At 36.6% G+C, this 72,089-nt stretch overlaps 2 protein-coding genes across 4 annotated transcripts; one reads left to right on the top strand and one right to left on the bottom strand.

The window, feature by feature from the left end:
* Window positions 1-15,733: 15,733 nt before the first annotated feature.
* On the bottom strand, window positions 15,734-21,061 carry CCDC59 (coiled-coil domain containing 59). The gene is made up of 4 exons (XM_056516312.1): window positions 20,938-21,061; window positions 19,461-19,683; window positions 18,588-18,687; window positions 15,734-15,966 (listed from the first exon to the last, which is right to left on the bottom strand). Exons 1-4 carry the CDS (start codon window positions 21,059-21,061, stop codon window positions 15,805-15,807), a joined length of 609 nt encoding a protein of 202 aa, XP_056372287.1. The 3' UTR covers window positions 15,734-15,804.
* Window positions 21,062-21,135: 74 nt separating this feature from the next.
* METTL25 (methyltransferase like 25) lies at window positions 21,136-66,091 on the top strand. 3 transcript variants are annotated; one of them, XM_056516309.1, is made up of 12 exons: window positions 21,136-21,388; window positions 25,586-25,750; window positions 30,350-30,450; window positions 34,648-35,277; window positions 37,511-37,655; window positions 47,216-47,310; window positions 49,699-49,728; window positions 50,848-50,921; window positions 53,020-53,113; window positions 63,474-63,548; window positions 64,170-64,241; window positions 65,817-66,091. In XM_056516309.1, the coding sequence occupies exons 1-12, from the start codon at window positions 21,136-21,138 to the stop codon at window positions 65,901-65,903; spliced, it is 1,821 nt and encodes a 606-aa protein (XP_056372284.1). In that variant the 3' UTR covers window positions 65,904-66,091. The 3 variants fall into 3 exon arrangements, with proteins under 3 accessions (XP_056372284.1, XP_056372286.1, XP_056372285.1); XM_056516311.1 differs by lacking the exon at window positions 34,648-35,277; XM_056516310.1 differs by lacking the exon at window positions 49,699-49,728.
* The last annotated feature ends 5,998 nt before the right edge of the window (window positions 66,092-72,089 follow it).

Here is a 72,089-nt window from a genome sequence, read left to right as displayed (position 1 = left end):
GAGGAGTCCTCCTGGAAATTTACCATGGAGGAGAACAAGCTTTAGTAAAATGCTCCAGTGGTTAAATGTGGCTGCCTTATCATATCTGAGATATGCTGAGATTGACAAAATATGTTTATATATATATGTTTAATTTCATTTCATTCCAGAATAGTAGAAACAGTTATGTCAATGAAAGAAGAAATACAGGAGAGTAGAAGCAGCTTAGTCTTGTGGGAATTATATTTTAAGGTTATATTAAATTGTCCTAACAAACATGTTAGTGTTTAAAATCCCCCTTGTTCCTTTTATCTCTAAAAATCTTACAATTTCCATGCCATCTCCAATTTTGATTATTAAATTATCTGTACTGGTGGTACTAATATATTGTAGAAAAGAACTACAACTGGTCATATATCAAACTTATTTTGGTTTGTGGATAAGCAGATTGCCTAAGGTAAAAGAATATCTTCTAAACTTTGCTACCTTCAAAAATAGTCTGAAAAATGCAAATTATATAAAGGAACCTAAGATAGTACTTCTCAGTCTTCATTCTTCGTAAGGATAAAACAAAACCTTGTTTCCTTGCTTTTATAATGAAAAAAAAAAACCACATTCATATTCAAGACTAGAGGATGTTTTTGTTTCCTTTCACTGAAACAAAATTATACGTCTTGAAAAATTCATTGTTTACCACATGTGTCTTGGAATTTTGATCCTATATCACTGAAGATATAACCTCAAAGACACTAGGTTACAAAAACAGCTACAAAAATAATTCTATGAGGTTATTTTTATTTTTTTTCTGGAATGTGTGCCCTTATGGGCTTTTAAAGTCCTATTTTCTGGTTTTATCTATTTCTATAAAGACAAAATGCTTAATAGAAAAGACAAACAGAAAACATGCATCTGAAACTCCTACTTAATCACAAAAATGCAGGAGATGATTCTGGAAAAGCAATGTTATTAAATGAGGAGACTTTAAAAGGCATGATTAGGGGAAGGAGATCTGGGATGTTCAGTATTTGTTTACAAAGCTTCCCATTGCCAACAAAACACAATAATTACTTGCAAAATCAATAAGAAAAGATAAACCAGAGATGGGATTTGAGTTAATGCTCAGCATTTCAGGTGCAAAGTAGCTCTGATTTGGCTGCTTCCCTGATGATATAAGATATTAACTTCTCAAGAGAAGTTGATCCAGTTGATTACCAAAGTAACACGAACCTTAAGGCTCAGGATTTTTCTCAGAAGCCAGTAATAAATATAATGAAGACCATAAATATAAACTAGATCAATTGATCCAAAGGCTTTTACAGGACTGATCCCAAAAGATATTTCTTTTAAACAAAACAAAATACTTGCTTGATTTTGTTCAGGTAATTCATGTAGGAGACAGTGCATTTTTTGTTTTGTTTCTGGGTTGGTTTTTTTTTTTTATTTTTATCATTTTTGTTGTGGTTTTTCTTGTTTGTTTGTTTGTTTTGGTTTTTTTTTAAGCTTCTTGCACACTAACCTTGTGGAAATAACAGCTGAAGAATATTGTAGTCCTAGAATACCTGTCATTAACCTTTAGAAAGGCACTAATTCCCAAAGGTGGAAATTCCCAAGAATGTAGAACAGTAATTCCTGATCACTTGGATCAAATTCTGTTCCTACTACTTTTACTGGTAAAGTTAGCCTAAATTTACTGGGATTATGATTTTTAATATTCATCCATAGGCTATTAACAAGCATAAGCATGATGCAGCCATGCTCATAAATATTCAGATATTCTTCAGTAAAACTCCATATTGTTCCATCATTTGTTTCAAAGTATTTACAAAAGATTACCTCTGTTAAGAAATATTAACAACTCTAGGAGTTACAGAAAAATTAGAGGAGGCATCATCAGCTTCTTTCATTCAATTCTTCATAGCTTTGCTTTCTATGACGACAAAGGAGGCAACTTCACAAATCCAGCATCTCATTCTTTGAGACAGTTTGCTGTTTTCTCTGGAGAGGAAATACACTTTTTCTTTCTACTTCTTTTTTTTTTTTTTTTTTTTTTTTTTTTGGAAAGTCTCTAGTATGAAATTCATAATTCTGTGGGTGAAATCTGAAGGCAAAAGTAATTGAAGCAAAGCCTCTCTTTGGGTACTTGATATATCTTGTGAAGAACACTTACTGAGACTTATATTGGTTCTTCCTCCTCTCCCAGCTCACTGGCTTATGTTGCCAATATTTCTTCTTTTGGTTTTCTGCAACAAAATCTAACATAATTTTAACTCTCACAAAAAAAAAAAAAAAATACTTGTAAGGTGAGGGAGAGAGATTGTTTTCCTTTTTTTTTCACCCTAAAGCACAGCATCCAGAACTCTGCAGTTCCCCAGTAAGTGAAGGAAAGTACTGTTGATCTCAGCCACGTACAAACTCTCATTATATTAGGAAATACCTCTTGAAAATGCAACCAAGCAAGATCCTAAGTTCGGATAATATTTTTTTTAAGACTTGCTGATTTTTATATGTTACATTTGAGAAATCCACACACAGAAAAGCATTTTGCTAAAGAAGGCACAAATCAGGCTTCTTATAAATGTACAGACAGTATGACCTGGCTCTATCACTAGAAAAATATCCTTTTAGAAAGGGTACTGGTGTAGGGAAGAATACAGTATGCATATTTTTCACTAGTTCTCTAAAGGTTCTACCTGCAGGCACGGCAAGAGGAAAGATAAACCAACATGAACATTTGAATCATGAAATGTAAGCAGAAAATCCTTTAAGAAGAAGCATTTCTTGCTATTATCCCCATTTAAATTACAGTACCATAGTCTACAAATATCCAGTTTCAGGGTTTGGCTCCAAATTCTTCAATGGGTTTTAAAAGGTCACACTAGCAGTGGTCCTGATGGGATCAGATCTTGTAGGAAATTGTTGTTTTCTTCATAGTCTTAGCGTATCATTACTGAGCAGTCTTTTATGGCATGAAGTTAGGTTTATTATGACAACTTCATAAATGCTGAAAGCCAGACACTGCTGTTAAGCAGTAAACATGTTTCTTGCAATGTTGCCTGCATTTTCTAGTGTAGCATAAAACCAGATTAACTGCATAGAAGTTCAGGTCTGATAAATCTGTATTCATCCACAGCGTGTGCTTCCTGATATTATACCAGGTTCTTGGAATCCAGAAGTTTTAACCAGACAACAGAAAAAAAAGAAATCAAAAGCTTCACCACAGAGAAAGTGTCTCAAGTACCTTATAGTAGCACAGCAAAATCTTTCAACAACAATCAAACCACCAGAACCAAACCAAACATAACCAACAAAACTAACAAAAAACCTCCAAAAATTTAGTAAAGAGAAATGGTGCATGCAGATGGTAGAAGGGTTGAAGTAAAGCAGTGCCAAAGGAATGACTGAGGGTATTGACTCTTACCCCTCACCAAAAAAAAAAAAATCCCAAAACTATAATGTTACTTGCAAGCAAATCCTAACTTCCCAGCTTATTTTCTGATGTAGTATAGGACTCCAGTTCTGCTTTTATGGAATCACTACATTAAGAAAAGTCTTATTTAAAAGGGATCCATCAGGAAGAAATACCTCTGTTCAAAAGGTGTAACTGAAGATCTGATATACTGCTCTAACTTTATTTTCCCTTCTTTCTGAATGTGATTTGTAGCTGCTGTTTTTCAGAGCTCAACTCTTTCTGGCTTGACTTCAGCATCCAGACCCCAGTCATAAATAAGATTTTCCAACAGTTAAGAAGACTTTATAGCTTGTGATCCACACACTCATAAGGTTCCATGAACTACATGTAGCGAACTAACAAAATATTTCTCAAGAAACCCAAAGGCCATATATTGTCAGGCAGCAATCTGTTTCCTGTTTTGGGTTTTTTTTCCTGAGGTGTTCAATGCCATCACTGGAAAATTTCTTGTGGTCCACAACAGGACACAGTGACACACACCTCACACTCCAGCATAATGCAACTCTATGCTGTAGCAGGATTGTGGACAATCAAAACTGATTACATTCCAGGGTATAAATAAACTAGACATTTGATTATTTTTGACTGAACTTACACTTCCTTTTACACTAGCATGAAATCCACTGGTGAATTTAAATCCATGAAGTGGTAAAATTAGTAACTACATAAGGGCTGAGCTTCCTTCGTAGAAGTGTGCAGTTTGTTTTTAGAACTGAGTTTTGTAAATGTTTTATTGACCTAGTGGTTGAATGGAGAAACACATGTTTATTCAGACTACACATTTGTTAACAGTGCTTTGAAATGACAGTTTGGCTTTCTCTCAAGAAAATGTTGTTTGGGATACACAAAGGAAATCTGAAATGATGTGATTTCTGTTAAGATTGTTCATTTTCTTTTGAAAAGGATACCAGAAAGTTTCATTCATCTTCCTTTAAAGTGAACTGAGGGCATCAAAACTAGGAGTTACTGGAATATACATCCTTTCTGAAATGCCCTCTCTGTGCTTCATGAAAGCTGCAGATTCTACAGAATGTTTTCCTTTCAAAGACCTGACCCTGGGTGCACATCTGAGGTGATGCATTTGTTTCTCCACACCAGAGGAAAGATGAATTATGTTTTCTACAGGATGAAATACTCACTGTGCATCCTAACATGGTATTTTCAGGTAGAAGAAGCCCCTAGCTGTAGCTATTTTAAAAGCAGAAGTGTAATAAGAAATCAGCAGTTCAACATGAATTAACTGCATTTTTCTGTGAGTTCATAAAAATCTCTGTGTTCCCTATTGCAGAGACAGCCAGGTCTTGAGGCACTGTGTTTGTGTTCATCTGGAGCTCTAGGAAGCTTGCTTTTACAGCTTAAAAGTTACTGACACATCAAATAAAGGACTATGGTCCACAAGATTTATCAAGTGTTGCAATCAGATCTTTGAACTCCATCATTTCAAGAAACGAAAGACCAGAATGGGAGCAAAAAGGTTAACAAAAGAAACAGAGGTTGAAAACACAAGCTGAAAATCTGATTGCCTTCAAAACTGTACTTCCAGAATCAATTAAATAAAATTAAATTAATATGAGCTCTTTCATTTATGATTAGTCATAAATACTTACATACTTACATACATGCCCCCTTTTTAAATATTAAAATATCAGGATAACTTTACTGGTACTGTTACTGTTACTATTACTATGGTTTTATGACAGAAATTTAATTTCCTTTTAGTGAAACAAACTTTAAAAATATCTGCTGTTTTCTCATTAGAATAGCACTAGTGAGTTTAAAAACAGTGGAATTATTTGCTGTTACTTTATTTTCTAGGAGATAGAGTTGCTATGGTATGTTAACACACAATGTGATAAACAAGATTCTGACTCCACAGGGCACTGCTACTCAGTATGACTTTTACTTAGTTTGATTTACCCATTATGAGTAATGGCCTCATCCTACACTGAGACTTGCCTTACAGACACTTTTTTTGATTCATATAACAGCAAGGAGGAACTCTGGCAGAAGATCCAGCAGTGGAGATTGGATCCAGGGAGCTGGGGGTTGCCTGTGCTTTTATTTTTGATTTGTTGTTGGTTGGTTGGTTGGTTGGTCTGTTTTGGGTTTGTTTTGGGGTTTTTTAGGGCTCAGGCTGCACACCAGTAAATTGCAAAGCTAAGATTGTAATAGAGATCAGCTTCAAATGTGTCTGATTCAAATGTGTATGCTTTTCCATATTGAAAAATTACAGAGGCCAAGAAAGCAAGCTCTGCTGACTTGAAGAGGGACCAAAAAGAGAGCTGTTCAATCTGAAAGAGATGCTTTATTTTAAGGCTCTCTGGAGAAAACACTGTGAAGCTCTGTGACTAAGGGCTAATAATAAGAAAAGTGGTGAGAAAATGTCCATGTTCATTATTTTTCCCCTCGGAAGACAGGAAAACTCCAAAACAAGAAGCATAATCAAGGTATTGTCTTAGAATGCATATTCTATTCACTCCAGAGAGCTACCAGAGACATCCCATAAGATTATTCATTTTCTGTTCTCCAGGGGCTAGACTTCATTTGACGTACTTTTGCTCTGAGACAGGCTAAGAAAAGTTCATCATATGATGGTGAGTGTAAAAAAGTAGCATCTTCAGACTTGAACATCAGTTTTCCTGGCTTCCAGCAGAATGTTTGCAGGCTCTAAATCTAAATGAAGAAATCTTACTCCAGTTTTTAGGTACTGAAATAATATAACCAGTGTAGAGGAAAAGTATCTAGGTATTACTAGCATCAAGTACTGCAAGAAAAATAACAGCCTTCAAAATGTATGGGCAAAGAAGGATATAATGTACTCCAGAGGTATGGCTCCAACTGTACCATGGTTTCTTAATGTTTGTTTTAAAACTGTATTTTGTGCTTTTGTATAAAGAATGCAATTACTTCCCTGGAAGTGATCACTCTTAAAACAAACCTTTCTACAGATCCAGGGTGAAAACCAGACAGTGGAAAGTATGCAGCAACACTGAGTATGTAAAATTTTGACATTTTAAGGATATACACACATGTGTATACATACATATATATGAGTGTGGGCATGGACACACAAAACCAGTGTTTTTATTGGTCTCAGGTCAAAACTGCAGAGGTCTTGAAGACTTTGGGATGCTACAGATAACATTACAGTACCAAAATATTAATACCCTTTTTATGAAAGTACAGAACGAAGAATGAAAAATCATTACTACCTACTACTTATCAATCATTCTACTACTTAAAATGTTTTTATAGAACAATCAGAATATAAATATATCATATCAGATCCTATTGCACCATAAGTGGAAGAAGATGTGCACAATGTGCAGGCTGAATTGTGTAAAGAACTGGGTAAAAAGTGATGAACAAAGGATATAAAACAGCAGAGTCACTCATCTGCCTCACTCACTCCTGATGCCCATCAGTGCTCTGTTCTGCTGGATACTGTTCAGAGAGAAAAGGATTCTCTGCACCACACAGGAGACAGCAGTGCCAAGCCAGTATCATTCCTGTTATATTCACATTTTAATACGGGCAGATGTTTAGCAGGGAGCAATTTACAGAAAGGAGCTGAGATGTCAACTACCTGTCCCCTGCTCCAATTGACATGACCCTTGAAGCTTCCCAGGGCAGACACTACACTGACTGCCTGGGTGAGCCCTTCTCACCCTGCTGCACTCCAGCTCTGCATGAATTGCTACTTTGCTTCCTCAGGTATGGCTCTAGCCTACAGATTCCAACCACAATTACTGCCCAGCAAAATTACCCTGAGTGGGTATCAAAGAAATCTCAATCTGTAGAATTCAAATTCAATGGTCTATCAGGCCTGTGTTTCCAAAAGCCATATGGAACAAAACCCAACATTTTAACAAGCACTTATCGTTACATAAAACATTCCCTGTTGTACTTACACAGTTGTTAGAATATTGCTAGAGCTCCAGCAAACAAAGTAATCCCTTCAGTTATGCTTTTCCCCAGGATCTTTTTCACAGTATGTGAGTAATTGTACTGAGGTGTTTGTCAATCATATTATGTGAACAAGTTCTTAGTGATTATTTCAGTTGGAAAACATCCATTTGCCCATAAAACTCATAAGAAAAATAAAATTTTAAGTTGCCACAATTTATATATGCTACACATTTAGTCTCAGGAGAGTAACAGGATAAAATCTGGATAAATGTACAAGGGTACTTTCTCTTGTAAATTTTTGGATTGGCTTAGTTCATCATAAATCTACAACATAAAAGTACCCAAATTCATGAAGAAGCTGCCTAGCTATTTCACAACCTTATATTGTAATAACATTGTATTATTTGCTAGAATGAAGACATGTCAGCATTGAAGTGTATGCCAGGGTCAGTAGTTTTTTCAAGTATTATTCCCCAGTATGTAATTTGCACATAACAAGTATAAATTAAATATAATTGAGACATGGTCACTGGAACTCAGCTACAAAAATTTATAATTCTGTGAGATAACTCAATGATGTGTTATCATAGGGTGAAGGATAAGACCAAATCTTACTGAGCTGAATGAAGTTATTTTCAAAATAATTACATAAGACTTTTAGAATAATCTTGGTACAGCTGATAACATTGGGTTTAAAATTTTCAGTGAAAAGGCTTCTTTTTTTCCCCTTAGAAGCTATATATACAAGATGTTATAGATTATTTTAGAAAACAGGATAAAATACTTGTGAAAATATTCTTGTACTTCAGGATTGTTAGGCATTACAAATATAACAGCTATTGCTATTTTTATGTGGAGTATCACTGCCTCTTTTATGCTGCTCATTTTTTGAATAATACTAAATGAGCTGAATTTATGAACATAAATTAATACTTCTACATTTTCATTTTTATTACATATATACATCACAGAGTTGTACAGATTAATAAAAAATCCTTTTTATGTTCAAGAGAGCAGAAACAAAGAAGGATAGAGAAATGAATATCATTAAGAATTTGTAGAAAATCAATAGAGGAAATTAAAGGATAACAAGGGAACTCTATAGCTGACAGTAAGGAAAATAAAACTAATTTAAGCTCTATTTAGGACAGAAGGAATCCTATCAATTCTATTTGGGTAAAAAACTGATTAAAAAACATCATAAATGGACTAAATCTTCAATAAATATTTCTACTTGCTACTTGGGGAAAAGGAAAGTGGGATACACATTGCATATTTATCATTTTTAAAAAACGCTATTTAAGAGGTTACAAGATGGGTAAGAACTTACTGGATGTCTGCATCTAGAGTGTCATGGGTTGCTACTTGCAGCTAATGACAAGTGGAATAACATGAGGATCTATCCTGTCTTGTCTGACATATTTATTAGTGGCCTGGACACTGGATACCAATTGCTGTGCTCAGAGGCAGGAGTTAGATCCAGACCTAGGCAGGCCAGAGGAACAGGCAAATAGGGGCAAGGACAAATGGGAGTCCTGGACCTGGATTAGAAGGACCTGGCACCATGTCATATGATCCACTCCTGAACTTGGGGGCATCCTGACCTGGAGGAAAACACTTCCATGATCAAGGTGTTTCTGTGATTTACACTGTGCTGTGAAAAGCAACAGAACCAGTAATACTGGAATTCACTATTCAGGAAAAGGAACTCCTGCCCACCTATCCTTGGGTCGGTTGATACCTTCCTTCTGTAACCTCACCTGAAGGCTGCCCCTCTCTCCCAATGGACTGGTCATCCAAGACTCGGGTCTCGTGTGACACAGTAGAGTAACCTGGGCTCAAACTGCCCATTAAAGTGCTGAGAGGTGCTGTAAAATGACAGAAGAAACAGAAGTTTATTTTGTTGAAAGAAACATCGAGGGATAGTATTATTGATACAGCATCAGTAGTAGCTCAAAGATACAAGAGAGAAAATACCATCATGAAAATATGAAAAGACCTGCTGGGAAAACAGCAGGGAGCTTAGCTGGGATGGTCTGTTTAGTTTGGAACAAGTTATGAAGCTTTGGGTCGAGCTGGCAGTGCTGTCAGTGTTGGTGCTGCTGGTGGCAGACAGCACACTGAAGCAGTGAGGATTTGTGGTGGTCTCCAACCCTTCCTGCTTCTGACTGATTCCAGACTGTCTGCCAAGGTTCTTCACACCAGAGGTGGTGGACACACTGTTGTTTAGACTAAAAGCTCATTCCTAGCTATTTCTTTTACGTTAAGTAATAACTTTTTTTGCTTTTTTACTTTAAAGGTGATCTCTCCTGACTTCAGGCTGTCTTTATGCCAGGCTGAAGGTGCCCAAGTGAATCAGACCACAAGGGAGTATAACAGCATTGCAGCAGCACAGCAGGCACAGGGGTTGACCTTGGGGCACTGACTTGTCTCACAGATGGGTCAATATTTGCCAAGACTCCACTTAGTAATTGCAATTCCTCTGGAGACTCTCTATAAGCATTTCCCAGGAACAAGGAGCACAGAATAGGCATCTATAGACCAAATTACAAAGCCTGACCTTGTGGCACTTGTGCCTCCACTAACAAGAACTGACTATGAGGATATTTGTCAAAAAAAAAAAACACCAAAAAACCAAAAAAAAACCCTTTATACAGAGTTCCTTTGAGAGACATCAGCAGAACAGTCAATGGCAGATGTCACCACCATTACAGCTGACAGATAGATGTCCTGGGCTGAAACTGTGTCCAAGGCCTGGAAAACCAGATTAGGTGGAGAATATCAAATTCCAGCACCTCACAGTGCTCCATTAACAATCCCTATGTACATATGTAATAGATGTCAATAATGTGCTTTTGGCCCTTGACTCTCAGCTCCTTCTGCAAGGTCCCTGACCCTGCTGAAGCAACTCCTCCAGCAGAATCACTGCAGGGGGATGCAGGCACATCCCCTGTGGCATTTTGGGCTGGCCCCCTAAAGCAGGGGCTCCCATGGCTAAAAGTGTTGGAGCTGCCTGTGACACTGGAGCCACACAATGCTCAGCCACAGCTGTCAGCACCTGCAGGAGAAAGCTGAGCCCAGGGAAGCTGTGGAATTGTGATTAGTTTCTGTTGCAAGAAGGATTATTTACTGATTCTATTACTGGGGAAGCAACTGAGAAATGAGGGATTGTGGCCAAGAGTCTTACTTAGCATGGGATAAGAGTATAATGTAGTAGAAAACAAGGTGTTATGCAATGCACAATGGCTTGTAGAACACTTAGCCTTGCTCAGCTTTCATGCCCCAATTTAGAGAAAAATGTTGATTAACTGGCAATTAGGTCTCAGAAGAGCCAAAAAATTAATGAAGCTGATTCTATACTGCAAGACTTCTTTCTTAGTAGTCCAGGAAGGATAAATACAGGTGCAACTCTTACAATATTGTTTGTGTAACTGGCAGGATATGACCAAAATTTTAAGAGAACAGCATAAAATTAAAAGTAAAGGATACATCTGAGCAATTAAAAAAAGTTTTCCGTTGATTCTCTAATGCAGACATAATTCTAAATTATAATCAGGAGGTTTTAAGGAAGATGTGCACAACTTCAAATAGCTATCAGGCCTTAAAAATTTCATTGAACAAGGCTACTAGGTTTTGTTCTTTCTTCTTGTTTCTGTTCTTCCTTTTTTTTATGTTTATTAATCTACAAATTGCTGTCTCCTCATGAAATTTAGCTCCATACCCCCACCCAGTGGGCTTTTCTCAAACAAGGACAAAAAAGAGACCCTAAAAGGTGCATGCACGCACACTACCAGCAGAAGCATTGGTGGTGTGAATTATTTCTTTCCATCTTTTCTGTAGAGTTTTTCAGCTGAAATGTAGACAGGTATTTGATATTACCTTCTGCAGCTAGATAACCACAAATGTGAGATCTTTAAAAATGTTTTAATATAGTTTCCATAACATGTCTGCCATTGCTATAGAAATGGTAATTGGGAAGCATCCAAATCCAGTTGGTACAAGACAAAAACTTAAATTTCAGAGTGGAGGCCTTTTTAATCTAAAAATCTGAAGTTATTTTTAATTTTTAAAACAAATGCAAAACAGTTTACAACACTGGCTTGTGTTTATAAATGACCCTTTATTTTGTCATACTTCTTTTCCATACTTAAACTAAGAAAAAGTATTTCCTACTCTTTTTTCTTTCCAATTGAGATTATTTATTGACTTGCAATGTCACCCCTGCCTTAAACTGGAAGAACTATCCTGGATACACATCCTAAAGAGCTTATAACAAAATGAGTTTTGTAGATGTCAACTTCTTGTTAAATTACATAGGGTATTTCAAATATATGCACTTGTTTTGTAAAATAGTGGTTCATATATATTGAATATTGTCTACATTAAAAAACACATGGCTGTTACCAGTTCTCCAACTGTCTTTTCTTTCCACTCCTTTCTCTTCTGTCAGACCTCCAACTAAACTGTGGTGTGTCACATTAAAAATATACAATAAAAAATACAAACTTACAGGGAAGTGCACATTTAATATATCAAAGAAGAAAACACAGTTTAGGGAAATACTTTTATGCCAAGCCAGGAAAAAGATCCCTTCCTGATTTCAGACCAAGAAAAAAAAAATAGACTTTTCTGATCCCCCACCCCTTAATGATGACATCTTCCTTACCTCTAATACCAAAATCACTCCAGAATAAACCTCTTTCCCATACAATAGCTCTGCTACTCTCTGCAAATGTCTGTTTACAATTTATTAATACTACCACAGAACTGAAACTAAAAGACAATGAAATTAAAGGATAATGAAAAGCTTTTCAGCCTGTAATTAATCTGCAGCTGTTAACAGATGAGAAAATCTGGAGTCTTCAGTACAAATTAGATTTTGGTGGAGTAGGAATAATAGCCCAAACATATTAGATAATAATTTAAACTGCAAAGAAGTCATACATTGATCTTCCGCTCTTACATTTCTTATACCACGGGTCAAAGAATAATTTCTGTATCAAGTTCATAATTTTCTAGGAGACTGCACTGTTTTGAGAGATACTTAATACAAATTGACAGACAGAGATGCTCCTAGCTATTCCTGCTTTTTGGAGGGGAGGGTGTTGTTTTTGTGCTTCATAATGTTTTGAATTTTTTTACAGCTGCTCAAGGTCTGAGATAGCTTAATTTCACATTTGCCAAATGACATTCCAGGGAAATGGAAAGAGTCTTACCTACACTTTACAGTTTCAGGTTAAGCTCACTTCTGATCTGTTTTCCCTTCTTTTGGTTTTCAGTTACAAGCTTTTCCTTAAATAGTAAATATCCAAACATCACCATACCAATATTTTTGATTTGTGAATCCAAAACCAAGGAAGGTAATTACCTATTTTAAAAGAGTTTACAATACAACCTAATAATTTTCAGAAAGTTAAAAATATTTAAATATTATCTTAGTGTCAAAGTTATGACTATATATTACTTTTGTAGAATACCTGCACCTCTCAGAATCAAGGCATTTGGCAAACAATATTCCTATATATTACCTTTGTGGAATACCCGCACCTTTCAGAATCAAGGAATTTGGCAAACAATATTCATTTGCATTGTATACAGAGTATTAAATATAGGTCCATCTTCTAATCAAAATCCTTAGGGTTTCTTCAGCTGTGAATTCTGAAAGTATGAACAATATTCAGAATTAGCTTGGAATTTTAAACTTTTGTGAAAAATTTATTTTGGTGTAGAATTTTTTCTTAATATCCAGTCTAAACCTTATGTGGTGCAACTTGACACATGATTTCCTCTTGTCCTGTCACTTGTTACCTGGGAGAAGAGGCTGACCCCCATCTGGCTACAGCTTCCTTTCAGACAGTCTTAGAGAGGGATAAGGTCTCCCCTGAAAGAGTGTCAAAGGCTTTTTGAATGCTTTGCTAAAGCTGAGGTAGTTAACATCTACACTTTTTTCCTCATCCTTATATATAAGATTGGTTTTAAAATAACGTTGACAACCGTAATCACTACCACCTGGACAACAATACACCATTTTAAAACAAAAAGTGATTATCTTAAGATATTGCCTGAAAATCAGACCAGTGTTTACAGGTAAGTGAAGATATGAGTGTGTAAATTATGTCTCCTTTCTTTTAATCTTGAGCATAGTGCACATTAACTAGTTCTGTGTTTTCAGACCTGCAGTGCAATTCAACATATTGACACCTATACAAAAATTGCAAAAAATACACCTCAAATATATTGATGTTTAAATGTATTTCAATGCATACTAGATTACTTTAAAAGGAACCATCTTTCACATTAAACTGAAACATTATTTTCCACTGAAGATAACAACTTTATTTAAAATATCTATAAGGAACAAAATATAAAATCCCACCAAAATTAAATAAGTAGAAGAAAAAAATCATGAATATCAGTAAAAATGTTGACACAGAATGAATCCATGCTTTTATATCTCTAATTTCTACAGAATGGACCATTTTGAGAAATTAAAAAGCATTAAAAAAAGATTTAACTGCATAGTCTTTGAATAATTAAATATATGTGCAGTATTCACAAGCAAATATTTTAACATAGTTCCCTGAAATGAAAAAATGTCACATTAATGATTACAGTGGAATACAAAATATAACATATTACATCTTTAAAAGGTGAGGAGACTGCCTCCAGCAGATATATGCTCCTTGATTCCAAGTGCAGAATCCTGGGGGGTTTCTAATCATCTTTAGGAAATAAGATGCAAACTGAAAAGGGACAACAAACTAAAGGGAACTCCTTTTATAGAAAATAAGGTTGGCTTTAATTTGTTAAAAAGTAGAATTAAATATTTGTTGTTAGTGGACTTTTTGTATCCAAGAACATTGTCTGACCAAATGTTTCCACATAACTGTTGAATATGCAGTAGTGTGGATGCAGACTTGGATGTCATCTTGCCAACACTCAGGAATGCTGAGAAAGTTGATTTTGTGCCATGTATGTAAACATGTTGCAAAATTTCTAGAAGCTTCAAATGCTCAGGATCTGTGCAGATCAGCTGCAAAGCTTCCTGCCATAAATCTGATGAGTCTTGGCCAGACCAGATATACTGTGTGCACACCAAAAGCAGAGTTCATATGTGCACAGCAAATCCTGCATACCAGATGAATTTCCTGCCAACGAGATGGCCATCTGTGGAGGGCAGCTTCTTCCATTCCTCCCCAGAAAAATTTCAGCTGAAATACAGCAATCTTGTCACCAGTGAGCAACCCAAAACTGGTGTAGGTAGGAAGCATTAAATGCATCAGCCTGACGACTGTTTAATATAAACACTCAATTAGTATGTGGAACTCTTGGGGAAGCAAGCACTGAACAGTAGCAGCCTGACTATTCTGGTGGAGAATAAATGAAAAAATCATTGTTAAGTATGTAATTTAAGATTTTATTTTAAAAAGAAGTGTATTTATTTATTCAATATTGTATTTGATCTAACTTAACTGGACTATAAAATAAATTGAATATCAACAATTGAATGATTAAATTTTTTTCCATAATCTAGCATTATCATTCTCCCAATATGTTTCACCATCTAAGTAATGTAACTGATTTGGTTGAGCACTGACTGAAAACATGCGTATTATGTTCATTTTAATTATTTAAAGCACTTAATATGAGAATTATTTCTAGCTTTATGGCAGCATTTGACTTTTAGATACAAATGACATGTCAGCAACTGTAGATCATGTACTTTCCATCTGCCATTGGCAGTTCAAGTCCTCATACTTCATTATATGACAGAAATAAGAGAAAAAAGGAAGAGAGCAAAAGAGCAAAAAAAGGAGAAAATGAAAAAAAAATATAACCTATCTTGTGGTAAATCATTATTCTTCAACTAAAAAAAAAAAAAAAAATTAGGGTGAGAGAAATCACTGCCATATTTACTCCCTGCTTTTTGGGTCTCAGAATACCTTTTCCTACATGGCAATACCCCTTTGGTCAGCTGGGGTCAGCTCTCCTGGCTGTCTCCTCCCAATCTATGGGCACCCCCAATCTCGAGGCCAGCATGGAAAAAAGGCCTTGACTGTGTAAACCCTACTCAAATAACAAAAACTTCCACTATCAACCCTGTGTTCAGCACAAATCCAAAACACAACCCTGTACAAGCCACTGTGAAGACAATTAACTCTACCCCAGCCAAAACCATCACACACATTTTCTCATGAGCACATGGATTGAACGAATTTCTAAAACATTTTTAGGTCAGTCTTTTTTCCTTAGAAATACAGACCATTTGTTTTCAAGCTACTAGATCCCTTTCACTCTCAGCATAGAATACATATTTTCAGGATGAATATATCATTACTGGACTAATGAGATAAATAAAGGCAATAACAAAAGTAATATGGAAGCAAAAAAAATTTATTGAAAGTAATTTATAAAATGTCCACAGCTAACTTAAATATATGCAGGGGTTATGTATTTTGCTGTATTTTCTGAAGAAGAAATTCTACTTGTAAATTTAGATTTGGCTGTCCTTTCTTGGTCTTCTTACTCAATATTTTATAAGCTTCCATTTTCTTTTTCTTGTACAAACGTTGAGCTTCTTCTTTTTGTTGTTTTCTTTTTTCTGCTTCCTGAAATTAAATAAATATGTGATATTATGAAACAATTACAAACATTCTGTGTCTGCAAAGCTATCTATAAGCAATAAAGTTCAGTTTTGTATAGGTACTGGCAATTAGGCATTGTACTGCCAATAGAAATTTCTCTAAAGCTGAATCAGGATGTTCTTTCATATACTGCAATCAAAACAAATTAAACAGCTTCAAGCTTCAAGAGAAGAGCCAAGCTTTCTTTAGCAGAACATCCTACAATAAGGTTTGCTGCTGCAATGTATGCTACTTCCTGTCTGTGGAATGTGCTCCTTGACTCCTCTCCTTAAACAACAAACTGGCAAAAAATTCCCCACTTCCTCCTCTTGAGTGCAAAAAAGAAAAAGGTGATGCAGCAGCTTCCATGTGAATATCTTGCCAATCCAGATGTGCCAGGATACTGGACACCTCTGCATGGGATAGGCTGAGAGGATATGGGATGTATCTGGACCATGAGTTGGGCAGGTTTGTGATACTAGGACAGCATTATCTGGGGAAAATTAATCCAGATCAAACCTGTCGTCTCTCAAGCAACGCAGACTGCTGTCTTCACTTTTAAGAGATGGAACAAGACCCTAATCAAAAAACCACAAAGCCTAATCAAATTTTCACCTGTAAAACCTTCCAGGAAGCACACATGCAACCAAACTACTAATGGAGTGTTAACTATATATGGATGGACTATCAACACTATTTGGATAATCACCACTATGTTCAGATTTTATCCAACATCTCACACCCTCTTCTCTAGTGCTGTAATTTTACTCAGTAATTTGGACAAACATCCACAAGCCATATAATCAGCTTACTTCACTTATATAATGTCCTACCAAAATATGCAAGACATCACAAATCAAAAGACTGCTTCAGTTCATTTGGATAATTTCTTCTCATAAAGTTTATTCTTTGAAAGCAGTGCCATGCTGATCACATAGGCAAGCATTTCTGCAGAATGCCTGAACACATGATAATTTATGGATCATATTTTTGTTTTCCACAGCATAGATGGCTTCAGTGATGTACAAAAACTAGTAAGAATTACTCCCTGATATAAAATTTACAGGACATAACTCAAGAAAAGATTTCTGAACAGAAATCTAAGAGGCCTCAGGAAAAAAAGCCCCGATGGAAAAATATACACAGATAAGCTCTCTCCAGTCACAATCCTTGACTTATTTCACCATAATGGCTAATACAATTTATTCCCCCTTTTTAAGAAAAACAGAGCAGCATCAGCTCTAAGTTCCCTGCAATCTGTTCCCTACCTAATAACTTCTCTGCTGTTCAACATATTCTTGTGAACAACATCCGGTTAAGCTACCAACCATATGCATACTTCTAAGCAAGAATATTCATCATACTTAGACAGTTGCTACTTACATTCATGCTTTTTCTGATATTTACTAAATTCTAGCTTTTTTTAGGCCAAAAAAGATCTTTGAGGAGGCTAAAATTGTGTCTTTAGACTTATTTCTCTTCACAAGATAAATAACAGCAAATTCAGTGTTTGCTAATACACATGACACTGATGTACATCCTTTAATTTTTCATCATGCTCCACTTAAGTACTCCACCTAAATGATTACTGTTATTGGGGCACTTAGCTCCTGTTTTGCCTAATTATCTTTAACAAAACTAAAAATGCCAACACCTGCACTCAGGGAACTCCTATGTGCTGCTCAAAGCAAACTCCCTGCAGTCTTGCTGGGGTTTTGCTTGTCCCCATCTTCTCTACAGAAGCTGGTCATAACATTAATTTCTTCTGACACAATCTGTAGCTAATATGCAAAAAAGCAGCCATCAGCTGAATAACCATGTAACTCACCCAGAGTCACAGATCAGCTTGCATAAAAGTAAATATAGCTGAACTGAAAAAAAGTATGCTTTATGCAGCTATATATTTAATATTTATACAGTAGCTACTGAAATTCAGTATGTCACCAGGAAGTTACACAATCTATAATGTTACACTGTGTGCCATTTTACAGTGCAACAAACAGTGTCCTGGGAGAGAAAAAAAAAAACTAGTTAAATAAGGACATCTCAAATTAATAATTCAAGTGAGCTTTTTCGACAATGATGGTATAACAATATATCCTGTAAAAATAATTCCAATTAAATTTGAATGAAGGGAACGACTAAAAATTTTGACTGTGGATACAATTACATTTAATTGTTTCACTGTTGGTCAAAGTACATAAAAAGGAAAAATGAAGACTGCATTATGATAATGCCATAAGGAACAGGATAGGTATTTCATTTTTCATCAAAAGATGATGGTATTGTTATTACTTCCCTTTCTACAAAATTTAAGTGAATATAATTCAGTGGGGTATGCAGATCAAGCTTTAAACTTTTCTTGACTTTCCAACTGACATAATAAAATCCTGCTGTCGGCAACTGCAAGACAAAAATAGTAAGAACAAAGAGAATGATCCTTTGAACGCCTGTGTGCCTGAATACCATTGTCAAGTTGAAAAAGACTGAAGGAATTCCAGTACCTGCTATGGTCTTCCCTGGGTTCAGATGAAAGCCTTAGAGGCAGAAATGGTATTAATCTAGATTTTGTTTAAAATCAGGAAAGAACTCTGCTTAAGACTTACCTCTTTCTTTCTAGCATGCTCAGCCTTTATTTTCTCATACTCTTCTTTTGCCTTCTGATTGGAAGTTTTATTTTTAAACTTCTCTTGAGTCACAACTGACCTGGAAGGAAAGGTACACATTCTTGAGACACTGATTATCATCAGGCAGACATAACCATAAATACCACAGCCACAGCAGAATCACACCACAGTCTTCCACTGCTTTTTGCATATTCAGGGAAGTTAACTACAAATACAGGTTTCAGAACATTCATTCTTCTACACTGAATGGGCTGTTTGCATCACTCTTACATGATACCAAACACCATTCCAGACCATGCATGAGCAGTCATCAAGAAAAAACAATAAATTAAACTTCTTCAATGCCAAATGCACAAAGACTAGAGCAGACACATCTTTTAGTAATGCATATACCTTATCAGCTGTATCTCCACATGGATGACGTTTCCTGACGCTTACAGACTGCCTAAAAGAGTTTTCCCCATCATTCAAGCTCCTCAGAGCTAGAAAACCTGAACATACTAGCTTAGAGCTGCATTCTCTCTTTCTAGTTCCAACAAACAGAAGCAACTGCAGAGAGATGAGAACATTCATGTTGAAATACCACCCTCTCATGGAAAAAAAACTGAAAATTTTTGCTTTATTCTTATCTCCATCTGGTGGCAATACTGTGCAATGACGCCTCATTGTCTCAAGTACAAATCTAGTTACCCTGTTACATTTTTCTAACAATCAGGAAAAAATAGTTAAGACATAATAGCATTTTTAGTAAAGCAAATCACCACACTGAAGTCCACATGAACTGTCAAGATCTAAAATACCTCTCTAGTGATGGAAATAATTACTTTTAAAAGAAATACTTTGAAAACTTACTCTGCTGCTTTATTAAGCTTTTCTTCTGATGACACCGAATCACCTGGAGTCCTGCGCCGCTTCCTAAGCTTTTCTTCCTCTGCAAGGTAAAGATGCTTCAAGTGCTCTGGATAGGTATCAGTAAACTGATCATCCTGCTGTGAATGCACTTGTTTTCTCTTCTTCAATAATTTCCTGTACTGTCGTTCAATCTTTTGTTTCCTCCGAAATGCAAATCCTCGTCCTGAAACCATAAGAAAAAGGGAGTTAAATACACCTGCACTAAAACAGTACCGAACCATTTAATTGTTTTCTTTCCAAATTGAAAAAAGACACCATGTGTGGCAATTTTAATAAGGACCAGTTATAAGTTCAACGGAAAAACCGCTATTATTAGGTTGTTCCCTACTGCAGCTTTGCAGCTTGCACAGATTTACTGAAAATTACTGCCTAGACCCCTGGGAGAGCATTGCAAACATCCCTACTTAGTCCCCACTCTCCACTACACACCTTCGGCAATGTTTTCGAATCCAGTGAAAAGATGTATCAACATTTCACTTCAATCCTAATTTTGACAGCTTCTAAAGCAATATCAAAATAGGTTCCAAAATAAGCTCCTAAAGGCAGTCTCAAGAAAACACTGATAATAACCCTGGCAGCAGCAGCAGAAGCATGCAGCAGCTGTGACACACGGGAAAAAGTCCCTAAATTGTCGTATGACTCCACATTAATAATCCACTACATCTTTTCACTTAAATAGTGTTTCATTGCTACTACTTGCTTCCTATACATGTCCAGGAAGAGTTTTTTCCACTCCTACCTCATAGAAGTATTTCTGCTTAAAGGAAAGCTCAGACATGGGCTGTTTCAGTCTGGACCATTAAAGAAAACTTATGAAAGTTTAAGTTAAACATGCTTTTGACCTACTACTTTATTTTTTATTGCATTAGTTCTTAAAATCTACTGATTTTTATAATGTTCATTTACAACACAGTTTCTAAAGGGAAGCTAAATTAGTTCCAACTTTTCCTTTTATTTTTTCTCCGAAGCAGCTACTTCAGCGAAGTGCTGCTGAAGCCCATACTCTTTTTCTTATTCATGTTTACATCTGCATAACTGCCCATCAATAATCTGAACCTTTTCTCAGACAGGCTTCCTTTTTTACTGTACACCTTTCTATGGAGAAAACTCAAAGCGAGTCCTAAACCCGAAAACCATTCCCACCTGGCCCAGGGGCTACAATCCTGAGCCCCGGAAGCTGGAGCTCACACAGGCCGCCCCCAGCCAGCCCTGCAAGCCCCAGCCCTGAGCCCACGGCCAAGAACGCCCGGGGGCGAGGGGGGGCTGCGGGCTCCGCCAGCCCAATCCCCCGCTAGGCCCGGCAGCGCTGGCCCCAGCCTGGATGCTCGGGTCGAGCCGGGTCGAGCCAGCTCGAGCTGGGCCAAGGAGTCGGGCCTCCTTCGACGCCCCCTCAGCCCCACCGACGGCCCCGACTCACCCTCCTGGATGCTGCCGACAACGCTGCGCAGCAGGACGGGCCTCCACCGCCGCTTTCGGCCGGACCCGCGGGCCGCCGCCGGCCCGGCCCCGTCGCCCCGCGCCGCCTCCATCGCCATCCCCATCACTCTCCCGGCGCCGCGCACCAAGATGACGTCACCGAGCTACGCCGCGTCGCCGACGGGCCGCGCGCGGGGCCATGTCGCGACCGTCGTGCGCGCTCCCGGCCCAGCTGCCCCCGGCGGCGGCGGTGCGGGCGCTGCGGCGCGCGGCGGGGTTCGTGCGGCGCGCGCTGCCGCTGTGCCGCGCGCACACCGTGGAGTTCTTCACGCGCGGGCTCTGGGAGCGGCTCGTGGCGCCGCGCCCCGACGCCGTGCTCGAGGCGCTGCGCGCGGCCGGGCCGCTGGCGCGCCCCCTGGCGGCGGGCTCGGGCGCGGCGGCCGCTCCGTGCGGTGAGTGGGACCGGGGACAGCGGGACAGCGGGACAGCGGGACAGGTCCGCCACACGGGGATAGTGGGACAGGGGACACGGCCCGCCTCACGGGGATAGTGGCACAGGGGACACGCCACACGGGGATAGTGGGACAGGGGACACAGCCCGCCTCACGGGGATAGTGGGACAGCGGGACACGGCCCGCCTCACGGGGATAGTGGGACAGCGGGACACGGCCCGCCTCACGGGGATAGTGGGACAGCGGGACACGGCCCGCCTCACGGGGATAGTGGCACAGGGGACACGCCACACGGGGATAGTGGGACAGCGGGACACGGCCCGCCTCACGGGGATAGTGGGACAGGGGACACGCCACACGGGGATAGTGGGACAGGGGACACGCCTCACGGGGATAGTGGGACAGGGGACACGGCGGATAGTGGGACAGCGGGACACGGCCCGCCTCACGGCCGGCCGGAATTCCACAGTCGGGGCTCGCTTGTGAACCGTGGTCTCATGTCGTCAGTTTCATCCAACGAAACTCCAAACTGTCAGTTTCCTTCATTCTGACTGGCTCCTGAAGAACACTACCAAAATGGAAAAAAAAAAAAAAAACAAGTCAAACAAAACATACAAAAAACCTCCACGAGTGGAAAGGTAAAACGGTTAAAATCCTCCGAGTGTCGGAACTGGAGATGCAGATGACAGCTGGAAAAGGCTTAAACTCCGCTTTCCTGTGTATCTGTAATAGTCTCTGTCTGGCACAGGACAGCAGCTGTTTTACTTCTGACGAGATCTGTTTAAGAGCACTTCATATTTTTAGTAATTCTCACGTAACTGAAGAGGAAGCCAGCTAGGCTGCTGTGTTGCTGAATATGCTGAGTCCAAGTAGAGGGAAATGCACCAGTAATGTTCCTTCAGGCAGGGCACGTAAATGAAGATAAAGCATCTGAAAGCTGTGATATTTGGGGGGACTGAGCCCAAGCAAAGAGATCATTTTCAAATCCAAGGTGAAATCTCTGACAAAGCACTTAGCTGAGAAAAGCCAGTGTCGTGCCAAAGCATATGGAGTGTAGATAGCTGTCACACTGTGTTAACTCTGAAATCCTACGTGAAATGGCATGTGAGGCAGGAAAGTGTGGAGTGAAAGAGAAGGCTCCACAGAAAGCAGCATGTGCTGCTTGGCATAGAAGACAAGCTAAGATAATGATTTGGACTCAGAAAGAGATTGAAGAGCTGTGAATTGCTACATCACTAGCAACATTTCTCTGTTGGATCTAAAGACCTCTCAAAATATTAACTGTAAGACTCATTTTTAAAGGGTTCAGTTCTTTGGGAAAAATCCCACGGAGTTTAGTTGTGCATGGAAAAGACACTGGGTTATGAATTACCTTCAAGAGCCAGATGGAAACAAGACAGTGGTCTGGTCAGCAAACAAAAGTGTTGGGAAGCAGCAAGGACAGGTTTAATGTTCTTGACAGGTAATGTCAGAATCAGAACTGATTCAGAGCAACAGGATATAAAACTGAATGTAAGTAGAGGCTGGAACATAACTAATTTTTAAATGAAATCGTAAAGAAAATAGTAAAGGAAAATTACTCTGATCTAACCTGTTTCTGTGGGAAAGTCCATGGAATGATTCGAACACCAAAGTGGTGGCCTGTAGAGTAAAATGAGAATCAGGAAGGCAGAGTATTGTTTTGTAGATTTCAAAATTGGAAAATAATTTAATAATCTGCATACAAAGTGCTGCAGAAATTACTGGAACAAAAAGACAATTTGTGTCTAAAATTGAAGTAATTTGAAGAGTGTGATGTTTTCATGCTGTGGCTAAAATATGACATTTCTTCTTTGGTTTCTGTAGGGATTGTTTCTGTTAATTAAAAGAAAAAAGGAAGAATTGACCCTTTTTTCTGACTTTTAAATAATAATATGCTATTTAGCAATGCACTGTAGTGGAGTGGGCATATGCTTGCTGATTTGTTGGTTCATGCCTTACTCATTTGATTGCATTTTGTCTGTCCATCCAGCCATATGATGAAAATACTCGGTAGTAGAATATGAGTTTTTCAATGAACATACCTGTAAACATCTACTTACATTTTAAAAATTTATGCACTGCTAGCTTGTATTAAAATTAGGAGAGAGAGAAATGTAGTATCATAGCTTACTTGAGTGCAATAGCATTAAGGAATCAGAAAGTGACCATTAGAGATCTTGAAATCCAACATAAACAGAAATTATTCTTCCTTGTTCGAACTCATTTCATTATAATGACCATGTGCAGGATGGAACCCTTCATAAACTGGTTCAAATACATAAAAGCTGACACTTGCCATATTGCATTTTGTTTATCATGTCACTGCTGTAAATTGGACACAGGCACAGACAAATCTGTGTTTAAGTATTTTAATGTTTTACTGTAAATTACTGTTTGTACTGTGATTCCAACTTGGAGGCGTATGTTTCTTTCCTCTGAAGATTTGTTTGCAAATGTGTAGCCTGACTGATTAAAAGACATACTAGATTTCCTCTTGTGAGCATCCAGAGTAGAAACATGTCAAAAACCTTAACATTTTTAATATTAATAAATAATGCAAAATTCATCAACTGCTTGAAGTTTCAGATGCCTTAATGCAGCTGGTTCCTTGACTTTTAGTTGTCAAGCTGGGACAACAATTTAAGTTTGGTGGGAGCATTATCACGGGTGATACACTAGCAATCTTGTATGAGATCCTGCTAGTTCTATCATGTTCTTCCACCAGATAACCAAGTTAAGGATTGCTATAGAACATAGGTATTGCTGCATTGGATTTCAGTAAAGTGAGATTTGTAAGAACAGTAATGGTATTTTATGTCAGATGCTGAAAAAGTGAAATAGATGAAGCACATCTATTTTCTTATCTTTCTGTAATAAACCTTAGAAAAGAGACATTGCAAAGCAAAGTTGCCTGTTCTCCCTAAAAGCTGCCGTCTTTACTTCTGGTCTCTAATACCCTGTTACAATCTTACCCTTCATGAAGACTACACTAACTAAAATTTGTTCAGACAAGGAAGTTGTTAATGGAGACATGTGGCTTTCTTTTCAGATGTTTTAGCAGAGAGAAGTAGAGTAAGAAGTGCTGTGCAGACAACGAAACCATGTTAATTCTGGTCATAGTTTAGACAATATTTATGCTTTCTTAGATACAAAATGTGTTTGCTGTGCTTGTACCTTTGTAGCATCATATCATAAAAATTAAAGTGGTTTGGGACTGTTTTCAGTGGATTATGATATGTGCAAGGTCTTTAATTGTGGTCATGCAAGGAAATTAAGAGCATTAGATCTGAGATCAATCAAAACAGCTGTATCCATTGTCATGCCACTTTCAGGAAAGCTACTGCACTAGGTATGTACTTCCACAAAATCTACCTATGACACAAAAGACAAACCAGGAGAATTTTTCCAAATCTTTGTAACAGTTTGATTGCTGGACTGGTTGCCTTTTATATATTGAAAATAATTAAATATATAAAAATTATTAGCAAAACCATATAGAATTCACGAATAGTTTTAGGTAAAATAGAGAGGAATTAGACAATACAAAACAATCTCAGAATGAATAAATTATTCATACTAATATGTTTTATTTAAAATTAAATTTACATTTTTGATAGTCACTACTAAGTAATACCAAAATGAAGTATTTAATCATGAATCTAACAAAATGCTCATTGGAATCTTAAGTTTGGACCATACCTGATTGGAAATAAAAATTGATTTAATTCTTCCAGTATTCATTAGTAACAAAGCTGGAAAGTACGTGAATTGAGTGATTTTGAATCCAAACATTTCATATACTGAACAGCTGCATTCCTTAAAAAAAAATCTAGCAGCATATATTGGCAGGGCTGACTAGAACATTTATAATGAACATGTTTGTAAACAGAAGAGAAGTGATAATGTTGACTGAATTAGCTTGTCGATTATACTAAAGTATGGAACAACAGATTTTGTCACATTTACACTGGTTCAGCTAAGTGCAAAATTTGACCTTGGTTCTGAAGGGGGAATACAGCTGAAGGAAAATAATGAGTTTTCCCACTTAGGGAAGCAAGATAGATGGCTAAATTGTGTCTGATACTAAATATTTATTGCCTGTAGTCGTCTGTCAGCAGTATTAGAGAGTTATTAAGCACTATTTACAAAAATATTTTCCTTTTCTTTTATGTGCAGATGATGACATCTTTTCCAGTGTGTTTTGTGAAAACTCTGAGAAGCTTGTCAATGTACATTTGTTTGCCCTGGCTGCTAAGTATTATTCTTTGTCCAACCTTGGAGTGTGTACCCCATTAGAAGATGTGCTTGAAGCACTGAAGGGAGACAGTGAAGGAGCAACAGGTATATTTACATTTGTTTTTTAATGTTTACTTACTCACTGTAAAGACTATAAGAATATTTGGGTTTTGGAGGATAGTTTGTTGTCTGAGGGTCTTTCCCTACATGATCTTCACTTCTATTTTCATTTGTTACTGGATAGTTTCTTTATTGTCTTTACTAAATGGATTATCTTGCTAAGATTTGAGCATTTGGTATATATAGACCCTTCATGGGATTCTGTTTTTAAGGGGATGGGACAGAGAAGTGGGCACATCACTATTTGAGATACCTTGTTAATTCTCTTTGTTTGTCTTGTCCCCGAGTGGCAAGAATCATAGCTGATACTCATGCTTTTCTTAGAAGTATCACCCTAAAATATGGTAAGTGTGTGATGTCTTAAGAAAAAACGGATTTTAATAATTCTGTATTTTTGGGACTAATTCCAATTATATGTGATAAAACAAGAGTAATTTTATTTTCTGTAGTTAAAGAAATTGAATTGAAATGCTCTTAGATTGGCACTAAGTTGGACACTGTGAGTCTTACCCCAATTATAATTTTTAAATCAGATGATAAACTGGCATTTATCCTTACTTGGACTCCCATCATTTTCACTGCAAATGTGCTATTCCTGGAGTCCTCAGCATCTCAGGATTTGTCACTATCTTTGAGATTTCTCATTAGGTTTTAAGAGACAGACTGAGCAGCTCTCTGCCTTTGCCTTCTAGTGCCTTTTATCTCTGGGATGCATTAAAACTCCTGATGGTTCTTATCCTAAGTGACAGCACCATTATACAAATGTTGTGCATCTCTCCCATTTTGTACAGTGATCTCTTTCGATTTTTTTCATTTTTTATGGTTGGCTTCCTAGGTTTTTTAGAAGTGTAAGTATGCCATTGCTGAGATACTCTTAATGATTTGTAGTACATTCCTCTTACTTTCTGGCTTCTTTCTTTATGCTCTTAGTTCATCAGAAACCCTTTTTTCTTCCTTGATAACTGTATGCTGCTTTTCTTTCCCACTAACTTTTTAGCTATTTTCATTTTTACTATGTCTCATTCCCCATTTCCTCTTACCTTTCTGTAATTCTATATTTATACCTTCTTGTACTTGAGTTCATACCTGGATTAATTTTCTTAGCCAAAACTTTGAAGATTCCTTAATCTTCTTGTCATACAGAATGGAGCATCAAGAATAAGGCAATTGCTGAATATTTTGTTCTCTGTGTGGCAGGAGTGATGCTTGGTTGGGTTACTGGGGCCTGGGTTTGTATTTTTGCAATGCTTCTGAGTTGTACTTCTTGGGAGAAATAAAATGTTTTCCAAATGTGTACTATAGAATTATAATTCAAAACCTTTGTGCTGAATTGGCAGTAAATATCAGTTAAATTAACTTAATTGAATTTCCTGGTAATCATTTGGCAGAGGCAAAATACCAACTTATGGATTCATAATGTGCAAGTTGCCAAATGAAAGTCATCATCTTTTAACTTTAAGCTATTTTAGATATTTTTAACTTATTTTTGTATTTTAGAAGATACATTTGTTCCCTGACAGGCTAAAGCTTGCAAGTTGAGAAGAATGTAAGTCTGAGAAAACTGGCAACTTTATGATGGTGTTGCTTATATTGTGAAAAATATGCATCAAGATAATTCTGTTTATGTTTCAGATGTTTTCAGATGTTTTCAGATGTTTTCTTCTTCTAAGATAAACAAACTTTTGAGCCTATTCCCACAGTTTGCATACTTACATAATTCTCTAGCTTCTTTGCAGTCTTAATGTAGATGTATTTCTATCCTTCCTGGGAATAATTGGGAAGCACGAACATTTTAAGCATGTTGTGGATACAACTACTCAGAATGGAGTTCTGAGCCTGAAGGGTGTTCTGTTTGCTTTGTAACCACCCAGAAGTGAGGGTTGGATTGAGAGTACTCCACCTTTGCAGTGTGTTTATGGCTGAGGTAATAATCATGCCATGCAGTGGCTGCTAATGAATCTATCTTTAAATTCCATATGCTGGAATATCACTTTGCCTCAGAAGGTTTTTTTGGGTATAAGGTCAGTCCAGTTCCTCACTCTGGTCCATGGAGTTAAATCTCCGTAGTAAATGTCTGTGTAGATGGTTTTGTATGGTATGGACTATGGATTTATACTTTTTTGATCTGGTATATATGAATTTCCACAGGTAGCTGGGTATAAAACCCCTGCACTCTGCCATAGTAGATATTTAAAAGTCTGTTCTAGCCCTATGCAGAAACAGTCTCTCCTCAATTTGCTCAGCTTCACAACTAAAGATGTGGCTGTAAATGGCACTACAGAGTTAAAGCAGTTCTTCTAATGGAATAGAGGTACTCGTGCTAGGGATTCCCAATGCAAATGAGCAGCATTTCCTTACCAACTAAATCTGGTAACATTAAGCTTTCTGTTACTCTATCATATCCAAGCTACTTCTGTAAAGTATTTGAAACTACGCTTTATCTTTTTTTCATCACAAAGGGAGCTGGTTCTCTAAATTTCTGATGTTTTCTTGAAATTTGTATTTGTTCTGCCTGCATCAGTTCTACTCATAATAAAGAAATGTACATGTATAAGTATTGGTTCCAAGACAGTGATTTTGTGATAGCAGAAAAAATTTACACAGTTTGAGTCAAACTAGTATTTTTTTAAATTCAAATTTTCAGTGGTCCTGGTAGTATAAAGCAGTCCCCAGATACATTTGTTTGCATTTATTTTTAATATCTGTTTGTTTTTCAGAATAATGTAGAAACCTATCTGAATTTTGCATAAAAAGCAGAAAAACACAACTTATTTTAAAAACAGTAATTTTCTCCAAAAAAGTATCATTTTCTCTGAGCTGAAACGTAAGCAGTGTTTTGTCCTGCAGAAAGCAGGGAAAGAAGTAAAAAAATGCTTAAGAAACTTTTGTAGCTAATGTGATAAAAAACCCCATATATAGATATGAACAAATAATAGTTTTTCTACCTGGAACCTCAGCTTTTGTAAGTTAGGTAATTGTTCTGGATTTCTACCATGTTTGAAATAAGTACTTATTTTGTAATAAGTACTCTCTGGTATAGTACTTCACCTAGCATTACCCCATTCTGTCTTTTGAGTTCATAATAGAGAAAAGAGTAAAGGTGCAGTATGTGGTCATTGTCCAAAGTGACAGTGCTCCTTTGGAGAAGAAACAACTTTTATTTCTGTCAAGAAGTTAAATGTCTGTTTCTTCTCGTTCCAATTCTGCTTCTTTTTCTGATGAGCCTATCCAGACACGAAAATGTTCAAACATAAACAAAAAGAGAGACCTTTTTTCTCTTCAATTTTTTTCCTGTCTGTTTTTCTTTAACCTGATATGCTTACAAATTGAGAGCTTTTTAGGTTGTTGTATAGATCTTTATAGTTTTAAAGTTAAGGAGATTCTTCAATGAGATGACAAATACTTGTTTTTGCTGTTCATATTGTTTAAGTCTTTTAGTCTATTTTTCCTTTTGTCAGTTCATAGAGGCTATATTAGATTTTAAGTATTGTCATAACAATTTATTATAAAAATCCCAGATGTTTAAGAAATAGACAAATCCCTTGGAGTTTGGGAAAAATAGAGAAAATACTGGATTTCTTATGAGCTCAGTTCTATTCCCCACTCTCTTTTAAAGAAGTAGCACACTTGGCTCTGCTCCCAGCATGATCTGATCAAGAAAAGAACATGGTTTTTGCCTAATGATCAGTTTCTGGACAGATTAATACAAATTGTGCATAAAGCAGAAAATGAGAAAGTATATTAATCTGTCTAGTCATGGAGAAAAGTCCTGTTTTCTAGGAGCGTGTACATCAGTAATGATCCAGTTTCTTCTACCATCACTCAGACTTACCATCAATTTAACTAATCCAAGTGCACTGCACCCCTAAGAGAAGCATGTGGGTTTCTGCCAAGGGAGTGACTTCTGAGCTTCTGCTTTGTCTGGGTGGCACAGAGGTTGGCAAGTGGGTGCTTGGTGTTCTCCACAAGCAGTTAACCCACGTTGGAAGTTGACTCCATCTCATTAACACATTCTCCAGCAGCACTGAAAAGAGTGATTTCATGTCACTAAGGTGTAACAGTTCTATAAAAAATCCATAGGGTAAATAAAGAAAAGGAAAGTTCGTTTTCCTCTGTATTTTCCCAGTATTGCTCAAAACTTTTAGTAGAGATATCTCCCTCTTGAAATTGTCAGCAAATCTTCAGTGTTAACAAACTGTACAATGTGATTATTTACTGTCTCTGCCCTTATATTGCATTTATGGAAAGGTATATGTGATAAATGAGACAAAAATAAATATTTTTCAATAAAAAGGAAGAAATAGTGCAGTTTTATAGGTATAGATATTGTCTAATATCTGGTCAGGTATTAAATATGCTACATCTTAAAAAACCTGAGTTTTACAGTGTGTTGAATGTTGCTAATTCATCTATAATTCAGAAGTTTACTCTTGTAATATTTTAGTGAGTTTTTAATTAAAAATTGCTATCCTGAAAATACATAAACAGTGAAGTATATATTAGTTTTTTTTTTTTCCTGATTGATACAGATCCATATTATTTCATGTTGTGTTAATATGTATTTATTTTCCTAATCTGATACAGGTATCAAACCAGATGAATTTATGAATAATAAGAAATCACATGAAGTGCAGATGATGTCAGAGCTGGTAGACAGCATAGCAAATTATTGTGGGATAAAGCAGGTAAGAAAGCATTTCTTACCAGGTATCTTCCAACTTATTCTCCTTGTCGTGTTCAAATACATTTACTTTGATATTCTGTCACTGCTGTTCTTATTTTTCCTGTACATAATTGGAGTTAAAGAAGAGATGTTGCGGCCGAACTAAAGGACAATTTTGTTTACAAGTGTATTGTTCCAAAGGAGCTGCCTTTCAGTGACTCATGATCACTCATGAGCAATTTCGAAAAGTTATGATCATCCTCTCTGTGTTGTGCAGCTGAGAACTGTTCTGCTTTTTGGACTGGTCCTGCCTTGTGTGTCAGTATTACATTGCTGGCAGTTTTGCGCATGTGTCAGTAGGAGAGCTGCCTTGTGTCCTGCACGCAAGAGTGTCACATAGAGACCAAGGCAGAATGTCTTGAGAAATTCTGAAAGCTCCTCTTATTCTGATGCAAAATTTAAATTATTTCCTATTGTTTAATACTGTTCACCTTTATTTAACAATGGATAAAGATCTGTAAATTAGAAATTTAGTTTTGATGGTTTTAGTTTGAAGAGAGACCAAATCAAGCAGAGTGTAGGAGTATGTATGAAATACATTTGGTAGAATTGTATGAGGCCTGGACACCCAGCACCATTATCACACTGTTGGCTGTTTTGTACATCAGATGGTAGGTTTGTCTTTGTGTGGTGAAGAATTGCAGAATTCCTTTCTCAAATTTGATTATAACTTAAACCTTTCTTTTATGCGCATTGCACAGTATGCTAGATCACTGTTTCAGTAAACCTTGTAGAGGTTTATTTATGGATCTGTTGACAAAACACAAGCACCCCAGCAATACTTGATCTTTTTGAGTAGTGTGTTTCACATTCTGTGAGACAAAATGCACCAATACAATTTCCTCAGTTTACATACAAATCCTTTTTAATAATCTTTTACAGTGTTAAACCTTAGGTTGGATTCCATACCTTAGGCCTTTGTTGTGGTAAGGCTAAATTTTTAAGTATCTGGGTGAACTGAGTTAGTTTATTCATTTTAATCTCTCTAATGCTGGTAACTGGCCAGTGTAGCTTCATCCTTGCTTTAAAGTAGTGGCAACACGGGGCTCTCAACACACATTTGATTCCTTTCTATATCTGAGCTTCACTTGCTTTCCATGCAAGGGGCTGTAACTGTAAATGGAGGCTTATTTCATCCAGGTCAATATTCCTACAAAGATTTGTGGAGAGCAAACTATATTTGTTTAATATGTTTGGTTAATAAGGTACATGCCCAGATTTTATGGTGAGGGTATTTTCTCTGAGTATTCTTTTTTTTAAGTAAATATGTATGACTATAGTTTAAAATTAATGCACCTGCAGCATCCCAAGTTGCTGTTCCACCACAGGGGAAGGCCCCAAGACTTGGATTCGGCTCTGAGTTGCTGAAGCTGAACTTTGGTTAGGAGGTTGTTTGGCTCAGACTGAATTTAATTTAGAAAATTAAATGATGCCATACTTGCTAGATTTGGGTCAGGCCTATGGCATCCTTGGAAACAGAGATGAAAATTCTCCATCTGACCATCTGTTTTGTGAGGAACAGCTGACAAAGACAAAGTTTCAGGCAGTGTTCTTACAGCTGGGATTGTCAAGTAAATAGAGAGCTTTAATTAAGGCCGAGTGTTACTGGGTTTCAGACACAATCAGTTTGTGAGATCTGTGATCGCTTGCAGCGGTGGAAGGCGGTCTCTCCAGCAGCCCTGTAAGAGCCAGCCACAGTGACAAGCATGGGTGCCCTCTACAGCCCTAAAGTGGGTGTGCTCTGTTGAGAACAGAAACACACTAGCAGCACATTCGTGAAAGTCTTTTATTCTGTCATGAGCATGTTTTTTGCCTTGCTTACCTTTTGTTTTAGGTAAATATTAGTTGTTTAAGTATCGAAGACTTTCACGTACTGAAAAAGCTGTAAGAGACTACAGTTTGCTTACTGTGCAATAGTAAGTGGTCTCTGCATTTGCTGGAAAGTGGTGTTTCATATAGTTTTCATTTAGATTTAAATAGTTCCTGTGAGATTCAGGAATAAAAGGAAAGCAAAAACCCTAGTCAGAAAGTAAAAATGTAGAACCATCTTTATAACTTAACTAAAGTTTCAATGTAGCTGGTTACTAATAAAATCACAAACCAGTCCTTACTAAGTATTTGTCAAAATGCTGCAATTGCATCCAGTGATTATATATATCAAGTACCTTGGAGTATCTCTATACATGGGACTATTTTCTGTTTGCTTTTTTAAAAAATTAGAACATTTAATGAAAAATATTATTGCAGTGTATTGCTGAATATGAAATGGTGGCTGCTCTATATTAATCTTTTTTGCATTTTCGTCATACACTATAACAGTATTTATTTGTGCAAAGTTACAAATCCCTAATATATGAAAAGAGCTTTCCTGTTACTTTGGAAAATAAAAAAAACCCCCTTCTCAGTCTTTAAAAAGCAACTCCTTTTGTTTCTGTTTTCTTTCAGCTTAGAAAAAAACTAGCAATTACAAATTTTTAGGAGTTTTTCCTTATTGATTTTTCCCCGTACTTCTTGCAAAATAAAATATATGTAGCATTTAATTAAAAAATCTAGAGCTATGAAAACACAACACATTTTACAACAGCACATGTCCTCAGGGTGTTTCTTTCAGATATTACAAATCACTGACTGTTTGAAAAATTCCACCTCCATTTCACCTCCATACCCACGTTGTATAATGGGGTGGTAGAGGATATTGCTCTCTGTTGGTATTTTATAATGTACAATAGTAAATAGTAAAATAAGAATAAAAGCAAAAATTTTATTACCACTATAATCACTTCTAGGTTAATAATTTGAATTTAAACATTAAAGCAAAATAATAAAGGGCTTTTTCTTTCAGTAGTTCGCTGACCCTTTTAAGCGCTGTTCCTATCATATAAGTGGGACTTGTTTTTTTAAAGAAGTTCTTGATTGAGCTCTGAAAAGAAGCCAGTGTTGATTCCTCTTTGCTTAAGTGCACATTTGTTTTATTTAATGTACTGGTCAAAGTTTTCCTTGGAAATTGCAGCGTGTGCAACAAGACTTGGAATGTGTAAGGATGATATAATTCTGCATTCAGCATCCATTACATTTGTGATTTGGTGCTGGGAAATGTTGGAATGTTTGATTGTGCCAGAAACTGTGTTTAAACATAGGACCCAGCTCACTGTGGACAAGACCTTTGGGGAGTTTATTATATCATGGAAATTTCATTTTAAATGTTCATGCTTGTCAGATATACTGTGGATTGCTTATTACCTTTCTCCATGTAATCAATGGAAGGTAAAACAGGGAATAATTTAATGCAGTTTATTTGCTTAGTGTAAAATTATTCTTGCTATTTTTAGTCAGCTTTTCCTTTTTTTTTTTTTTAACTGTTCTCCCAGTGCTAATTTAACAATGTATTACTATTTTCTCTTAAGAAACTTTCTCCAAGCTGCAGGTGGTCTCTACAGCCACTAGGGGTCACACTTAGGAATAATTCACTACCCCTCTCTTGGGTCCAAATGCTGCTTTTTCCTGAAAAAATTCAGGACTTGAAGAAGTGGAGGTGTGCATATTCTACATAATTTTAATATCTGTTAAATAAAAGAGTGGGTAAAATTATTCCTTCAGCACTCCTCTTTCCTTTCCAATGAGAGAATTACAGAATGGGTCAGGTTGGAAGGGATCACATCTGGTCCAACCCCACTGCTCAAACAGGATCATCCCAAACTACATTGCACAGGGTTACATCTAGATTATTCCTTAATATCTCCAGTAAGGGAGATTTCACACCCTCTCTGGGCAGTCTGTTCAATCCACAGTTACCTCCACAGTAAAGAAGTTCTTCCTCACATTTAGGTGGAACTTCCTGTCCATCAGTTTCTGCTCATTGCCTCTTGTCCTATTGCTTGACAGCACTGAGAAGAGCCTGGAAACATCCTCTTAACATCTTCCCTTCACATACTTATACTCTCAGTTGTCTGTTTTCTGGAGCACATCAGTTAAGACTTAATTCTGTGTTTTAAAGTCAGAAGGTAGACCAACAAAGCAAAAGAACTAAGTACATTGAGAAGTATGATACTAATAAAGTAACTATTCAATCCATGCTTAAATTTTTAGGGAATAATTTAGCACTTGAAGTGTGGCTTGTTGCTCATTAATATAGCAATTTTGTTTTTTCTACATTATTTAGGTGATTGATATAGGTTCTGGGAAAGGCTATCTGAGTTCATTTTTGTCCATGCAATACAACTTAAAAGTTTATGGCATTGACTCCTCAAGCTCCAACACAAATGGTGCTCATGAAAGAAATAGAAAATTGAAGAAACACTGGAGAGCGTATCAGAGTCGAGGAAAAGAAAACCTCAAAAGCCAGCGTTCGGAAAAGGCAAATGACAGGCCAGTGGAAAGTGAAATTAATTGTAAAAAAAACAATGAAGAACTCTTAAGTAATGCCAACAGTCTTCCAAATCAGGACCAAGTGATTATCCAAGATCTAGTTCCTTCTTGTAGTTTCACAGAAATGGCTACACTCAAAACCAACACAGAAGCTAAAGCTGATTTAATGACTGGGACACAATCTCATGAGACCAAACTTTCTGACGAGGTTCTTGCTGTTCTAAATGTTCTTCCTGCTGATGCTGTAGAAGATTTTTCTTCATCTCATAGCTGTGTGGAGCTCTGTGAAGAGGAAAAAGTACAAAGAAAAATGACATCTCTCCAGACTAAAGCAAGAAAGTCAAGTGAATCGAACCTGTATTTTCCACTGACGTCTTGCATCACTGCAGAAACAGAACTCAAGGACATCATAACAGATCTGGAGGTTATTTTACTCTAAATATTTACTGTATTTAGAAAGTCCATTGTCTTTATATTGCCATTTTAATATGTACATGTTTGCTGAGTATACGTAAAGTGCTGAATCTGGTGTAAATGAATATTCTGGCTCAACCAGGTAGCAGAAGCATGCCTACCAGATAAAGATTGTTTTTCTATTTTGATATATGTGTTGGGATTATTTTGAATCAGTCTTTAGAATTTATGAGATAGATAATAATCAGCTGTACAAGTTACCAGCATATTAAATTATTTTACAATTTCATTATAGATAAAATCTAATTATTATGGATTTATTACTAATTACCAGGTAGGTGCATATATTAAGTGTTGGTGTTTCAATTTTCCTAAAAGTTCTTATTTTTTCAAATTGCTTATTTTTGTATTTACCATCATACTGGGAAGACATAGGAGAATTTATTATGTATGGTACTCAAGATGAAGAGTTTGTAAATAATTATTTTATTTTGACTTTACAGAAATATTTCAAGTTCATTTAGTAGTTTACTAGCTGGTAGGGTTTGTGTCTATACAAACAAGCCCAAGTTCAGCTGCCCAGAGACACTGGCACAAGTCTAGAAACTCTGAGGTTGTATGTTTAGTTTTTATGCCTGAACTAACACACATTGATTGAGTGGATGCATTCAGTCTTTTATGGAATGATAAAAACTTCTCTGTGTTCAGTAGTAACCAAACTCTTATTCCAGGGTGTAATAATCTGTGATTCAAGACCACAGGTTCATGCTGATGGCCCTATAAGTTGAGCTAAAATGCAGCTGAGTATCTGAGAGCATGTGGAGCAAGCTCATGTCTGTCTGCAAAAGACACACTGAGCAGCAGGGTTTGTTGATGAAACATATCCCTGTACATTTGCACAGCTGGATTTTGTATCCTCCTAGTGTATAATATGTTAAAGGTGGAAGAAATCCTATGTCACTGCCTTTCGTGATATAAAAAAATACTGTCAGGGAACGTGAAAGAGGAAAGCAGAAGTTTAACTGTTTCAGCTATGAATGCACTATGTAATACAAATGGGTGAGATAGTCAGATAAAATCAGCATGATTGGAGTAAGGTATCTGAGTTCGGTGACCCTGGCCTAATTTCTTGTTGATAACCTGTAGAAGTGGAGGCTCTGGGGACACTTTATAGCACCTTTCAGTACCTAACTGGGACATTACAAGAAGACTGGAGAGATAATTCTTCAAAGGGCATGTAATGATAGAACAAGGGGGAATGGCCTTAAGATGAAGGAGGGTAGATTTAGATTAGGTAGATATTAAAAGGAAATTTTTTATTGTAAGGGTCATGAGGCACTGAAACAAATTGCCCAAAGAAGCTGTGGATGCCACAGTTGAAGGCCAGGTTGGATGAGGCTTTGAGCAAGCTGATCTAGTGGGGCAGAGGGCTTGGAACTAGGTGATAGCTAAGGTTCTTTCCAACCCTAATGACTTTTTGATTCTATGATTAATAAATATGTCTGGAATTCAAAACAACACTGTGTTTGCCATGTGGATCCCAGCTAATAATGTCAGAAGGGAAATATCTTGTTATGAATGGTGAGAAGAGAGAGAGTTTTCATGGAGAAATGGAGGGAAAAGGGAAGTTGCAGAAAAAAGGGAAGTAGGAAATAGAATGGACAGAAGAGCAGAGCATGTGAAGCTGAAGTTCTTACTTTGTGAGAGAACACCCATTTGTTGTTGAATAGTAGCAGGCATACTGCAAAACTGTCAGTACTGCTGTTTGGGTAATAACAAAGCCTGCTCTTCACCTGATACCTGTATTGAGGAAGCTGGTTTGATTTTAGCAACTTAAACGAGCAGAAATGCTTTAGATAGGTCCAGCCAGGTTTACAGCAAGGAATATTTACTAAGAAAAGTAGCAGTGGTACTAGTAACAAGAACAGGAAACCTGGGAAGGACAAGAGAAAATGGCCTGTGCCCATTAAACATGTAGATAGTCCCTTCTATGCAGCTGTAAATCATAGTCTTGAACTTCTGCTGCACCATGGCCAGTTTTCACCATATTTTCCTAGCACTGAATAGCTTTGATTAGTATTGAAAAATTCTAGAACAGAACAGCAGGGGTCCTCACGGAGTTGGATATTTCTACAGCTCACTATTTGCACCATGTTTGGGTTTTGGAGTTTATTTTTATTTGTGCTCTTTCAGTTGATGAAGGAGATTATTTATTGTTGTCTTTTTTTTCTTTTTCTTCTTAGGACTGTATGATGGTGGGTCTGCATACATGTGGAGATCTTGCTGCAAATACACTACGAATTTTTACTGCCAAGCCTGAAATCAAAGCCGTTTGCAGTGTGGGCTGCTGCTACCATCTGTTGTCAGAACAGTTTGAAAATCAAGAAGGTGATTCTTCTGAGCTTAACTTGTGGCTGCCAGTTTGCATATTGAGAATATTAATACCTTTTAATTAATAACATCTTTGTGTTTGTTCCTTTCCTGTGGCTTATTTAGTACTGGTTTTATCTACTTTATGAGATACTTTAAACCCAGATGCTTTGTTGCTTTTCTGTTATGCCAATATTCCTGATATTTTTACTAAGATTAGGGACATAAGTGCATAATATTTTTAGATGGTTATGATTACAGCTGGTTTTATTCCATTAATTCACTTATAAATGTATAGGCTCTTTTAGTCCAGTATGTCTCCATCTTTTTCAAATATTTTGTACCAGATTTTGTCCTTGGCTGTCTGTCTGCATGCAACATCCAATTATGTTAAGTTGTACATATACAACGATGAGCAGAATGCAGTTTTCATAATGTAAGATAATACTCAAAAAAACAGTCATCTGGGTGCTGTGCTGGTCTTTGCCTGTTCAGCCCATCATGAAACAGTGCATATATAAGCATTTTTCTTGGAGAGATAACCTGAAAATTATTTATGGATTCAGAATATAGGCAAATTTTCCTGCAAATGGGGGGGGCGTGTCATTTTTGAGAGAAAGCTGTTATTTTTACTTGAAATTCTGTATAATGTAAAAGATTTATGGAGCTGCCTTTCCTGAGACAAGTGGTACATAGCTGAGCTGTCTGAATGACCATCTGCTGACATCCTACTGATCATCATATCAGTAAATCTGAGAAAGGGGTGGCTTGGCACAGTTTACTTCAGCTCTTTCAGGGAACTTCACAGACACAAAGGCCGAGATATTGCTCCTTAACAGAACTCCTTATATAGCTATAGCTCCTTATATAGATTGTATAGCTCCTATAGCTCTTTAGGCAGCTACAGCAGAGCTCCACACTGACCATGACACATGCTAGCTCTTGCTTGCTTTAATAATCTTTTCATGGTATTTTTAATTTGCTCTACAACCATATTAAGGGTTTTTTCAGTGTATTAGTCTTAGTGTATTAGTAATTTCAAAGTACTTCCACTCACTCCAAAAGCAAAGGAAAGGAAAATACAACTGGAATTTCTGTGCTACAGAAATGCAATTAGAGAAAAAAACGTACAATTACTTTTATATCCGTGTTTTAAGAAATTAAGAACTTTTCAGGTACTTGTTATTAAGTCTGAGTGTCTGAAACATTTGGTTGTTTCTTATTATTGAAAAGAGGACACAGCTTCCTGTGCTAGCTGTATAGGATTAATTTTTGCAGACCAGTGCATAAACTCAGACACTACCAAAGGATCAGGCATGATAACCTTTTCAAAGTTCAAACAAACATATATGTGCAGGGTTAGAAGAGATACTGCAGTTTCATAGCAGTGTGGAAATGAAGTCAAATTGCATGTTGGAATTTCTAGCTGTTTTTCTCTTCTTGAAGGACAAAATTATTCTCAATGGAGAACATTTGGACAGAACAAAAGGAAATTACAGTATTCTCTTTTTTTTTTTTTTTTTTAAGAATACGTGTATAGTCCTAGTAATGCTCAAAATAATTATTTTTTATACTATTACTATGAGAGTGCATATTCTAAAATGTATAATGCTGTTGTATTCCCTTACTAAATCATATACCATATAGCTTGTTCTTAAATGTGCAGTGCAGGGCTAAGAGAACAAAGACTGACAGAGTTAAGATGTATTTCAAAGGGAAAATGGAAAAGAATTAGGCCTCTATCTTGTGTCTGCATTTCCTATGCATGGACTTAAAACTGACAAAGCATTCTAGAGGACGCTAGAGGACTCTGTGACTAATCAGATGGTATTGATCCAACAATCCACTTGTACAAGCAGTAAACAAACTCCTCTTGCAGCTGTTGGAAGCAAGTAAATTTTAATAATGCTTCCAGAATGGACCAAATCATAGCATTTAAGTAGCAAGTAACTTCTGGAGGTCATCTGAACTAGATCATGGCACAAGCCAGGGCCAACTTAGCTCATTTAATTCAGGGCCTCGTCCATTCAGGTTTTGAATATCTCCAAGGGCAGTGATTTCAATTTTTGCCCTCACCATAAAGTTCTTTTCTTCATATCTATTCAGAATTTGCAGCTATTGTGTGTTATCTATTGTCTTTTTCATTTTGCATTGCCAAGAATAATCCAGCTTAATCTTTTTTGTTCTCTTTCCTTTAGGTAGTTAAAAACAGCAGTTAGATCCCTTCTTGACCTTCTCTGCCGCCCTTTAGTGCTCTTGCCACCAATAAATTCATTTCAGTCATTGTGGTGGGCTGAAGAGCCAAAGAAGCACTCCAGGTACTCTCACAAGTGCTAAAAAAGGAGAATAATCACATCCCTTAATCTGCAGGCTTCTCTGTCAAGCTTCAGATTACTATAAATTTTCTACCTATCTGCCACCTGAGTCATATATTTCCATTTTGTCTATAAAAATACTAAGGAAACCTTTCTGAAAGACTTCATAAAATCAAGATAAACTATGACTCTGCTGTCCCCTGGTTCATGGAGTCAGTCCCTGCATCACAGAAGGCATAGTTTGTCAGTGCCTGAGGAGAATGTGCTCCATAACCTTGTTGAGACTGAGTGAAGGTGAAGATGAGTGTGGTTTTTGCCTGTTTCCTGTAATCAGGATGGACATGACCTCTCAAAGATTATAGAGTATGGTCTTCATTGGACACCACTGAGTTTTGTAATCCTGAAATGCATCCCATCTGCCTACATGCAGTTGTGTATTTCCAGTTGGCTTGTGTGAGATTTCAGCCAATGTAACATCTACTGTAGGTAGTCCTTTGCTTGCCCAGGCTCTGACTGAACTCAGGAAAGCTACTGGCTACTCTAGGCATCAACCAGAGATTGCAGCTACATGAAGATGCTTTATGTGGAGAGACTAGTTTGGATATTAGGAAGCACGTTTAGAGCTACATCTCTGCAGTGATGGATAGATCTTCCTAAGAAGCAAAGAGAATTGGGCAGAATTTGCTACAACACAGGAAATTACTTGCTCATTTGAAATCAGTCCAGTAAGCAAGGGTTTGCCTGTGAGGACGCAGTGGGAAGTTCTGTTTAAAGCATTCCACAGTTATTTTATCTTGACTGAGTAGCCTCAAAGTTTTTCAAAATCTGTTTTAAAAATGTCATTTGTCCTCTTTAAAAGCTTTTTGATTTTCTTGAGGTGTGCACCCTTAAAGTCAAGGTTGTGGCATGTCCACCGCAAAGCTCTTGCTTCGAAAGTAGCACATTTTCCATCTTTGCTATTTCTTTAATGTAAACTCAGAGGGTTGTTCTCATAAGCACAGCTGAAGGAGAGGAGCCAACTCACATAGGAGCTTCAATGGACTTATGGTTGCCTTAACTTGGTATAGCTGGACAGTATGTTCTTTGGCACTTAAGATTTAATATCAAGATCAATCTTGTTGAAAAATTACTTTTCCGCTTCATATTAATTGGGATTAACTGATATTCATAGGAATAAAATTTACCTATTATGATGCCCAACATAGTTTTTATAAGTCTAAGGTGTTGAATTGACAAAATATTAATAAAATGTTACTATGGTGTTTTTGTTGGGCTGCTGAATTACCTTGGTTATCACAAGTTTGGGGTTGTTTTGTTTTTTTTGTTTCTGAGATGACTTCAGGGAATAATGCATTACATTTCTTACATGCTCTAAAAATAGTACAAATATTGCAAGTTTGGCTGATTCAATTTGCTGTTGGACCTGCTGTGAAAACTTTGGGAGCATTTCTGATGAAAGTAGGTGCCAGCAGTCAAAATCTTGAATAATAATGCAATCAGGATACAGTGTCCATCTATGTGCCTATAAATAAGCTGAATTCATCTGGATATTTTTGTAATGGGACCACATTTCCAATTATGCTGGGAATAATTTTGAACTGTTAGGATCATGAAAGCTTTTGCTTTGATTTATTAGTAGCTAAAACAACTAAGAAGTGCTGTGTAATGTCAAATTTCAACTCAATTTTAAAAAGTTGGAGCCAATGTCTTTTAACACTTGTCTTTAAATTTCACTGCTGTTATAAGCAGTACAAAATTCTAAGTTTCAGTTAATAAGGAATAGTATGACAGCTCTTGGAAAATTTGAAGTAGTTTTACTTTTGCTCTCTCTAAGGAGAATTGTCTGTTTATGTAGAGATTCTTGTATGGATAAAATATATGTAGCCATTAGTCTAATTGATTCCTTTGGGTGTTTTCTTCTCTGTTACTGTATTGGGTAGTCAATTACATCAGAGTAGAGAGGATTTTACTGTTTATTAGAGACATTTTACATAAATCTATTTTTGTAGTGAGGCATTATGTCAGTTTTTCTGGGAAAAAAAATCAGTTTGCTAATGATTTTTATGTTAAAACAAACTCTGTGCCTTCTTAGGATTTTTGAGAGCTGTTTTATCTTATATTCAGCTAACACATTTTGGGGGCAACGTACCAGATGGTCTATGATTATCCCTTAACAGAGGAGAGCTGAAAATTTAACATATTTTTAAAAAGATTTTACTTTCATTGAAAAGGAATTTGGATTTTTGAGTTCTGATTCTCTTTTTTCCATCCTCCTTATGACCAAATACATCAGTACCAGTCTAGAAACTAGTGAAATTCTTCAGTATTATATCCTTTGTTTCGAGGAAAAAACACAGGAATGTTGCTTTTGCTCTGGAGCTATTGTTAAGATCCACCACAAAGACGGGGTAACTGAGGTGCTTTTTAACATATCCCTTGGGGAGAATTAGAATGAAAGGAATGACAGGTATGTGTAAATATATATAAATATGTGTGTGTGTGTATGTAGGTATATATGTTTTAGAACAATTTAGTTGCAATTGAAATGTATAGTGTAATGAAGTGTATAACTGAAATGAAAATGTAACCATTGTGGTTATTATCTATTATATCTATTATCTATTGTATCTATTATAAAAACATGAAAATATCACTGAAAAAAATATATAAGGAGGAGAAAAAAATTACAAGAGTAGCTAGTGGAGAGAAAGGATATCACCACCCATTATTTTTTGCATTTCAGAAGCACTTTGCACTTCAGATGTCCATGGGTTGAAGAGATGGTCAGAGTCTTGATCTGTCAGATCTGGGGGAAACCATGAAACAATCACTTTAAGTGTTAATATATGCTCAGGTTTGGGTGGGAATGCCCAGGTACCTCCCCTCTGGGGGAAAGTTTCAACACTTTGGATCATGTGCAGTCTTCAGCACGTGTGGTCACAGCACAAAGCCTGACAGAGTTTAAGAAGTGTTTGGGCAATGCTCTCGGGCTCATGGTGTGATCCTTGGGGATGGTGCTGTGCAGGGCTAAAAGGTGATCTTGATGATCCTTTGGGTCCCTTCCTACTCAGCTTATTCTTTGTTTCTGTAATTTAAAATAAGAGATAGGTGTACTTGTATAGATACTTTCAGTGATAGCTATCTGATAGAAGCTCTTTTTGAGATTGGCTTAAGTACCACAAAATATAAAGTCCAGACTGTGTAAGGATTTCCCAAGTCAGGTCACTGCTGGGTAGAGGAATTCTAAAGCCCTCCAGGAAGCTGTGGAAGTGGCTTCTTGATAAGGCACTCTGGAAGAAGTCAGCAAAGCTTTTGCTGACTAAACTTCGACTAATAAAGCTATTGAACATTATTAAGGGAACCAAAAAGGTTGCAAAGGATAGTGAAAATTCACATACAGAATTTTATCAGACTTGGGAAAGCCTGGAGTAAGGTGGATTCAGAGGAGAAATACTCTGCAACTGAATTTTCTAAGGGATTATTTACACAAATATAATGGCTTTGTATCACTCAATTCCATTCAAATATGAAAGATTACTCACTGTTTCAGGGTATTAGAGTACAGATTATTTATGTGTCACCTAGGTATATTTTCAAAGATATGCCACAAAGATATGTCTTAAGATAGCTACCACTGATACCATGGCAACACAGGAAAACACTTCCAAGCAACAGATCAAAAAGCTTAATTTCCTTCCCAAGGCATCTTTAGCTACTGCTGCATAGGGAACCCTTCCATGTATTTGTGACACAGCTAACTAGTCACTAAACCCCAGATGTTTTCTATAAAAATTGATTCTGAAAAAAATATGAAACTTGAAAAAATACTAACAAGGTAAGCTTTAGAGATGTTAAATGAAAGTATTAGCTATTGAAGTTATGGTATTTTTCATTCATAAATGTAGCAAGAATATATTAAAACCTGGAACCATCTTACTTTTCTATTTTTCTCAGTGTGTACGAAGTATGGGGTTAGAATTGAGAATGCCAAAGCTTTAATGCACATAATTAAAACATACTCTAGGTTTGGGTTTTGGAAATTATTTTGGTGACAGCTGTTTTTGTTTCCTGGAATTAGAGAACATTTTTCTTCTCCACTGCCCCCTGCTTCCCCCAGCAAAATCCTGCATAGTCAGGGAACTTTTTTTGAAAAATACAAATTCAAGGAACAGTGAATTACATGGCCACGGAAGGTTTAGTCTTTCCCATGAAGGAAAAAGGCAGTTTCGTAGTTATCGGTTTTGTTTGGAATAACAGAAGTAGACTGAAAATCTACAGTGTTGTGGGAGATAGAGGCTATGGAAGACCTGAAAAAGGTTATTTGTGTTTTAGTACTACTTTGATGAAGTTCACAATATATACAAAGAGAAAAAATAGGGTGAAAAAATGAGGGTAATAAAGATTAATTTCTACTGAAAAATCTCAGAAGAAAAAATGCCATTTCAATCCATTGAATTACATAATCAGTCAAAGGCAGCCATTAGGTTTTGGGTTGGGATTCAGAGATTCCACAAAGCCTGCACCTCCAGGGACACCAGGGCTGGAAAAGGGCAACATGAAGCTGCACCAATGTTGCTGCTTCCACACCCTTCTGATCTGGCTCATCCTATGGAACTTAAGTCAGGCTTATTTTTCCTAGTGACATTAAAGTTCGTTGGTCATGTTGTTTTACAAAGACCATATTTTACTGTAAAGCTTAGTGAAGTAAAATATGAATACTAACACACTAAAAATTGAAGTATTATTCTTAGAGATGAAAATCTATGGACAGCCTAATATTGCAAGTATTGAAGAAGCTTTTCCCATTCTCTTGAACTTCCTTGTCATCATTTGTGCACATACAGAGTTAGCAACTGTGAAAAGGATTGTACCCTTATCTTACTTGTACTGCCTTATATATATATTCTATAAATACCGTATCAATAAAAAAGCTGATGTTTTATTGCAATACTTGCAGCATTGTATTAAATGTGTGATGCAGTCTTTTTTAGAAGTTAGATTAGAGGTAAAGTCCTTGCTATTTAGCTGATATCCTCTGATATTAGACACCAGTATAACTTCAGTTCAGCTCACTGAATGATTACCTAAAATCCCCCATTTTGTTAACTGTTCATAGAAGAAATTCTGTCTATTTGGCTACTCTGTACTGAGTTACATGGGGATTGCTTCATGCACTGTTGAACACTTGAGCTGTTTACTGTGAAATGTTCCATGGAATACTTAAAATATGTTTCATGAATATTTTTTGAGATTTATACAGTTTAGAACAGCTGTTGTGTTGTTAGATAAAAGCACAATAAGGTATTTAGTAAGCTATATAATATTAAGTATATCTGAAATAGTTGCAGGCATGAAAAGAATTTCTAGTTTTTTAAAATACAGCCTGGAAATATAGGAACTTTATTGCAATATATTAATCCTAAAATTTTTTAATGTATACTTGAGAGCAGACTGGATGTGAAAAAACAAGTAGAACTTAAAGCAATATTGTAGATGTGTGGTCAACTTTTGATATATACAAAAAAATCCTTTCTAACTTAAAGCATTAGTTTCCCTTTCCTTTTCTCTTGCTTTACAGTTTCAGTAATTTAAATGGAGATGGTGCTTTGACTGATAATATTTTTCAAGGATAATCAGAATTATGCATGAGTACAGTGCACTGATATTGAGATTGTAGCTGACAGGGTAGTAACTTTAACTTGAATGAATGATTAGTTTGCCTGGAGGACAGGGTATTAATTTGTAGGGATTTGCTTGAAAAGATCAAGGATTTAATCTTTCTAACTCAGTTTGCAAATTTTTATTTTGAAATATTTTAACATATATATTAGAAAGACATTAGAGAATCATACAATAGAAACCATGTCAGTTGTTTTCTTTGCAAAATGGATATATTTAATAAGTTCTTAATACCATCCCTTCAGTAGAAATATCCATGTATTCCATATACTCCATAATTAGACTTGAAGTTAATTAATATTTTAGAGCTTGTCATGAGGCATTCACAAATTCTTAGTACATTCCTAGTGCTGAAATCAATTGCAATCTGTTTGGTCAAATTTCATCTTTATTTCTAAGGAATTTTCTTTCTCCTTCTGCTAATAATCCGTAATTAAAATCCTACTCTTAAATCACAGTTCTCAATCTGGTATTCAGCCCCTAAGAGCCTCTGGGGTTCCTCAAGGCTAAAAGGAGAGCAAAGTTTGAGGTTGCCTGCAGAGGATTCTTGCCTGCTTGCTGTTACTCTCTAGTGGTCAGCTGAGACTGGGCACTACTTCCATAAAGCCAAAGGCTGTTACCAGTTGTGGGGAGGGTTCTTTTTTTGTTTTTTCTTTGTTTAACTTTTATGGAATGAATTCTACTTGCATGTATGTAACTCTGACTGTGGGTAAGTTTTTTGCTGTCCCCTCTTTTTAACCCCATTACATGATTTATTCAAAAATATGCTCTTGTCACCTTCCTGTGCTAAAAAGCCAGGATCTCAGCCAATTTGTGGGTTTTTTTTAAAGAAAGCAGTAATTCTTATTCACCATTCTAAAAAATCAGCTGACAATGTGTTAATGAAAACTCTAAACATTTAGAGTTTGTGTACATTTAGAACTGAATATTAAGAACATCTATAAAGTAATCTCTGTACTTCAGATTTCCCACATTTGCATTAATGTTAAACATGGATAATTGTCTTGTTATTCAAAATACAAATGATACTGAAACTGAGCACAGATTGCAAATGCTTCTTGGTGTTTTGAAGAAACAAGCAAGAGTCTTTGCAGCTGCTCTTTTCTGGAAAACAAACATTCTGCCTCACAGCAGAATGGTCTTTCAGAACGGGAATAAACAAATACACATTGTTCTGTGGGATGTTTGAAAGATGTTTGGGATAGAATAAGAATATGATGAGAAGTGGTACTGAAGCCCTGCTGCATGGAATGACTGCTCGGCCTACATCTTGTGATTCAAGGCAAGGTGTAGGTATTTGAGTGTGTGCAAACTTTTCTCTTGTCCCTTTGGCTGTTTTTTCAGTGGATTTGTCTAAAGGACACTCATTTAAAATTGCTTTGCAAAATGTGAAATTATCAGAAATTCAGCATAAATCAAAAACATCTGTTACAGGGAAAACATGTTTTTTGTAGCACCACAAGTTTTGGTACTGGATGAGAACAGTTAAGTGTTTCTGCTACATTACTACTGTTCATCTTGCTCAATGCATTGTGTATTCTGTGAGAGGAAAAGCTGTGTCTTTTTTTTTCCTCTGTATTGCAGAATGCCACGACCAAGTCTGGGGGTTTCCCATGTGTCAGTACTTGAAGGACAAAGGCTGGTGCTGTGGTCGCAATGCTAGGATGTCAGCATGCTTGGTATGATTCCCCTTCCTTTCTTTTTCCTATGGAGAACTTTGTCCAGATGTTACAAGATTCATTGTTTTTGGCTTCTGATCCTGAAGCCATGACTTTAATCCAAGAGTCTACAGAAAAACATCATTAATGTTGTAAGCATGATGAATTATATCTAAAAAAAATAGTATTCACCTTCCAGGTTTATATGTTTTATGCTTGCTGAAGGCATGAAAAAATGAGTATTGACAGAAATGTATTTTAAGAGTGGACAGAAAGGCCAAAACTTTGCTGAAACCTAAACAAGGTAACCCCTCAGGATAATAGTTCTTGGCCAAGGACTTAGGGAGAAACAAGGTAATTGTAGAAGGATTGCAATCAGTAACTCCCCCAATGCCTTCATGATTCATGATATCGAATGTTCTAGCTGTTTTAAACCTGAACAACCCTGCCTATTCCAAAAACTAGAGGAGCTCTAAAATCCTTGTGACTTAAGAGTCTGGAAACATCTTTTTAACCTTGCACCAAGAGATGAAGTACTTTTAAAGACTTAGCCTTATCAAGATAGGATGATGAGCTGTTGTCTAATTCGAAAATACAGGTAGGTACTGGAAATTTTGACCACTGTTTCAGTTAGAAAACCTCTATTAATTTTTAATTTATTATATCCAGATAAATCACATCATGTTCTGGCTAGGCTCTGCTGCTAGCTCTGTACCTCCATTACAGAGAAGAGTATAAACTAAAGACTCAGTGTGGACTAATGTATTGAGGTTATGTAAACTTGAACTACCGTGATAATTAAATGCTATCAGGAGAAAATATAGGAGGACAGTTGTTTAGGATCCATAAGGCTTAAATGTGTTACCCTTGGCAAAGTAAAAGAAAAGAATTGTTCATTTTAGAGATGTAGCTGTAAAACTTAGCAGAAAAAAAGTGCTTTCTAAAGGGATTTGCCTTTTCTCTTTTTCGTGTCAGTGTCATACAATACCAGTCCTTCCTCAGCTGACATATTAGCTGTTTCCTATTCCATTTCTTTTGGAAAGAAAATCTCTTTTTCAGCAGTGGTAGGAAGATAAATTTTATAAGCAAATGACCCCCAAGAGAGTACTGATCATGCTATATATATCTATTTTAAATTTCAAAGAAATTTGGCAATTAAAAACTTGAATATTCACAAAAGGCAAAGAATAACTGGATACATCTCCTGTTATGTTTGTAATTGTCTATATGCATTTTTCATTACTAGGATTTTCCTTGCCATATAGGATGTAGAAGGGAGCCAGCATAGAGCCACATTAGCCCACATTTCTTGGGCTAATAGCTGGTTTGCTGCTGAGCAATGACACGCAGAATTCAAATTGGCTGACTTGCCAAGGGCCAGAGGTGTTGGGCAAGAGTTCCAGTTTCAGAGCCTTACCATAAGTCTTGGAACCCAGATCCATCTCCTCAGCAGCAGATAAATGCTGCTATGAGAGCTTAAGCAGCAAAAGGCAAACCTGACAGTTGGCCTAAGCCATGAATGGAGGAACCGCAACTATGTGGACCGTGTTTGCAGAACCGGGTGAAATACAAGATGAGTTCTATAACAAGGAGGAGGAGCGGGTGATTGTGTAATATGCAGTCTAAAGGTGATAATAATCTGTAAGTGGTCAGGCATCTTTTGTTTGCCACTAATTGGATGTAGTACTGTAGTATTGTTAAAATTTTTGTAGGCATTTTTTCAGCTGTGAAAGAATATTGCGTGCTTCTAATAATTCATCGTTCTTTGTCACTATGCATCATAAAATCAAGTAGCTTCACGTCTACATCAACATTTATAGTATATTTATAGTATATTTATAGTATATTTATAGTATATTGATAGTATATTGATAGTATAGTATAGTATGAAGACTCTAGTGAAAAGGAATGCACAGTGTTTTAAACTGCACTCTCTCAGAAGTTACTTTATTTGCCTGTATATCAGCAGTTCAATTTATCTGAATACTAGTGATTAAAACTAATATTGTCCATTGAACTAGTATTTACTTTTAAATAATTAAATACGCAAAGTGTATTATTTTTATTTCAGTAGAAATAGTTGCAAGAAAAATGCATTTGTTTTTAGCACTTTCACAGGAATCAATCCTCTGAAATTCTTGTACAATAGAAAGAAAAACAAGCAAATTTTCTATGTGTCTATTTCCACACAGTTGGATGTCATTGCTGCTCCTATAAATAAACCAAAATAATAGGAGTAGCTGCTTATGAGTGCCTAAAGGTATTAACACTTTAAAGTGTGCAAGCTCATGTTATGTCACACCATTAATCTTTTAAAATGTCATTTCCTCTGACTTTTATACAATGTGTTTATAAAATGTTATGATAAAGAATAAACATATCAGCAATTTAATTCCTTGACTCTTAAAGGCTTTGGAGCGAGTTGCAGTTGGCCAAATGGTAAGTAATATTGTTTATTTTAGCCATTCTAAGATAAAATGTGTTTTCCCTCCTTGAATGTTCTTAATCCATGGCCTTTTATTGAACTTCTGCATATCTGGAATCTGAAATACTGGCCTACACTATGTCAAATCCTGATAGATAGCATGTGTCATCCTGAAATCACATTTTTATTGCTGTGCCTGTACTTAGTGAATCTGTTTTCTTTTGAAAATTAAGAGCCTGAGAAAAAAAAGGCACAGCTTAAAATTTAAGGCATTAAACTACCCATCCTTACTTCCTTTGTTATCTTTCAGCTAATACATAAATTCAGTGCAAATGTCCTTCTGATCTCCCTGGTTTGGATCACTCTATCCCAATGTTTTATCAACTAATGTAGAAATAGACATTGTTATAACAAAAGCTTGAACCTGTTAGAAACATTGTCATTCTCATTTTTAATCCGTGTATATTTTTTCCCTGAGAATATTTTGAATTATTGTTGAGCAGGTTATCCTTAAGGGATGGTGGGCACCAACCATGGAAGTATTTAAAAGGCCAGGCTGAGAGACTTTTTTCCATATTCAGTAAGCCCACTGATCCCTGCAGCCTTTTTCTGAATTTTTAATTTTTTTAATTGGCAATCATTAACTGGTTTTATGCAAACAGATTTTCTATAGCCAAATATATGACATTTTTAGGTTGTTTTTTTTTTTTTTTTTTTTTTTTAAGCATAGTGCTTTCTGAGTGGTTCAGCTACATCTGACCACAGATGATTCAGCTAGGTAATTACTCCTTTTGTCTTCAAAACAGCTTAGATAATTGTTATTTATTTTGCATATTAGAATTCAGATAATGAACAATGTGTTTTCTTCTGTTATCTTTCTTTCCATCAAGAGAGTCTGGGTTTGTTTTTTGGTTTTTTTCCTTTCATTTATGGTTATGTTAGAATCTGACTTTAAAACATAATTTAAACTGAATGCAAGAATATGAGTAAATTGTTGTCTTAAATCTGGTACAACTGGCCATAAAGTATACAACTCAATAAATAGTTAAGGAAGCCAATACTGGTTTTGTTACTCTGATTTTAATTTCAGTGCCAATTTTAAATCCTTGCTGTTGTAATTTTTCTTTTTGCAGCTGCCTACAGAATCACTGTTTTATCGAGCTGTTCTTCAGGTTATTATAGAAGAAATTTATGGTGTCACCAAAAGGTAGGAAGCTCTGAATTCACAGAATACCAGACAAAGATTGATCTGGTTCTCTTCCACCTCTGTGTTGTAGAGAAAGTATTTTTTGGGGAGCAGAAGGATGTAGGAATCAGTCTCATCAGGCTGTATATACACATCAGTATTGAAATATAAGATATATTTGTTCATCCTAAATCCATATCACAAATGTGTTGCCCTTCCTTTACCTGTAGCTGAAATAGGCCCTCTTTACCCATGAGTACATGGGTAAAGCACATCTTCACCTGGGAATACTCAGCAAATGCACTGAAAAGTCAACACAGTCCTGGGCTGCCCTGTCATGCAGAGGTCCTGGCAGATTTGATACTGCAGAAGAAAAAGAGCATTTCTGTTTGCCCTGAGAAAAACTGCTGACAGCTCGATGGCCGTCATGGCTCTAAAGAGCTACTCACTGCCTGAGCTACACTGGCAAGTGCTGCGTCCTTGTAGGAGAGGGATTTGAAGAGCTGCTGCTGAGGACCTGACATCTACATTACACTCTTCTGTAGTTGCAGTTGGATTAGATTTTATCTTATTCTGTGGGATGTATGCCTGTTAGCACTTGGATCACATCCAGAAGCACACCTTCCAGTTTAATGTAGTTTGAAAATAGTCTGTTTTTTGAGCTCTGATACTAGTTCACTGTGTGAGCCAAGGCATGAGAGGTGGAGAAAACTATAAAATTGACTTCAGAAGTATACTCCTGATCTAAAATAAGTGCTAATACAAATACCCTTAAAACTTTTGCTAGATGTAGAGCCAGACAGCTTACCCTTCAGAAAGTTAAATTCCTGAAAGAAGAAATGGAAGAAAAGGACGTTGTGGCTGCTAAATTGTAAAGAAAGACTGTGAGGTGTATTTTTCATTTTTTGAAGGAAGTATAATTTGGAGGAATAAATTAAGATTTTATGTCTGTAATGAACACAATGGGTACCTTGGAAAGACCTTTCTCACCCCTTTCTTTTTTTTCTGAGTATGATGTTAAATGCCCATCTTCCTAAGAATGACATAACAAACATAATCATTAACTGATTTTCAGACTGCATCAGCCTAAATGTTTAGGTTCATCTGAATATTAAATATGACAACAGAAATTATTCTCAATGAGTGGGTCCTTGACAGCTAAACAGCATTAGAACTGCCACTGAGTGAAATATTTTGAAATCTTTCTGTTGACTTCAGATGTTAGTTCTGGGTTTTAGATAAGGAGATAGGTTTTAGTAAGAATAAAGAGGGAGAAAAGATTTAAACTAAGATACTTCTATTCAGTTTTTCACTGGGAAGGTGTGGGGAGAGTATATTTCTTGTTAAGTAATTCAGTAGCTGAAAATTCTGTACCTGAATATTTAACTCCTACACTGCACATCTAGAAGAGAAATATTAGACTTAGTAAAGAAAGTGAATTCAGACTAAAAAAAAAACCTTTGTGTTTTATTTCTGCAAGATATTTTAAGCACAGAGCAGAGAACAAATATGAGTGGTCTTTTAGGATTCATTCTTCCTATATGTTTTTTTTGAGTTTATGTGCATTATTTTAACATATTTTTTTGAAACAACACATGTTTTCATCTGACTTGAAATGCAAGCTATTGAGTTGTGAACAGGACAGAATTCTGGCATCCTTTAAATAAAAACTGAAAGGATAAGAACACCAGGTAACAAGCAGAAGTGGCATTTGCTCAGTCTGGTGGTTGGTGTTAAATAAATTACAACAGCATTATGATAGATTATGGAAGTAATATAGAAGTATAGAAGAAAATGTGTTTCAGTGGAAATAATAATTTTGTCATTCATATAAGGAAATAAAAAATGTTAGTGAAGAAATTAGAAAGAAACTTCAACTATCTCTCAAAATTTTAGGTAAAATAATAACTCTGTTATAATCATAATACAATTATACGGTCGCTGTGTCTAGAAGTTACTTCAAGTATTAGCTAGATTGTTTTAAGTGGAAGGGGAAAAAGGAAAGTTGTTACTAACTTGGCAGTAGTAGCCATCTAACTGATTTGTTTCTCCTGGTAAAAATACTTGAATTTCTGTTGTTGGATATATAAAAGCCTACACCTCAGTACTGTATTTGCAGTGATCGACATGTTGGAAAAACCTTCTCCAAATCATCCTCCTTTGTAGATTATGTCAGACGGTCTCTGAAAAAGCTGGAACTGGATGATTCAAAGGTGAGTCATTAATTAGTAACTATATGAAGTTGTTATCTCCATATAAGTTCTTAAGTCAGCACCACAATGCAATGTTTGAGCCATTGAGTTGATTTCTGTCTTATATTGCTGTATGAATATTGCATTTGAAGACTTAATACCTTTAGATTAGTAAATGTTAAAGAAATACATGAAGATTTTAAATCACTTTATTAGCTGGAGAAAAAGAAGTAAATGCAAAGTCGAGATTTAAAATCTTTTGGAGATTTTATTTATGTTCTTGGATATCTTGTCTTACTCTTAGTCCTACAACTGCTCAATTGGTCAACAGATGGCAACATAGCATTAGGCATATGTGCGAAGATCACAACCATGTTGTGAGAGCAAGTTGTGCAAAGGAGACACTAGAGAGTACTAGACAGATTGTTAACAAATTAAGTACAATCAAAGGAAAAGTGGGAGTGGCAAGCATGTAAAATATTTAAGGTAAATGTTGTTGCAGTCTTCAGTAAAGTAATGTTTAAAGCCTGTAATCAAAATATAAAATCACTTAAAATTTGCTAGGCATATCAAAGCATGAGCTAGGAGACACAGGCAAAACCAAATAACCAAGTAAATTCAAACGACATTGAAATCATCCTGACTGCATTAAGAAAAGGAATTATGCTTGAAGTGTGCTGTATTTTAGAAGGATTGTATTTAATTCTGTAGTTAGCAAATCACATCTAGCAAATGTAGTTACCTGTTTGCTTTTTCACTAACAAGATGCCTTCGCCTCAGGTGGAAGTAAAATTATGTCTTTCTTCATGTCACCCAGAAGCAATAGTGGATTGTTTGTGTAATAATCAGTTCACAAGATCATTGATTAAACTCTGCTAGTGTAGATTTGTTCACTCTTTTCTTCAAAACCAGTAACATAGAAAGTTTGTGTCAAGAGGTCTGATTTTACATATGTTGCCTTTTGCTAAGAAGGGTCTGGACAAATGCAAGTTGCCCTGAGACAAAGATGTCTGTCAACACTACTTCAAGCTGCACGTTTATGTGGTTGCTAAAGACCTGATTCAAGTAAATGCTCACTTTTGCTCATGTTTCTCCTCATTTTATGTGCAGCTGGCTGCATACTGAAGACTGGATTTTATGCTGATGTAAATAATATTATTTTTTATTTCCCAGCTATATTGAAATCTGCAGCAGCACAAAACCAGTGCTATTTTTATACTACTGAGAGGAAAATTGTTACTGCTCCCTTAACAGTGGGTTCTGACCCTGCAGTTTTCATGGTGGAGTCAGCACTATATCTACACAAATATTGGAGAATGTGTTAAATACCTCTCTTCAGAAAAAAGAATACTTACGTAGCTAGAAATGTGATGAAGCCTAAACATTTGCTCTGAAAGACAACAAAAATCAAAGAGAAATTTATGTGGAATTTGTTTTTTAATGTCTATTTAGAAATGAACAAAAGAGCAGCTGTTCTGCATAGACCAAATGTCTACTTTGTCTCTGGCAGTGGACAAAAACTGATGCCTTGGGAAGAATATAAGGTTGGAGTAAGCCTATATGAAGCATACTTCCAGAATGATCCAAAATGTCCTTGTCATTCACAAAAAAAAAAAAAATGGAAGCAGTCATTGTCTCAATGCATAAATATATTTAGGTTATATTTAAAAAGCAGCTAAAACTTAGTGACACTGTCTAATACAACCAGAGAACTATAAGAAAAAATTGTTTCCATATGGGTCTCTGTTTTACATGTGCAAAGATATTTTCTAAAATACAGAAGTCAAGAAACTGCAAGTCTCCAGTCTTTTACTAGGCTTATCAGAATATTGAAAAGAATTTCATTCTATATGATAATAAAAGTAGTAGAAAGGAAAACAGAGGGGTAGAGACACTGTTTCTAGGTGTCCCTGCCAGGATTTGGTAGCTTGTCATGCGTGGTAAAATCTTGCATGGTTTTTATCACTGAAGCTAAATCTGTACTGTGGGACGTAAACAATGTTCCAAACTTAATGGTTCATGATAAGCATCACATCTGCTTCCTTTACACACACCAATACCTCTGTTTCGGATCAAAAGGTAGCCCTGGTGCAATCCAGTCATTTTCCAGTCTGGCCAATTGTGGAGGCAGGATAAAGAGTGCAAGTATATAAAACACCTAACTTGCCTTGATACTCGTTTTTGTAAGTCTGTGCCTTTTGCTAAATACTACACTGATGAAGACTCATCAGGTATAATTATCCAAATCCTAAAGCATTTTTAGCTGTTGATTTTAAGTAAAGATAAGTTCTTGAATTGCACCAATAATTCATGTGAAGAAAGCCCTCTGCTTTTTTCCTTTGTGAAATAGATGTGAAGTTTTTGCCTATGTGAAGCATAGATCAGATTCTTTATGAGAAGAGCCAGAAATCAGAAATGAGTTAGAGTGATACAACATAATAAAATAGTTTTTCTACAAAAAATAAAAAAGGCATTTTGAAATAACTTTACACTACTCGTTAAGAATTACTGTTCAAGGACTGAAGTTTCCTATTAAGTGAACCAAAATAATTTCTTCCATTCATGGTGTTTCTTTTTAGTGTGGAAGAGCCTGTCAATTAAACTCTTAGATGCAAATGAAATACTTTTTTCTGGCTTTTGGTATAGGACCATTCCCTTCACACATCTCTTCACCTCAGCAGTAAAAATGAGGTATAAACCATGACTACTGAATTTCTGACAAAACATTCTCATTCTCTGAGGGCAGAGAAAGGTCTTTTAGTATGAGCATGCTGCTTCACAGGCATGGTTATATTGCTTATAGCTTCAGAATTAATGGAATTGCTCTGTGGGCCATGGATCGTAAAATCATAGAAGGGATTTAATGGTCATCTAGTTCCACCCTCCTGCTGTGGGTGGGGATACTTTTCACTAGGCCAGGTTGCTGAAAGCTCCATCCAGCCTGGCTTTGAATGTTGCCAGGGATGGGGCATCCACAGCTTCTCTGGACAACCTGTGTCAGTATCTCACCATCCCCAGAGTGAAGGATTTCTTCCTTATGTAATCTAAACCTATCCTCATTCATTTTAGAGGCATTCCCCCTTGTCCTGTCACTACATGCCCTTTTGGAAAGCCCCTCTCCAGCTCTCTTGTAGGTCCCCTTTAGGTACTGGAAAGTGCTTTAAGGTCTCCTCAGAGGCTTCATTTCTCCAGGCTGCACAGCCCCAACACTCTGAGCTTGCTGGCCACAACTCTTTCAGTGCAGCCATTCAGTGAATTCCTTATCCCCCAAGCGATCTCCAGTTTAGAGACAAGGATGTCATGTGGGATAATGTGAAATGTTTTGCACAAGTCCAGGTAATGATGTCAGTTACTCTTATCTACCAATGCTGTAACCAATTCATAGAAGGCCGCCAAATTTGAAGGCACAATTTACCATTAATGAAGCCATGTTGGCATAGTTTTCAGGAGGATTTGATGCATGATCTTAGGCATCGAGGTGAGACTGACTGACCTGTAGTTCCCCAGGCCTTCAGGTTTTTCCCTTTTGAAAATGAGTTATGGATTATGTTCCACATTTTCCATGGGAACTTCACTAGGTTGACTTGACTTCTCAAATATGCTGTATAGTGGCTTAGCAACTTCATCTGCCAGTTCCTTCAGAGCCTACAGAAGCATCTCATCAGGTCCTATGGACTTGTGCATCTTCAGATGTTCTTGAGCCTGATCTTCTGCTACAGTAAGCATGAACCGTTCTTCATTTAGTCAGTCCCTGCCTTTGTCTTCTGCAGCTCAGGTGGTGTGGCTGAAACACTTGCTGTTGAAGCCTGGGCTTCCCCTTGAGCTTCACATTACCTCCCAAGCATTCCTTATTGGTGAGAGCTGAGAGCATTGGCTCCCCTATCTCATAGGAAGGATGTTCTCATTCATGCATTCCAGGAACCTCCTGGGTTAGTTTTATGTCCTGCTGTGTTGTCCCTCCAACAGATACTGGTGTGGTTGAAATGCCCCATGAGGACAAGGACTTGTGAAAGTGAGGCTGCTCCTTTGTGCTTGTAGAGGACTGTATCTAGAGACCCCTGTGCAGGGCTGCAGTAATTGGTCTTGATACATACCAAAGCAGTATTTTGTTCCTCATTGTTTTCTTTGTCATAGTTCACTCTTCCTAAAGAAGACTCTGTGTTGTACAGACAGAGCATTAAGGGTCACATAGGTTTTGGAGAAATTCTTTCTATCGCAAGATTTCTTTTCCATTTTATTCACCATTTTACCTAATTAACGTGAACAGGGAGCCCTCTTTTGGGAGAATGGCGCATTCATCCCTGTCCTCTCTCCTGGATAGAGTTGCTGGCCCCTCTGATACTTGTTGGCCTTTTTTCTTTCAAGCAGTGTGAGCAATTCCTTCCTCTTCCGCTCAGAACATGTTTCAACTGTTTGTAGGTGCTTCACAAATGCATGTAAAATGTCTTTATTAATACAAATGATTGCTGCCTAAGACAATAAGTGCTACAAATAGCATTGCCATGGCAAAAAGTCCTCAGAGAAGTATTTATGTATTTCTAGAGTTTTAAGAAAGAAAACTCAAAACTCTTTAGGTTTCCTGGTGTCCTGTTCTAACTGGTGTAGATTAGCAAAAGATCTTTCATAGGGGTTAGCTTAAGTGATTAAACAGAGGAAGTGCTTACAAAGCCAAGGCCTGGACGTGTGTCTGACAGCCTTTGGGATCTATTGACTTGGTGCTTTTGCCAACTCCAGACAGTTTAATTTTGAGTATTAAAGCTGGTAGACAATAGTGAAGTCGGAATTTGTGCAAAAATGCTTTTTTTTTTCTTTCATTAATTGCTTATTTCTTTATCAGACAAGTTTGTGGTTTTTTGTATATGATAAGTGGACATGGCTTACTCTTAGCTTATTGTATTCTGTCCTTGACTTGCAAATTCTCCTCAGCAGTGATTAGTGGAATATAATAAAATACAGTTTGCAAATGAAGGGAAATAACATGAAGCTTACTGTGTGGCTTAAATTTCTTCTTGCTTTAAAAAGTGTTGAAAAGCCACTCACTTAGCCTGGGAAACTGTTGGTAGTGGAATTGTGTAATACATTAAGACATGAACTAACCTGAATATATGCGTTGTACTGGGAACTAAAAAGAATTTTTGCAGAAGTTGGGGAAGAGAGAGACTTTTAGTCTGAGATTTCTTACGATCTTAATGTCTACCCCACACCCAACCTCAGTGTGAATATCTTGAAATGGTAGTGAATATCTGAAAGTAGTGGTCCTTGCTAAGAATATTTGTAATTTGATATATTTTATTGTGTTCAGCCATTGGGCAAACACAGAGCCAAAGCCAAAACAATGCTCTCCATTTTCCCCTGAATCCTGAAACAACACTTAACTGAGACTAAGCAGTCAAAAAATGAAGGTACTACATGGATTTACACTCTTAATGCATTTTACAATTGTTGAAGAGTTGACTTTCTTCACTGTTTTCTTGGACAGAAGGAATTTCATCTCACAGACTTCCTGTTTCCCTTGTTAGTTAAGGAAGTACTAAATGACGGCTTAGGTAACACTTGCATAGCACATAATGCTGCTTTTAAGCATAACTGTTTTTCACATAAACAAAATACTATCCCAGTTATGGTACTGTAGCATTTTACTCTGAAAAGGAGCCCTAAGAGATGTGACTTGTAACTAAATTAGGTATATTATAAATAGTATAGATTGCATTAATTTGAAATGCATTTTAAACAAAGTTCTAAATAAGTTTGTTTTTAAGTTCTAAATAACTTTGTTTTAAACAAAGTTCTTAAGTCTCCCAGTAATTTCATTGTCTGTTTTACATTATTTTACAGTATATAACATTACATTATTTTTGACTACCTTATTCATGGAAAAGTTGTAACATTTCCTTTTAGGTATGTTTTCCCAAATGTTTTGAGCTGATCTAAGACACCGCTCTGCCTTACAGTTTTCTTGTATTCTCGTTAGTGTTCCTGATAGTGCTGGTACAAGTAGAGAGAGGAAACATGGAATTGTGCAGTCAGTGCAGGAAAAAGCAGTCCTTTTGAGGTAGCAAAGAGGAATTGCCTCTAACAGACTGTGGAATAGCATCCTTAGTCTGTCTCTTCTCTGGGGGACATGTGCAGCATTGGACAGTAAAAGAGACTTTCATTCAGTGAAAATACTTTTAGTCTAGGAAAGGATTCAGCTCTGAAAAAATGCTCTCTGAAGAAATGTGAAGTGTGGTATCAGTAATTGCCCCACAACTTGGGCCTAAATATTTTCTTTTCAGCCTGTGCTCTATCAGCATGTCTGTGGGATTGCAGTCCAAGGTAGGTGTGCTCAGGTATCCCACAAGGTATCTCACACGCTCTCAGAGCTCTGTGAACAGTCTCACCGTGTTCACAACAGATCAGTCAGTCCTATGGTTCATGTTTATTGCCATCTCCATCATATGGTATTTATGGTATATCTATATGGGATTGTTACAGGTAGGTCACTGGAGACCTTGCTAGGTCCTCTTGCTTGTTTTAGTTGTTTAAATGACCACATCAATCCACGAAGAAATCAGTTCAAAATAAAGCTTGCACCACCATCGCAGTGCAAAGAGCCAAGGTCCTGTTGTTCACGACCTGATGAAGACCAGGAGACATTGTAGCTGTATCAGGGAAGAAATACTGGCCAAAATGAAATGAAGGTCACTTGAGTGTCAGTAACTTAAGTTATATCTTTGAGTGCAGTCATTTTTAAGACAAATGCATGTATTTGAGTTTTTTCATGCTTACATCAAAATGTAAGAAAAAAGTTCACTGCATATATATGAAGAAATTTTTTTTGGATATGCAAGTGAGATAAAACACAGAGAACAGTTTCTTGGATAACTTTAGTGGCTGAATGGGGCTGGCTTTGCATATGGAAGTACAATTCTTCTTCGAAAATGCCAAGAGTAAACTAATCCTACATCCTCTCAGAAGGAGAGCTGAAGGTTGTGTTAGGTACCGAAGGCAGGTGGAAAGCTGGAGGTTGAAGTTTCAGACAAGACCAGTGTTATCTGGGTTTTAGTTGTCTTCCAATAAATTAGCCACATGGCTAACTACCAGTCACCCTTTTAATGCCCTTCTCTACCAATGGATACTTTTCAATGGATACTTTCTCTCTTTTCCAGCTGAGCTGTTGCATTGTATTGGTTTGGTCACCAAGCTTTTGGAGTTTGGAATAGTTCCTAGGCTATCCATGACAGTGAGATGTATTCAGTCAGTGTGTGTAATAGGCAGGGGAGGAGTGGAAAAGCACATACTTGAGTATGGTAGTGTGCAAGAGACATTTTTGACCCACTTTTTATTTGCCAAACATTTCATAGCTTGTTTTCTTTTAATTTGAATGCTTTGTCTTGAAAAATGGAGAACATAAAGGAAGCAAAGGCAGAAGGGTTTCAAGATCACATTTTTCCAAATATAGATATTTATATCTTAATTCCAAATAGCCTGTAATTTCAAAAATCCATTATACTAAAACCCTATTAATACTCAGTTGAAATGAAAAGCTTATAGGGCAGAGGTTAAATAAACTCTTTTGTTTATTTCATGACTGATATATTTTAGCTGGTTTGACTATTCAGAGGGGAAGAGAAAAACAAAAAGAACTCTAAAATATTTGCACAGCTTCACAGAAAATAAAATAGCAATAAGACCAAAAAAATTCTTGTTAGTCCACATTAATACTGCCGGATAAACTACTCAACCTTTCTTTTGCAGTTGGGAAAATGTACTTTCTAAATTAAAAAAATATGACTGAAATACTACAAAAGTTTTTTCTGCACTCTTGTTTTAAAACAGAGTTAGAATTATGCATCATTCCTGAAAATAATATTTTTCAGATCTTCTAAAAGTGTCCTGTGATGTAGACTGACAACCTTGCCAGTCCTTAATTAACCTCTAAGAGAAAATGTTTCTTCAAGCTTTTGGCTAACTCTTTTTTTTTTCCTGTAATTCAAGCCCATTAGTTCTTGCCTTATCCACTGCAGACACAGTGAACAAACTGTTCCCTACTTCTGGGTGATAGCCTTGTAAAAACTGTTATTATCCCCATTCTCAATTTTGTCTCATTTAGTCTGATCAGTTCCAGTTCTCGGAGTCTTTCTTCATAGGTCATGTTTTCTAGATCTCTGATCTATTTTCCCTCTCAGGGCTTTTTCAGACAGTTCATTTCTTTCTTTGAAATCTGATGCCCAAAAATGGATGCAGTATTCCAGCTAGAGCTTTTCCACTGCCAAAGTTGAAGGATTACTTCCTGCACTTTGCAGGCTGCTCTCTCATACATGTCACAGAATGGTGATTGCTTTTCTTTGCAGTAGCACAACTGTGACTCTCACTCAGCTTATGATCTGCTCTATCTTCCAGGCTGTCATTTGCTACTCCCCATCCTGAGCAGCTGATTATTTCTGCCTGAGCCTAGTCCCTTCTGCTTTTCGGTACAGCATTTCAAACTATTCTCTAAGCAATGCTCCAGTTTCTGAAAGTTATTTTAAGTTCTGACAATGCCTTCCTGTTGCACATTTGCAGACTTAGCTAATGTGGTTTCTGTTTTATTGTCTGGATTTTAATGAAAATACTGCATTTCATAATGGACCTCCAGTCAGCAGGTCATTGCAATTGCTCAGACTCATTAGGAACCATTCTCTGGTTATGATCATTCAAACAGTTTTTGCTCACTTTTTAGTACTTCAATCTGAAGCTTGTTTCCTAAATTTGCCTATAAAATTATTATGGGAAATGTTATCAAAAATCTTTTTTAAATCAGAATATAGGATAACCAGTTTCTGTCATGAATCCTTTTACCCTCCTTACAACTGAAGTAGACTGACCTGTGATTTATGCTTGATGAATTTGTGTTAATTATTACTAATTTGCTTGTCTTTCAGTGGTTTCAAATTCTTTATTTGTTCCATTTTTTCAGTACATTGAATCTGAACCGTCTGCTTTATAATAAAAGACATGTATCTGCTATTTGTCTCACATACTCTCATTGAGAACTTCTCAGTGACAATGAGTAGTAGTTCTGAGGTCACTTCAGTCCCTTCTTGGCTGTCCCAGGATAAAGTTTATAATATTCACTTGATTTGAAAACTTACATAGTTTTTTATGTTTCCTGCTTTGTTTCCCTATTTTAGACAAAGATTTTACTTCTTTGCAGCTGTGTTCACCACATGCTCTCAGATGATTCTTCTAATAAAATGTGCAAAAATTTGTTAAGCATTTCAGCTTCCCTAGTTTTTTATCATAAGAGTCATAGAATCATTTAGGCTGAAAAAGACCTTTAAGAGCAGAAATTCCAACCATTAATCAACAGTGCAAGTCCACCACTAAACCATGTCCCTCAGAACCACATCCATGCATCTGTCAGAGCTGTTACTTTTCTGCTAAGTTCAAACTCTCTCATTCCATAGACAGAACAGCCATACTGCAAAATTTGCAGTACTGAAGAAGTGCATCAGGCTTTTTCAGCTCTGCTCTTCCCAGCAGCCTACATCAGCAATAATGCTGCAATCCTACTTCTCATTTCTTTGGCATGTTCCTTATGTGGCCAGTTCAAGTACCTTGTTCAGTGTCCAGGACTGCAGTCAGCAGATCAGACACATCATGACCTTCAAAAGCCAGGAGATGTGGTGGTCTGGCTGCCCTATAGAGAACATGCTTTATGAAAAGTAGTCATAGTCACAGCTGCAGCATGTGCTCTGCTGCACTGGCCAGCAAGGGCTGAAAAGGCTCAGTCAAGTTCCTGAACTGCCTGTGTATCAAATTCAGCCCCAAATCGCAGCATTTAGTCATGGTCACAGTGCTGGCAGTCTCACATCAGGTGATGGGAAAAGAAGAGAGGGAACATGAGGTAGTTCAAAGTAAAAAGAGAAAGTTCTGTTTTAAAGTTGGGTAAATTTAGGCATAGAGAAACAAAGCATTATTTCCAGAATCTGGTAGTAGGTTTTGGAATATGAAATACCATCCATGTTACTCTCACACTGAGTTTGCTCTGAGTTTAATTCTCAGATATTTAAATAAATCTCTTGGGCATGGGAGTGAGGAGGGGATGAGGTACATGGAAAGGAAATGAGAATGTTATCTCCACTTTACTGTGTAATTCTCATTTAAGAATGGCTGGAGCTTTCTGAATAATGAATATATCTCAGTATTTCATGTCAGTAGAAACTGCTGTGTGAAGAACAGTTACTGTAAATAAGAACTGAGAAACTGCTGTTGGAAAATTATTATAAATATTAGCAATGTGATAATTTCAAAAACAAAACATGGATTTCATTTTTTAGTGTGACAACGTTTAATTCCAAAGTTCTCTTGAAAAAGTAACTAGAATAACTCTGATATCTTTTTTTTTAATCCCTTGCAGCTCCTAGACAGCTGTATAATGGATTACTACGAAAAGTACAAGCACAGAATGAATGAGCTTGAAGCATTTAATATGGTAAAATTTACAGGATTAATACTACTACCTTGCATATATATGTGCTAGTCTAGAACAAAGCCCTATTAAGTTTTATGTGGAGGTGGACTGTCTCACACTGTGGTATGCAATCAAAAAACAAAGCAGTTCCCCATTCCATACTTTGGAATGTGTCCTATTCCAGAACTATATTAGGTGTAAGTAAAGTAATAAAGTGAACACATGGAAGATTCTTTTTCAAGAGGGACTATTGTATTGGAAAATGGAATGTCAGTCTCCTTTTAAATCTAGACTGGTCTCCATGCAGTTATTTAATAAAAAACTCTTTTTATTAAAATTCATTATTTCCCTCTTTAAAATGGTTCTGCTACATTTAATATTATTTTCCTGTTGGACAATGTCTGAAAACCACCTAAATAACATAGTTCTCAGACTTTATGGCATTACATGTATTTTTCATTTTTAATATAATCTGTTTTGAAGATGTCTGTCCCATAGGGAAAATTAGCAAGGTGACATTTGTAAAACAGAACCCCTAAAAAATGATTGACCATCCTGGAACTGTTTTGAGGAAATGTAGCCATTTGGAAGTGTATTGCCTGTCTTTCCCAAAAGGATTATAGCATCTAATCTTTCTTTCAGTTGAAGGTTGTTCTGGCTCCTTGCATAGAAGTTTTGATTCTTCTGGATCGTCTTTGCTACCTCAAGGAGCAGGTATTTTTGCATTCTCTTTTATGATACCTAAAGGCTACATTGTGAAATGAGGCTATTTGAGTCAATTTGTTACTGTGCAGATGAAAAGTCTGTTGTAGAATTATTATTCTCATCATATTTGCAAAAGTATAAGCATTCATTCCATTTAGTGTAAACATATGCCCAGCAGATGTTTTTATTTTCAACAAAGCAACAACAGTAAAGTTTATGCTCTTTTAATTCTATGGTAATTACTAGTCAATAGATAGTAAAAAATAAATTAATCAAAGATGTAGCAAATCTCATTATATACAACATAATGAGATATTTAATAATTTTTTAAAAATTATATGCTAAACAAATATTGTGCTGCTAATACTCAAACTTCCAATTAATGTGCTTTGGAACATATAATTCTAAAAATTTTGAAATAGATCCAATATGTGTATGATTTTCTTCTACTGTTCCTTAATTAAGATTAATAATGAGAGAGGATGCACTTTTTCTAAGTGTATGGGTCAGCTGAGGTACATTTGACTAACATACAGCCTGGGTATGTTTTAGAAGTATAGATCTGGGATATAATAAGCAAATGCTACTACGCTTACTCCATGATAACTTACATTATTATACTGTTTCTTCTAAGACTGATTTTGAGCTTGACCTGGCTAACTTGAAAGCAGTGGTGATAATTTTTCAGCTCCAGTAAACATTTTTCACACAAATAATAATTTCCTAGGTGGAAATGGTCACATCATCCAGCTTCTGCTCTGGGCCATGGTCAAAATAAAATCTTAAAATAAAGCTTAATCTCATTCATATGAATGAATAGCTGTGTTTTTCCACTATAAACCTTTCATTTTAAGAGCTCCATTTTATCATAAGTGAAAATTCACTTTATTCTCTGTCAGGATGCACTTGGAGCAACTGAATAGTAGTGAATGTATGCCTTTGTTCTAACTGGTATTTTTACAGAGAGGCAATTTGAAGTAGTTAAATAATGATGCATTTTCGCAAATGCCAACTAGTTAAAAACTGCATAGAAATTTGTATGATTTCCAAGATGGGAGATAAGACTTGCTGCATATAGCATTAATTCACCTTTTCTAAATGTAATATATGCATGGATTTAATCTTGTGCTGAGTGATTCACAAAATCTATTTAGAAAGAAAAATAAAAAAAAAAACAGCCAAATGCAGCATGATGACCAGATCCAGCCGGCCTGATTCATTTGAAAATTTAGTTAATTAGCTTCAGTAGTAGAATGTGCAACATAAAACAAGTATGACATGAACCTTAATTTCTTTGCTCTAGTTCAGCCAAAAAGCAAAGCTTTATTGATGAAGCAGGTAGGAAGCTATCACTTGATAGCACCAGAAATAATTAAATGACTTTAAAATACATCCTGTTATGAGTGTCCTTTTTTCACAGCAAACTTTCCTATGATTTTCTGATTAGATAAGTGGTTTTTCTGCTTAGCATTAGGATAATTCTATTTATTTTCAATTTTGTATTTCAAAATGTGGACCTATTACCATATTTTAGCTTATAAGTCAAACCCATTTTTATGCACTTCAATCATATATCATTTTCAGGAAAACATTGCCTGGTCTGGACTTGTGAAGTTATTTGATCCTGTGAAGTCCCCCAGATGCTATGCAGTTATTGCTCTGAAGAACTAGTCATGTTCTTAAGTGAAATCAAACTGCAAAGAGGTTGGAAATTCTGAACTGATAGTGCTGTTTCCTCTCTTTTATTCTGTTATTTTTAATTGATTCCTCAAGTACAATGTTTGCTTTTCAGATGCAAAAGAAAAAAGTGCAATGCCTCTTTGAATCTTCAGAAATAAATATCTCCTTTATAAATATGATTGCTTCCTTATGTCAGTTATTAATGTTGAACATCTGACTTTATTATAAATGTTACAGCCCATAGTATGTGACTATTATTTAAAATAACATTTATGTTTCTTCCTTTTAAGGTATTACACTTGTGTATCCTTTCTCTTGATATTTCTAATCTCAATATAACCTTAATTTTTCCCAGTGGCTAGTCTTAGACTAGGCTCACTTTTTTTCTTTTCTGGATTCAGATGGTGCACAGTATAAACAGAAAAATACCCTGCACTGTAAACAAGAGGCTCATAGACTAAATAGGGTCTTTGTACTACCCCTTCTGCAGGTCATCAGGACCAGCTTATTTATAGAGCAGCATAGAAGAGCCTAAGTAGTGACTACCTGCAAAGGACAGTTTTATATCAACCCCTTCTTCCTTCAGGCATTTTCCTGGCATGCACTTGTTTGCCTGTCACTCTGAAAGAAAAATACGTGTGTTCTAATCCAGTGAGAGATTTCCCAGTGCTTAAGAATCAGCTACCCTGCTGGGGTTCACTCTGTAATCCTTGGGTTGTACTGGAAAGCTATTATGTGGCCCAGATCTGTTGGGTATAAATACTTTGGTACCCAAATGAATTGAAACTTCCTAGGCAGTTTCTTGTTAGCTTTGCTGCATTCATGAGTGGGAAATTTATTTGTTGATGCATTTCTCTCACTGGGTTGCCTAATTAAACTTGCAGATTTTCCATCAATTAAAAAAGGAGAAAAGTTTATTTTCTAAATCCTAGTGCTTTTATTAGAATTTTCCAGCTTATGTAAAATATAATTAACTATTAGTGCATAGAAAAATAGGACAACAAATATATAATAAAATACAGCATTAAAGAAGAAGAAATAGGCGAGAAAGAAGAAGAGAATACACATGGAAGATGAGAATAACAAAAAATATTTTTATATTAATTGTATAATGACAGTAATTAGACTGAGACTGAGATGTAATTAGACTGAGTAGGAATGGATCTTACTCTGTTGCACTTTGCAAAATATAATGAGAGCTTGTGAACATGGCCACTCAAGAAAAGAGAAGTAATGTATTTTTCCAACAAGTCACATCTTTCTTGATATATTTGCTTGAAAGAAATATTTTTGTTTTATGTCTGTGTAAACTGTTATAAAAGTCCAGTCCTTACTAATTCCATGGTTCCAGTATGAGCTTCTGATATTTGTTTGGTCTGAGTATATTAAATCCTTAGAGTTGCTGAACATCTTCAATGCCCAAGGAAATGAAGAGAAGTTGCAGGTCTGGAGCAATACAGCTAAGAGAAAAATGAGGGCTTCCATATATGCCACCTTTTGTTATACAGAGAGTACTGAGGAAACTAACAAGCTGCTGAATATTTTTCCCAGGAGAGGAATGAAAAGAAAGAAAATCCTTTCCTAACCTCTAAGCATCTGGAAGGAAAAAAGCAATAATATCTGATATAAAAAGGCAATCTAAAGTACATGGTGTTATAAAGAAAAAAGGTGAACAAAAATCCTAGAAAAATAGGTTTTATTACATTATGTTCTGCTAAGACATGATGACTAATTGTTACTGAAGTGTTACAGTATTATCATCCCTATGTTATGTGCTGTTGAAAAAAATGTACTTGGGGAAGAAATTGCCTTTTTTTCTGTTATGAATTGGTTCTTCTACTTTTTCAGACCAAATTCTAAAAACTGACCATATATGATGTTTAAACAAAGAAAGCACAGTTTCCCACTGAAAACAAGGGCTCAAATGTACCTTTTTATGGTCCAAAAGTATTCATTTGAGCAAGCCCCGTCTGGTTTAATCTAAACACAGTCGAAATTGCAAAGGGTATATAGACTAGTGTTAATTTTATGTGATATGTGTGTAATGTTAGGTACATTCAAAGTTAAATTTTTATTACTATCTTAAAAGAACATTTGCAACAGTTTAGAAAAACAAGCACATCTCTAGGATTAGCACAAGTGTTTGTCTGCTGTTTTAAAAAGGTCTGAATAAATTTGCATTCCCTCCCCCAACAACTTCTCAGACTCTTTCAGTACTTTTCATGCATTTTGTAGTCTGTGCAGGCAAAAAGAGAGGCAATGTGCTTCTTAGAATAATAACTATCAAGAGGTTTATATGATGAGTTTGGATTCAAGCAAAGTCAGTTGCTGTCTGCTCTCGAAGCTATTTCAAAGCTTTGGGTGCCTGAATACTTATGAGTTATTGTTTACACAATGGAAAAATCCCTGACAGTAATCAAGATGAATAAAACCACTTTTCTTCATGGTTATTGCCAGAAGTTCTCCCATAAACTGAACTGTATCCAAAATATGATGAAGTCTTTTGATTGGAAAGAATCTCCATTTTCTTTCAGTGTGAAAGACCGTTATCTATCTTGCTGTGCTCCCTAAGGAACCTATTTTCCATCAGGTGTTTGCCTGATTCTGTTTGTGGCAGAGCTATGCATTCTCTAACGGATTCAGAGTGTTTTATTTATCTTCCTGTGGGCTGAAACCTGTTCTTAGATGGAGGGATAAGAGTATATGCAGGGTATGTGTCGAATGTTAATATTCAAGAGATCAGTGTAACCCTAAAATCTCCAAGGCTGCTTTTGTGACAAACTTTAATTCTGCAGTTCAAGTGGGGTTCCTCAGGTATTGGTATTGGGTCTGGCTGTTTAACATCCTTGTTGGAGACATGGGCACTGGGATTGAGTGCATCTCAGCAAGTTTGCAGATGACACCAAGCTGTGTGGTGTGGTCAATGTGCTGGAGGAAAGGGATGCCATCCAGAAGGATCTTGATAGATTTGAGAGATGTGCCCATAAGAACCTCATGAAGTTCAGCAAGGCCAAGTGGAAGGTCCTGTAACTGGTTTGGGGCAATCCTAAGCAGAAACACAGGCAGAGAATGGATTGAGATGAGCCCTGGAGAGAAGGACAAGGGAGTATCAAGCTGAAGGAGGGTAGGTTTAGATTAGATGTTAAGAAAAAATGGCAAGGCACTGGAACAGGTTGCCAGAGAGGTTATGGACTTCTCATCCCAGGGAGCATTCAAGCCCAAGTTGGGTGGGGCTCTAAGACCTTGTCTAGTAGAGGATGTCCTTGCCTCCTGGCAGGGAGGTTGGAATAGATGATCTTCAAGATCCTTTCCAACCCACACCATTCTATGATTTTATGATTCTAGATCTGATCCCTGGCTTGTAACATCATGCCACAAAAAAATTTTGTGCTATTTTAGCTTCTGGGATTTTAGTTTCAAGGGTTTTTTCTGATTAAATTTAGGTATATTTTATGGTAAATTATCTTCTTCATTGACATGATTAATTACCGTCAAAGTCCTTAATATCTGCTCAGAGTTAACATGCTTTTGGTACGTCTTGATGGACTTAAAATCTTGAGACTCTATGTCCTGTGATGGTATAAAATCTGCACAAGGGAAGCATGCTAAATGTATTTGGCTTTATGGCAGCCATATGTCTTTTAAATGACTGGAGTTACTTATTGGCTTATATTTACTTTTTTCCTAAAAGCTATCCTAAGTGTGTGATATGTCTGATATAACTGATACTAAGGGCAAATGGTAAAATAGGACCAGCACCAAGAAAGTCCTCCCTGCTTATGTGTGAACTAGCCAACTTCAGTGTGGGGCTTCAGACTTTCCTTTCCCAGCAAAGTAACTGAATACCAATCACTGTTAGCATCTTTAAATCTCTTTATCCCATGTATCTTATCACAATCACTATTATCTGTTCTCCTTCTTCCTGATGTATAGTCTAGTGCACTGAAAAGAGAGGAATTCATGCTAGGCTCTGGGCCATGAAGAATTTTCAGCATTTATAAGAAAATCAGAACTGAGGTATAGTTTTCCAGACACTTAAACCAGCCACCTAATTCTTAGAACTGTGACTTTAGCTCACTAAGTTTCTGAAGTCCATTCAAATTTTGAGTTCTAAAATCCTGCCAGATGGGAGCATGGCCTAATTCTCCTCCTGGAATCCAGCTGCAGTTCTCTCCCTGTCTGAAATAATCAACTGAGATTGGTAGGTCTATATTCTCTATCTCCAGGCAACTGCTGAATAAGTCGCTTTCTTTAAATTTGGTTATCCCTGCTTGTTATCTCTGTCAATGTTGTATTTCAGTGTATTTTGAGATAGAGTAAAATCCTTCTGAGATTTAGGATGCCTCAGAGAAGCTGCGCCACAGTTACGCTTCTTGTTGCTTTCTCCCTTAAATTAATTCCTGATGATCAGAAAGATTAGTAAGCACCAGACATCCTGAGAAGCACAGGCTATTAAAAATCACTGTGCACAATATCTTCTCTTCGCAAGTCTTTCTCAATTCAAGAGCTCTGAAGCATTTTCTTCACAGGAATTCCAGAGCACATTATCATTAAACTCAGACATCTAAGGAAACCCACCAACATAATAAAAATTGGCCTCAAACTGTTAAAACATGCTGTTGTACACCAATCTTCCCAGTATAAACCTACCTTCTCTTCAAAGCTGTCTGCAATGTCTGTATCAAACTGGAAACAAATAGACACTTGTCTCACGTTCACAGTGATGCTGTTCATGAAATCAGCAGGAGAATGGCATTCTACTCTCTGCTTCATGCTAAAAGGCAACAGAACCCTTAGAAAGGGTATGCCAAACATCCGGAGATTTCTCCTGATACCTCCTGAATTACTGAAATCCTTTGAACAGATTTTTTCAGTCAGTTCAGTCTGCTACTTACTTCAGTCACTACTATCATCAAAAGGTGTACAATGTCTGTGGTTTATGTCCCACAGGTGGAACTTTCTCACAATACACTTGTCCAAACAGTAGGTCACTTCAACTAATTGCTAGGAGTGGCAGCTACTCCTAGGTTTATTTGTGGATTTTATAGTAAATTTGTTTTATCCAAGTGGAATCCTGCTATAAACCATAATTTTCTCAGAAACGTGCACTTGAAGTACACCAGAAAATAGATTCTAGATTACCAATTAAATGTAAAAGAAATTGAAATTGTGCTGTGTAAGTGTGTTCTTGGGTAGGAAAGCACAATATATGTCAGGTTGCATCATGAGGTGCACTGTTGGCCAGAATTTGATAATTCACAAATACAAAACACATTAACAAGATTACATGGAGAAAATAACTCGGAGTTTTGCAGTTACCACAAAGTGTATTGCTGTTCTTTATAAACCATAGGAAGAAATGTAATTATGTTATTTAACTGGAATACAGGAAAACTGGGACTTTCAGTAAGTAAACAGGGGAGTCACATTTTAAACTTGCCTTACAATTTAGGAACTATCTGCAAAAGTGACAAATTTTGGGGGAGCAACCATCTGATACACTGATCACCCCAAGAAATCAAGCAGTTTCCTACATAACATTTATTTTGTAGCTGTTCTATAATCCAAGTCTATGCTCATTTGGGGTTTTTTTGTATACTAGGTAATTGCTAAATTATCTCTTTTCAGTGTTTTGCAATTACAGTCACAGTAGTTATGTGTAATAAGCAAGGACATTTTATTTCTTCTTGTAGCTATAACAAGACAAAATTATTTAAGATTAACAAAGACTCTCCAAAAGCAAAATATCACTGCTGAATTTAGCTACAGTTTATCAGTGGATTAAAAAATTCTGCATGTGAAACTCTTAAGTTTTCATTGCAAAATTCTCAGATTTATGAAAGTCTCTTTCTTTTTGCATCTTGACCAGTATGAACTTACTTGTGTAGATAAAGATGTTGTCAGGGTAGCTGGTATTTGGTTTCACGTGGAATTTATCAGGAAAATCAAGATGCACTAAATCTACTGAGCCAACAAATCAGATTGTTAGACTGAAGCTGAGATGGCCTTAACACACTGTCAACTCTTTCATGACTCACTGATGAAAAGAGCAAAGCTGTCTGCTTACTGAATAACTCGATAGTGTCTGGCACTGAAGGAGAAAATTCCAAAGCAGAAGGGAGCAGTGATCACCTCTCTGGATTATATAGACTTTCAGAAACAATAATTAAAATGTAC

The sequence above is a fragment of the Oenanthe melanoleuca genome, chromosome 1A (genome assembly GCF_029582105.1).
Source record: "Oenanthe melanoleuca isolate GR-GAL-2019-014 chromosome 1A, OMel1.0, whole genome shotgun sequence".
NCBI classification, from domain to species: domain Eukaryota; kingdom Metazoa; phylum Chordata; class Aves; order Passeriformes; family Muscicapidae; genus Oenanthe; species Oenanthe melanoleuca.
Note: the sequence above shows the minus strand (reverse complement) of the source record. Positions and strands in the feature narration are given on the sequence as shown.

What these genes read in the sequence shown, in the direction of transcription:
- CCDC59 (XM_056516312.1), bottom strand. Translation starts at nt 21,061, where the DNA reads ATGGGGATGGCGATGGAGGCGGCGCGGGGCGACGGGGCCGGGCCGGCG. An exon ending in AAGCTTAATAAAGCAGCAGA is followed by an intron (nt 18,688 to 19,460) that starts GTAAGTTTTCAA and finishes CTTTCCTTCCAG; the next exon opens with GTCAGTTGTGACTCAAGAGA. An exon ending in AGCATGCTAGAAAGAAAGAG is followed by an intron (nt 15,967 to 18,587) that starts GTAAGTCTTAAG and finishes ATTTAATTTCAG; the next exon opens with GAAGCAGAAAAAAGAAAACA.
- METTL25 (XM_056516309.1), top strand. Translation starts at nt 21,136, where the DNA reads ATGTCGCGACCGTCGTGCGCGCTCCCGGCCCAGCTGCCCCCGGCGGCG. An exon ending in CTAGGATGTCAGCATGCTTG is followed by an intron (nt 47,311 to 49,698) that starts GTATGATTCCCC and finishes TGACTCTTAAAG; the next exon opens with GCTTTGGAGCGAGTTGCAGT. An exon ending in TGGAACTGGATGATTCAAAG is followed by an intron (nt 53,114 to 63,473) that starts GTGAGTCATTAA and finishes AATCCCTTGCAG; the next exon opens with CTCCTAGACAGCTGTATAAT.